The sequence below is a fragment of the Copidosoma floridanum genome, unplaced genomic scaffold (assembly GCF_036245765.1).
Source record: "Copidosoma floridanum isolate Cflo_tuat_1 unplaced genomic scaffold, Cflo_Japanese_pri ptg000035l, whole genome shotgun sequence".
Lineage (NCBI taxonomy): Eukaryota > Metazoa > Arthropoda > Insecta > Hymenoptera > Encyrtidae > Copidosoma > Copidosoma floridanum.
In genome coordinates, this window is record NW_028321912.1 from 4,746,525 (window position 1) to 4,804,582 (window position 58,058).

General features: G+C 32.1%; 2 protein-coding genes across 2 annotated transcripts; both read left to right on the forward strand.

Annotated features, from left to right (window-relative positions):
* Positions 1-11,801: 11,801 nt before the first annotated feature.
* On the forward strand, positions 11,802-13,792 carry Yod1 (Yod1 deubiquitinase). Its single transcript, XM_089597661.1, has 5 exons — positions 11,802-11,816; positions 12,087-12,225; positions 12,308-12,744; positions 12,864-13,180; positions 13,256-13,792. The coding sequence occupies exons 3-5, from the start codon at positions 12,339-12,341 to the stop codon at positions 13,472-13,474; spliced, it is 942 nt and encodes a 313-aa protein (XP_089453787.1). The 5' UTR covers positions 11,802-11,816; positions 12,087-12,225; positions 12,308-12,338; the 3' UTR covers positions 13,475-13,792.
* A 1,530-nt stretch (positions 13,793-15,322) lies between these two features.
* Positions 15,323-43,458, forward strand: lili (LMBR1-like protein lilipod). Its single transcript, XM_014359698.2, has 8 exons — positions 15,323-16,132; positions 35,866-36,130; positions 37,247-37,350; positions 37,445-37,571; positions 37,695-37,763; positions 38,582-38,711; positions 39,271-39,640; positions 40,754-43,458. Exons 1-8 carry the CDS (start codon positions 16,070-16,072, stop codon positions 41,216-41,218), a joined length of 1,593 nt encoding a protein of 530 aa, XP_014215184.2. The 5' UTR covers positions 15,323-16,069; the 3' UTR covers positions 41,219-43,458.
* Positions 43,459-58,058: the final 14,600 nt, after the last annotated feature.

Genomic DNA, 58,058 nt, shown 5'->3' on the forward strand with positions numbered 1-58,058 from the left:
AATATTGATGGAGAGATAATAGATAATTTAAGGTAATATTACGGAACGTAGATTTATTTATTAACTGTACGAACGTCAATTCATTAATTAAATTTGAAGGACAAGGTGAGCGCATGTATTTTAATTATTATATAATATAAAGATAAATAGCTATGCCTCAACATATAATTAAACTCATTTGCCTTTCTTTAATTCATGTCAAGCTTGGAAGTAAGAGAGAAAGAAAAGATAAACAGTTGGATAAACGTATGTACGTTTACTTTGGCCGTCACATACTTTGTTGATTTCTTCACCGTAATTAATTATAAAACTGTTTTTAATCGATTGGCTTAATTCTTCTTCAAAAATTTTTTTATTGAACCTTATTTTGACTAATCGTAAATTCATACGAAATTGTACTTATTATACGTTTTTTTTTGTGACAAAATTTTTATCCTAATAAATGTAAGTAAATAAAAATACATAAGAATATTAAAGATTATGTTATTTTTTGTATTTAATAACATATTTTGTAGTTCAGAGACGTTTTCAAATTTCTGCAATCATAAGTACCCGTCGAGCTTTAATTGAGCATTGATTTTTTACGATTTATAAAAAAAAATAAATTTTCTAAATGCATATTTTTTCAATCTTCATTCAACCTACTACTTTGTCTCAACGAACCAAACAACAAATAAAAGGCTTGAGTCATGTGGTATTCTATTTGTTTTAATTCTAAAAATTTAGCTTAAAAAATTTGAGGCTTATTTTTTTGTTTTTTCTTTTTTATTTCGATTTTAACAATTTTTTAATATTGATTCTTCTCCACTCTATAGTTGTTTTCAGATTTTTAGGTTCAAAAATTTGACAGATCACGAAATTCCCTGTAAAGAAATGTGTTTGAATAGAAATAAAAATGTTCTCGTATGGAAGCTTCATCTGATCCAATATGGCTTTTTTTCTTATCTTAACGTTAAACAAAAGAAATTGGGTCATGTTACGATTACTTCACACATTTTTACAAATAAAATTAAGTAATAGAGCGTAGACAAAAAATACTTATTACGTCAATATCAAATTGACTTATCATAAAAAAAAAAGATTTTCAGAAAACATTTACAAAAGATTCTTTACACCAATAAATTACAAGATTTTTTTACAACAAACCGTTTTTGGATGGAAAGAAAAAAAATTTTAAGTAAGCATGTGTGGATTTTTTTTAGATGTATTATAACAGCAATTTTAATCGTACGTACTTCCAATAATTTTTACTGTAATAGTTACTGAGTAAGAATTAGGTTGCCAAAATTAAAAAATTCTGAGACAGCGCATTACCATTCTAACGCAGTATTTTTTTTTCGAGAATTGATTCCCTTCTGGTGAGGGCAGCGTCTACCTTAATAGACTTAACCAAATTAAACCGAAACTAATCGCGAATAAATTTTTGTGTTAGTACATTTTACATTAAAAATACTTAATCCTTTGAACGAAACAAATAATAGTGTTTTTTTGCAGCACAAGTAGTTTACATTAATTTTAATATTATATACAACGTAAATTTAATTACTTTCAATGCATAAACTATTTTTTATTAAATATGTATATATAATATATAATATGATATAAATATAAAATATAATATATAATGTTAAGGTGTAGTAGGACTTGGACCCTCTGCGCACAATATGAATCGTATGATTTAATGTTTTGAATAATAATGCAAATAACTTTTTAATTATTCAGAAAACCATATACTTCATGAATCTATATTAAGAGATCAATTATTATTTAGTTTCTAACAATAAATATAATGCTTAGAAATCTTTAATCTATCCTATAAGTAACTACAGTTTTTTAATACGAAGCAATATTTATTGTTTATCACAACTTGATAAATTATATACAAAAACTTTTTAGCGGAGAAAAAATTAATCAAATAAAATTTTGATTTTTTTACCACATTCTTTATTCGAAAATAATTTTCTTACTCTCTAACCGAATAAAAACGTTGTTTGGATTCTTACATCTAAAGGAATCATAAAATTGTTAACTTAGAAATTAAGGTTTTCTTTATTGTATGAAATAGGAAAAAAATAAAGATGACCAAACTCATGTTAAGGGAGTTGTACGAGAAATGTGTACTTTATTCTAACTTTTCATGAGTTATTGTTTTTGCCTCATTAATATGATTCAATAGTTCTGTTGTTTTTAATTTTGTTACATTAAATAACCCATTTACTTTACATACTAACATCACTACTACTCTAATTCTTAAATGTTATTCTTGAGGTAGAAGACTCTTCAAACACTATTTAAGATTTGTAGTGGAAAATGAATGTAAACGTTAACATCAACATAATCAACGTTTTTCTTTGTTGCTTTATTTACACAATGATGAGTATTTCTAAGGCTTTATTTAGGACCATTAAAGCTTCATCTCAAATAGTTAAATCAACTTTTTACAATTTTTCTAAATTGTAATTTCAAGGATGAACTTTTAATATTGTCATATGTTAACTCTAATGGTAATTTAAATATTTGATGACTTGTTTCGATAAGGAGTTAGATTGAAGGATACCAGCTGATGCCATAGACAAACCTTTTTTTAAGTTGAAAGAAAATTATAATTGAAGTTTTATACGAACAAATCAATGAAATGGTACTAATATATACATACAAATTTAAATTATACTAAGTTATAGAATAATAGAAACCGTAGAAATATCGGCCTACAGAGATGGCTTATTTTAGTGTCATTCTGCAGAGTCTTACTAAATCTTAAAAAGACAAAAACTAGTATAATAAAAACTTAGACATATATGGGTGATTCTACTGTAACTTGCTTAGATCGTGTCCGGTACTCGTACTCACGTGCCGTAATGAAATCCAAAACTTTAAAAACGTCAAATTGTGTTAAATGTTGTCAACTTCACTTGACATATTGTCTAATACCGATATATTAATTTCTTGAATGAGATAATCGATCATTAAGAGTCGAATTTTCCATTCCGACCCATGTCCACAACTCAATTTCACTTATCAAAACCTTTACCGGTAAAAAAAAAGGCTTATCTACTACTTGGGCGTGTAAGCATTATATACTCTAGCTATTGGTGATTAGATTTGTACCTTAGTCACACCAAAAATCGACAAAGACGAGTGAGTTTTCAATGCATATATTTTGTCCGCATATTTGCACCATAATCGCGGTTTTAACAAAAATCAGTTTAAACTAGTAATTTTTTTGATTGGAAATGCTAACCAATGATCACTTTTCAAAGTATAGGTCTAAAATAAATAAATCCTTACGACAGTAGTACCTGAAGTTTTTACCTCCTGAATAGCCAAGCTCTTCTTTTTGCGTCTTCGCGCGTACAAACATTTCATTCCGTTCCGACCCCCCATGGAACAACCACTCGGTGTACGTGTGCAGGCACGCAAACTACAGTTTCTTATTGCATTTGAGGCTAGTAAATAAAGTCTGGGTGGACAAGTCATTATAATACGTCTATGAGTCGTACGAGCACTACAAACATTGAAAATTCCATTCGGAACTTTTCCATTCCGACCCTACGTCACCTCAAAGTGCCGTCATTGTTCCTTTTAGAGCAATCAATCTCAAACAAACTTTTTTTTCATCACTATTGGGCTAAAAGATGAGACATACGTCTCAGGGCTTCGTCTAATTGGCCTCTTTTTGCTACATAAATGCAAAAACGGTGGTGCTACTACCAACGTTGGTAGCCAAGTGGTGCACTCCATTAGGTGGCTTTATCTGGGCTTAAATGGAAGCAAAAACATATTCGTAATAATGAAAACACAAATCTTTGAATTTTATGCCCCGATTGAAAAGTTATAGTGATTTTATGAAAAATACTGAATTTTAGTCAAAATCACATTATTAGCGATATTTACGTTCTAATTGAAACAGCTGTAACTTTCGAATGGAGTCACAAAATCAAACAACATTTTTTTTTAATCAATGGGTATTGATCCCAGCTTTTATTTCAGCCCAGTAAGAACACTTGAACTGTTGAAGGAGCTTAGCCACACGTGCTAGAAAGTGATACAGTTTTTCGAAAATCGATGAAAGCTGACTTTTATAAAATTTCGTTTAACTTTTGACCAGCAAATTTTATAGTTGTGTCCCTTTAAATATTTATTACTGATATTGTGTACAGTAGAAATACCATGAAAAAAAATTTTTTTAACCAACTTCTTTTTAAAAAAATTTTCAAGTCGATCTGAGCAAGTTACGGCAAAATCACCCATATCCGATTTTTAAGGAGCTCGCCTATCTCTTATTTAACTCATCAACTTATACGTGTTTCTATATATTTTATAAGTAAAAATAATGTGATAATTATATTTAAAGATATTTTCACAACACGTGTTTTTAGCAATCATATAATAATTTAATTTTGTTAGATGAGCATTAAAATTATTAATGTTACGTAAACTTTAATATTTATGATAATTCAATGAAACAGTTTTTCTTATGATTATTCGTTTAACTTAATTTTCTAACAAAACTAATCAAATCATGTGATGGGCAGCAGGGGGCTTGACCCAATACTAATTGGATTTAATTAATGGATAAATAAGACGACTTTTTCCTTAATTTGTGAGGGATAGTGGGGGTATTTTGGGGGGTAGTAGGGGTTATGTATGATGCCTCTCAAATTTAAGGGAGTTCTATCGGTAAATGAATTAACAATGAGAATTTGATGAAAATTTGTTTAAAAATGAATAAAGTTACAAAAATGACACTGTCAAAGTTTGAAGGCACGAGGGTTCTTAGGAGCCGAGTAATTAATATTCATATTTAGCTAATTTTTACATGTAGGCTTATGGGCTGTCGTCTTTTTAAGTGCTTCTATCGCATTTACCTCGTTTATTAACAATGGACTTTAGGTGAAAATTTTATCAATGACAAAGAAGTATCTAATGATAGTATTTAATTTCATTGAACATATCGAGGTACTGGAGAGAGAAGAAATTAATTAATAACCGAGGTAAAAACTACAAAAGATTATGTTGTCATAGGAGAGCGAGAAAGACAGACGAAATACCAAACTATAGAGAACATCGCATGGACTGTAGCGAGGTATGAACCAGGAAGATAGATGGGTGATTCAACAGTAACTGACACAGATTGAATTTAAAATCATTAATTTTTTAAGTTTAATTTACAAACCTGTTCTTTATAATAATTGCTTGTTAGTACATCTACTTTAAGTATCTATAATAAATTTGTAACAAAATGTTTCGTTAAAAAGTTATGTCTCATGATTTTTAGGGGGGGGGGTCTGAATGGAACTAAAATAGAAAAAAGTACATGGGACAGATAATTTAAACAATATAATTATTAAAACAATGACTACAAGATTTTCTATGTTTAAATATTTATACATGTAAAACAACATCGGAAGCGAATTGTTTTCTTAAGAAAGAATTACTTTGAGAGGTGATGTTAATTATTAATGTTGCATTTACACTTTTTTGTTGTTACCATCACAATTAATTTTTTTTTTTTTTTTTTTTTTTTTTAATGAAGAAATCAAGTAATTCTTTTCAATTAACCTTAGTAAAAATCAACATTTGATAAAAAAATTTTGAACATTAATGTAACGTTTGAAAAATTTTCTATAAATTAAAATGTCATTAAATAAATAATTATTTACAATTACTTTCTATTTTTCTAAATCACAATACTGTAACAAAATAACTAACTTTTGTTTTGTTTCAAGTATCATACAATCAGAATTAGAAAAGAATAATTAAAATAATTTTTTTGATTACAAAAACTTTTTATTGATATTAAAGTGCGTTAAAGTGCCCAGTAATACTACTTCAGTTTATATTATTTACTAGTATAATGAACAACGAGTTGTGCTATTTTTTGATACATTATTATTAATAATGATCCTTTACACCACGTAGTTAACATTGTGTTAAATTTCTTGAGATGTCTAGAATTATATAGACTATTGACGGGAAATTAGTATCAATGTGTGTCTTTTATATATATATATATATTATTGTGATAAATAACATACGATCGGAATTACATGCATTGAAAAATACGCCGCGTCGTTATCATTAAAGAAAAAAAAAATATTTGTAATAAGTTTTTTTCTTTATCGGCATCAATAATATACTTATTTTCTAACTTCAGCGGGCATTGACCTATTACAATTTGTACAATAATTGATGGTTGGGTGGTAGCCAAATAATTTACAAGATAAACCCTCTAAATCAAATTCAACGAAAGAAGAGGCGTCTATAAAGTTACTAAAACATAAGTCATTGAGAAAAGTCGATATAATTGTAGCAAAATTGTATTTTCTTGACACCATACTGAAAATTACGTAAACAAAAAAAAAATGAAATAAAATATATTTAATCATGATTGTTAATACCATCACAGTTTTAAGAGTAGTGCTGTTGTATGAATATATATTTAACTTTAACTCCCTTTAGCTCCTACTTTGTACTATATTAGTATTTTTATATTATGGTAAAAATCGACTAGTATATGATAAGTAGAGAAGTTGGTGTATATATGTATTTATAGTGGTTAAACCGTTATGCTTTTTACGTAATCGTAGGAATCCCAAGTAGGAGGAAAAAAATCATGCACTTTTGTTTTTGCATAAGTAAAAGTAATTGAGTAAAAGAATAAAAGAAAATACAAATGGGGGGCGCACCTTGCATTGACATATTCGCGCTGCTCTCTTGCATTCGATCATTCCATGAAAAAGCATCCTCCTTTGTTTGTTCCACAATAAGTCAGCGAATCTGATTGGGATATACGGGATTACCGAAATATTACTTATTTATCGAGATCAGTCGGATCGGGGGAGTCAGAGGATAAGGGTGCGATTGTATGGAGGTGGATGGACGTCCCGCAAGTTCGGGAAAACGATGCGCGGTTATTTTGATTGAAAATACGAAAAGCCCGCCTTGCATGTTGGTATTATTATTTTTTTTTAATTATTTCTAATACCATAAAAAAAATATTGAAGTCTCGAAGGAAAAAATTAAAAAGGTTGTAAAGGAGCTGAAAAAAAATACGTTCAGCTGTTTAAAATAATTTAAAAAAAATATTAATACCAACATACAAGGCGGGCTTTTCGTATTTTAAATCAAAATAACTGCGCATCGTTTTCTCGAACTTGCGGGACATCCATCGGTCCATCCGCCACCATGAATCGCAGTAATCGCATCCTAAGGCTGCGTATACATGTAAGAATTGTTGTCAACTACTTGAGAGAGAAAAAAGGTGTTTCGTCCCGAGAGCACGCCAGGACTCATCAGTAAGGCTGATGACGTGCTCCCTGCCTTAGACACAGAAAAGGTGTGGGCTCAGATTAACTCGATCGCACTTATATAGTAATCGTGCGGGAATTTCGCCGCTTGACGGGAGTTGATTATTAGGGGCTTGGCCACCTGGCGAGTAGAGCCTGAAGCGCGAGAGATGTGAGACGCCACATACATGGAGTCTTAAACTTCCAGGACCAGCCCAGAAGCCCGTGTGAGTGCGAGAAAGAGAGTAATATGTTCTTGCTTCTCACTCGCACTCACACGGGCTTATGGGCTGGTCCCAAAGAGGTATAAGAATAGAGGGAGCTATCCCCATGTAACTCTGTAATGTGAGATGTTTCCACGTGCGAGAGAGAAAGCTGCAAGAACTAAGAAGGCCCATTATCCTTATCTAATTGGGGAGCGTGCGCAGTAAGGCTCCTCTCAGTCCTCTCGTCTCTACTCTCGACTCTCGACTCTCGAGCCTGGGCTTTTTCATGTAGGTGAACATGTGAGTTTGAACAAAATTAGATAAAAAAAGAAGTTAAAAAATCATAAACCTTTTTGTCAATTGGAACTCCTTTTATTCATGAAATTTTAAAATCCATGCTTATATAGCAGACATAGTGATTATTGTTCATAATGACATTATTAACATGTGATAGCTATTTTATTGGCCTTGGAATATTGTAATCTTATTATTTTTCATACGAATCCTTTTGATTTAATCATTTTCCATAGCAGCTTCATGTTTCAAACGTATATCTAAATATCTTGTGATAATTTGTACTAATAATTGATAACAGTGTTCAATCGAAACTTTTGGCCCACCGCCGTGGACACTATCGTAAAATATAGTTTTTGGCAATTTTCTAATGGTTTCGCTTATTAATATGTTACATATACCTTTTATAAATAAATTTTTGCATTCGCGTATCGATTTTTCTGTACATTTGCAAATGTAATTGACTTCGTCAGAAGCAAATTGTAGGCCTCCACGATTTTTTAATACTGTCAATTTAGATTTGTGCTCACTTGTGGTCCCATCTAACATATTACAATTTTCAAGTTTATTTGTTATGGTATGCTGTATTACACATACATATACTATTTATACTGAAAAAGTCTCATTAGTACTATAAAATTTTTGGAGACAATTTATTAAATTTACTTTTAATATTGTACAATTGAAATAAATCAGTTGAATATTTAATCTCAGTGGCACTCCTTCTTAATGCCGATTTGTAAAAATAAACTTTGTTTTTGTTCAAAATCTTGAACATCATAATTAAAGAAATTAGTAACCTATTGATACACCTAGTTATAAAAAAAAATCAAGTAACCTGCAAAAATTTCACTGTCGACAACTCTTCACTCTGTTTCAACTCCGATATAAGCATTTTCATACTGAGACATTTTTTTTGGGAACGTGTATTTGTAACGCGGTTCACTTTCAAACGTTTTCTGACATTTCGTACAAATGTGGAAACTGCCCTATAGGCATTATCAGATGTAAAATCTTTTCTTCTTAAAACTGTAACATTATGTCCATCCACTAATTTTATCATTTTCTTCAAATTTCCACCATCGAAGGATGCTTTCCTGAAATTATACAGAAGATATTTTATATTCTTATAACAAATTTTCTGTTTCATGAGTACCTTTTTTGACTTGTACGAGGAGCTACCAACTTTGAAGCTCCAGTTTCGCTGATACCACCATCACGTATATCTAATGTCTCTGCTTCATCGTTTTTATGTGAGTCAAAGAGTTGCAATTTTTGGTTCAGTCCATTGGCATCATATTGATTTACAGGGTCTGGATTCATAACACTATTCTCTTCATTTTTCTCTGAAATCATTTCATCCTGATATGCAGAAACATCACTGTCGACATTGCTTGTTTGCATATCTCCAGTCTTTTGGAATGAAACATTATTAGCAACAGTGGTTAAGTTAGCGTGGTCTTCATTGCAGTTTATTTGTACGTTGACACTCGTTGGAAGTACAGGAACAGCTTGGGGACATAATCTAGCTTTCTGACGTTGATCGTCAGAATAAAAATAGTCAGTGCTCTTAAGGGGGCTCCTTCGCGAAAGTCCCCAAACAGAGATATATTATTTCTTGTAAATAAAAGTCTACTGAATTTAATAGTGGTCTAAATTATATTTCGAATGGGTCAAAATTTTGAGAAATCCGAGCTCAAAGTTGTAACTACTAGCACGTGTTCCTATGGAGCAGCGTGAAAAACAATTTGTTTTCGTTTATAATAAACCTAAATTAAAAGTCCCAGCAGACTGAATATATACGTTTTGTAGATGAAGTCTTCCTCTGTAATATGTTGTATTAAAAATTGTGGATAAAGGACCATTTTAGCGAGATATTTGTGATGGAAATAAATAAATAGTGTCCGGGAGGTCAGTAGCAGACGTACTTGTTCACGACATACACATACCATATACCTATATATTACATCGCTATACTACACCAACACAGGTGTACCCTCGTATGCACTAGACTGGTCAAAACAATAATTAATTTTTCGTACAAAGTTAAACTACACACATAAATATCATTTTTCCCACTTAAATTAACTGAATTCTTAGTCTCAGTTTATTATTTGCATTGCATAAACTTGTTTTACTACTTACCCTTTTTCCTTTTTACAGTAGAATATCGGAAGAAAGTTTAAATGCAGCTCTTTATAAATAAACATAATGAACTCTCATGCGTGGTCTCCATTACATACTTACCGCGGAAGCGCGCAATAGACCTAACGATGAGGCATTGCTAGATAAAAATCCAATTCAAATCATACATTGCTCATTCCATATTATTGTAGTACTATATTATACGAAAGTTTTAAGCCGTGTTGGATTAAAAAATATGCATTAATGAATGTGCAACGTATGGTCGAATTTCGTGAAAAACCCTGTTTTTCGAAACTTCGTGAATTTTTTACTCGTAAACGATGGGTTTTACGAAAAAATGACAAGAATACTTTTTGTCTTAAAATTGGCCAAAGAATCTAAAAAAAATTTTTTTATGTCAAAAAAATGAAAATTTCTTATTTGTTTATAAAAAATGTTTATAACAATTAATCGGCCAACTTTACAGCCAAGCACCTTCGAAAATCGGATTCAGCGCATCAAAATACATAAAAAAAACTTTGGTGCAACCATAGACCTCCATCGGCTACGAAAAGTACCCTGGCTCCCGGACTAAACCGTTTAGTTAGAGAGAGATAGCAAGAGGGGGCCTTCTTGCACCTTTCTCTCTCGCTCCTTGTAACACTATTCGAATTGTTAAGTGACTAGTAGCGCCGCCCTGAGGGTTCGATTTGGAACTATATGTTTCCCCAAAGTATGCGTTCAAATCGTCGCGGTAGCAACGACGTAGAAAATGAGTTTTTTTTTATTTCCTTAACTGATTTAATGGATTATGTGGGTGAAGGTTCACGCAAATACGTGGAAGGTGAAAATGTGGCCAACGCCAACCACATTTTTTACTGTGCTATCGAGGCACAATCGTCCAAAGAAGTAAAATTAGTATGTTTGTGTTTGAAGTCCACTGACTTGTTTGGAAACTCATCAGGAGCCGCACCATATAACTTTTTTTAGCTTCACGGGCCTATGTTATAACATAGGCCGATGTACAGAAAAATAGTTATATGGTACGGCCCCTGTACTACCGCGACGATTTGAACGCATACTTTGGGGAAACATATAGTTCCAAATCGAACCCTCAGGGCGGCGCTACTAGTCGCTTAACACTTCGATATTCTATGCTGGAGAATGCCAGTCAAAGCTTCAGCGGGTGATTCAATTCAAATTGATAGAGATCAATATTTTTTTTTTTCTTGCATTCCATACAACAGTCACCTTGTTTTCAATGAAACTAGACTCTGAAGTCGTATTTTGATTTTAGAAACTGGTTTTGGTAAAAAATTTCCAGACTGCAGGTTTTCCATGTACAGGCACCCTAAGAATATAAGGTGTGGGCCACACCGTGTGGCGTTCCGTTTCGAGGTCTCATTTTCGTGCCGTTCTGCGCCTTCCATCACGACGCCATACTTGAGGGAGACGTGACTACTACAGCGCTGAAGAGCCTGTACAATGAAACAAAGTGGCCAAAGTTGAAACTAAAATCTATCCCCCGCATTAACCTCGAAGTGAGAAATATATATATATATAGACAAACGTATGAATATACATTGTACATCAATTGATGAATGATTACCAATTTAGTCAGTTTTTTTGTGTGAATGTTCACGACTTAAGTACGTTTGGTCACTGAAACAACTGGAATGAAAATATTGAAGTAAAAAATATATATTATTTCACGAGTTTCTTGATGTAAATATGCTTTATATTTTAAAAGCTTTTGAAATTCGCAGACAGACATGGCGGCGCGATGGAAGCGTTCCTGATTGGTCAATCAAAATGGATGCGCAACGCCACACCTTATTGACCTTATGACCTTATGTACTTACATCATGGGTCCATCCGTGTTCATTGTGTTCAAGCTGGTGAGGTTAAGTATACCAACAGCTTATGCAGAGAATATATAGAAATATCAGAGAATATAGAAGATATATATTCTATATTCTCTGGAAATATTATACATTCTTTGGCTATTTACTATTTACATCGTTGATCGCTCAGCTCAAAATTTTTTGTTATTTTTACCCCCATTAATTGCATCCTCCGGAGTCTGGGACTACATCAATAATTTTCCGTTTATTGTATTATTTTTCAAACAAATTTTTTATTCCTTTATCGTGAACTATACTTACGTATTTAGGTAATGAGCCCATAAGTGACACACAGTTTCACCACACAAAAGAAGAAAAGAACAAAAGCCTATCGTTTATTGAACTCTGTAATACTTTCTGTGCCAGTATCAGTGTGTTTTTTGATTAGTCTTTGTCTTTCAAAAAAAGGTAAACAACGTTTTGAGTTCTATTTTGAAAAGAAATCATTTTTTTATTACATTTGCAAGTATATTTTATTACCACTGTGTAGACTTTTGACTGTAAATTGTGCTCACTTGAAGATGGGTGGTTTTGTCTTGAGAGTGAAAACTAGGTCTGGACAGAAAATCGTCGAAAGCCTCACTCCGCAGGACACTCTGAGCAAGCTGAAGCACAAATTGTCAGAGCTCACCGGAGTGCAGAGTAATTTTATACATGTTCTGCGAGGTTACCCTCCCCAAGCTATTGATATGAGCAATAGCAGTGCAACGCTACAGGATAGCAACATCTTGTCCGGAGAGACTCTAATTGTTGAAGAGAAACAGGTTACAAATACCACAACTGAAGTCGAAGTTGAAGATAACACTGCCAGAGCTCATATTACTGATTCAGCTAACTTTGATGAAGACTGCCCTGGTATTCTCATGAAAATGGTCGTGCCATCTGATAATTCGTGTCTGTTCACGAGTATTGGATTTGTCTTTAGTGGTAATTGCTTGGTATTTCAAGTTCTTATTACTTAAACTAACAATACTATTATTTTCTTACTTATAAATACTGTTTATGTGAACTAATGGATGATCCAAGACACATTTATTAAAATTTAGGCAAGGTGGATCCATCCTGTGCACCAGATATGCGAGAAATCGTCGTCAACGAGTTGCAAAGCGATCCTGAGTTATACAACGAAAGCTTTTTAGGCAAGCCAAACAAAGAATATTGCGATTGGCTGAGACAGCCAAGTAGCTGGGGTGGAGCTATCGAGTTGTCCATACTGTCAAAACATTATGGATTAGAAATTGCAGTCTGCAACAGCACCTCGGGTAATATTCAACGTTATGGTGAGGATAAAAACTACGGCCAGCGAGTCTTTCTCATTTTTGATGGCATTCACTACGACCCTTTGTACCTTGAGCCCATTAATGTAAGTGCCCACCAAACTGTTTACTTTAATTCTAATTAAAATAGGATGATCTAAGTGTTCAAAAAATTTCTTTAGGGTGGTAAAATACAGTCAATTTTTCTCGCGGACAACGAGACAGTGTATGTCCAAGCCTTGAGTCTTGCCCAGGAGGCGAAATCTAGTCATCAATTTACGGACGTAAATAGGTTCACGCTCAAGTGTATTGATTGCGATGTCAAGCTCAGTGGCTCCGAAGCAGCTCAGAAGCACGCAAAGGAGACTGGACACCAGAAATTTGGTGAAGTGATTGGTTGAATTGATGTGCTTATAGGCTCGTCTCTGGACTTTCATGTTTTATTATGATTTGTGTTTAAATGCTTTAGCAGAAATGAGAGGTGAGCCTCAATAATTGCTTGAAAAGTAAACATTATGGCTTTTTCTAATTAGGTATTGTTTCTGGATGAAGTTGTGATAAAATCGAACAAAATTTATTAAATTATACAAATTGATATTACGATTTATGTTTGATACACATACCAATTTGTGTATTTTTTAACTTTATCTGTAGTAGTCAGGCTTTAAGTTACTGAATGCAGATAAATGGTGATTAGTCAAATAAAATTTCAAGTAAATATTTGTTGCAGTTTTTTTAAAAAGCATTTTTTAATGATTATATATATACGGACAAACATATGAAATTATGGTGTAGCAAAATAAAATGAGATTATATTATGAATTTACATGGTGTTATACTGATTCTTGTGTTTATGAAAGAATATTTAATATGCATTAACATATTGTTTAAGAGAGTTTAATTTTTTTTTCTTTTTTATTGGTGGGATGTTTTACTTACTAATTATGACACTTATTTGGCTGATCATTCATTTGAGTCAAGTTGGAAACAAGTTAAACCACGTCATCACGGAAAATTGAGTGATGATGGTGTTTAAGCTTTATAGTTTCTGAAGTAGATGCTAATAAAGGCAAGCCACAGTCAAATGCATGTCTCAAGCACGAATTCAATCGACTGCCATTATGCAAAAAAATGTGATTCTTTATCAATAACATAAAGCATTTTACTGTAAAATAAGATTCCAAACTAAACCTTCTTAGAATGTTATTTTTAAAATAAATGATAGGAGGTATACTTGAAGAGTTTTTAACAAGTAATTAATAAAAATATGATATGTAAAAAATCAATTAATCAAACACATTACGTGTGCCCCTATAAGCATGAATATGGTATTTATAGTGATATTTTAAATAATCTAATAAATTCACACTATTTTAAGAATTGAATTGCATTTTAATTTACTTTCATGAAAACTATACTTACAATATTGTAATTTCCTGTTTACCCATTAATCACATTCAATTAAATAACAATCAATTGTATCGTCTTAAACTATCTAATTTGCCGATAATACACAATAGTTGCAAGTTTGGAAACGTTGGCTTACATTTGAGAATTTTTTTGACTACGTTCAAAACATCTTTTAAATTACCATGTCAAGTCTAAATTTAAGATTTTTTTGTAATTAATTAGTTTTTTATTTTTATTTTAGTCAACATTTGAAAATAAAAATTATCCAGTCAACCAGAGTTCAACGTGAAAAAGTAGGAGTCAAAGCTGTGATTTTTTAATATAGAAAAATAATTGTCATTTTTACAACACTAATCAAAGATTGAAAAGATTTTGAAAAGTTAGTCAACAGTAGTAGTAATATCAACTAAAAATCTCAATTAAAAAAAAAAAAAAATCAGCGTTGTTTACAAACACCAAATACTTTTCGCATCTTGCATTATTAGTAAAGTTGTGTAATTTACTACAAATTCTGCTAGAAACAAATGAATTTTCTTGTGTAACACAATTTTTTATAAAAAAATAAAAAGCCGATCGCCAATAAATTAAATTCCTTCGTTATTAACAGATGCTCTAATGCTGCAACGAACAAAGAGGACAAAAAAGCATTGCAGTTTGTATATATATACCTATTGCACGTGTGGCATTTAAAAAGAGGATGGCACGACGAAGAGGAGAAGTAAGTAAAGGAAACAAAAAGAGATGGCGAGAAAACGAGAACGCGATTTCAGGTCGTCCATGCATTTACCCGTGAGAGCACCGAGCTCCGCAACTGTCCACAATTCCGCAGTCGTGTTCGGTGTGCGGTACGTATAGCACGTCCGTGAAGCTGGTGTGTTCCAAATGCAGAAAAGTTGCAAATAACAATGAATTAAACAAAAGTGCAAAGTGTGGTGGTGTTTACATTCCGGAAAAAGAAAAACAATTCCTTCAACCTGTGATCCCATCTCTCAATCATCAAAAAGAAAAAAAAAAAAAAAAAAAAAAAGATTGACAAAACAAATGACGAAAATCAGTCACCAATCAAGTACTTGAATAAATGAAGTGAATTCTGTATGATCGTACATACATAACATACTTACAGCAACGACGTAAAAGGCTGGTGAATCTCCACTTGCCTTGGTATTGGAAGACCAACAAGAATTAAATGTTCTCAAAACCCAAATTTAGTCCTCCTGATGCTGTTATTTCTGCATGCGAAACAAGTGTAAACTGTGCTGATATCATGTGGGTGCACTACCCGCATCGTGTCACACGAGCAAATAGATAAACTAACAAAAAGGAGCGTACGAGTAGTTAATTACTGTGGATGCAGTCTTTGTAAACGTCAGAATGATAACAATAGGAACATGAAGCGCGAGCCACAGCTTCCCAGGTGATACATAGCCATAAAAAGCAGGGGGTTCGTTTCCCCTTGCGAAATTTTAATTTGGTGTTTTGTACAAAAAGAAGCTTAGAATATCGAGACATCATTTTTGCATGTGTTTGCGAGAGATAGATAAGAGGAAAGGAAAAGGTCGAGCCCTTCGTGCAGTGCATTGAAAAATATGGAAGATGCAGAGACGGACATCAGGGAGCAAATGTTCCACAACACCGTACGCGAGTACATCGTAAGTGCTTTTGCTTTTATTTACATTTTCTTCTTTTTTACCACAAGTATTACTTTATAAGATATGTTGTGCTGTTTTTTTTAATAAAAAAGGCAAAGGATTTGTTGTCTCTTTTGTTTTTTTTAGGTTATGATATCTGGTTCATTATAATCGTGTGTTTACGTTTAAAGGATTTTTAAGGGGAGGAGGTTTGCACGAAGGACGTCAGTTTTCGTATCAATTAGAATAAATGGTTGACAGTGACAAGGAATAGTGCGTTTTCGCGTAAAATAAACATGTGTATCTTTTTTATCGAGCGTTGACGTGTCGCTTTTTCTGAATTCGCGTACAGAGAAATGAGCAACTTTGATTGAGTACTAAAAAGTTTGATCATATTTGCGAATTTTCATTGTAAAAGTATACTGCGTCGTGTATCTTGGAATGCGCGATGTAAATGTCAATTGACGCGCGTTGGTTAAAGCCGATCTCCGAAGACTGAAAATCTACAGAGAGTAGAAAAACATGTACCCTATATCATTTCGAAGTTGTTATCTTCCATCATTTTTAGAAAAATGTACTGAAATCTTTATTTGTACATGCAAGGTTGCGTCATTCGAAAAAAAATTTTTTTTTTCATAAACATACGAGTTAATACGTGTAGCTTTAATTATTTTTTCTATAACACAATTTCTTCTATTAACAATTGAATTTTACATGTGTTGAATATATTATAATATTCTTAATGTATTACTTGATACATTTCTTAAGCTATCGATGCATATCATATATATACAGTTGTGATCCATTAATTGTCAGCAAAACAGCGAACGGTTTTAAATATGCTATGTAGCGTATGGAAATTCGATGGATACGAGTAATTTCTCAGATAAAAAAATAATATACGATAGCAGAGCTCCGCAAGAGGAACACATTTGTCACGTTGGAACGTGATCTTTTTATTCGCGCGTTCAGCTGGAAAAATTTTCTTCGAACGCTGTACCGTATTTCTTTGACACTTTTTTCGTAATGAGTGTATATTTTATGTTTTCTGTAGGCGTAACCGTTGCGATTATCTCGAATCTCCGTGCGTTCTATATAAATCATTTATTTACGATTTGCTTTTATGTATCAGCAAAATGAAAAATTCATTCATTTCGACAGTATGATAAAACAATTGTTATCGAAAATTAATACCACATCCTTTAAAAAATTTTATTTACACGTTCAGTTTTCTGTGTTTTTTTTATTATTTTCATTTACTCGTAGGATCATAAATCAAAGACAAATACATGTCCTCAAAACAAAGTATCACAATAACTTATAGCATTAAAATGAAATAAAAATGTTAGCGTCACGTGATATAAGAGGCTCGCCTTACTTGCGCATTTGATATTCATTTACTTCCTGTAATTTTAAGTATTTTCTGGATACAGTAAGTATATTGACCGTTGGATGCACGCTCATCTGTATTAAAGTATCAAGTTGAGCGAGTTTACGTCATATGACCATACGTTGGTCCTGAGTTTAAGCAATAAGAAACTGATTCTTTGTTGCTTTTGATATTTTGATTATTTTCTTTTTTTATTAGTTCTGAAAATATTTTATTTTCATTGAAATATTTTTTGATTAACAGTAATACGATTAAAATCTAACTATCGATTTATAGGTTTAACTTCTAATTAGATTGCATTTGATTAAAATTAAATCAATTAGAGTAATTTAATTCAAACTCAAGTTTTTAATTTCAATTTGCTTCGATATAGTTAGGATTTCTCACCAAAAGCTCGAATATATCCATCACTATTGATGTAGCACAAGTATAGTAATCTGGAAAAATAGTGCTAAGGATTACAATTGCTCGTAATCTGCATTTTTATTTTCAAATAAGAGCCTAATTTGTCTACTAATTGACTTCGTTCATCTATATGTACTGAAAAAATATGACCGTGTTTCTTTTGGCCTAACAAAAATGAGAAATACAAATTTTTTCAACAAAAAAAAAATAGAAATACATCCTTGACATCGCATAAATTAAAAAAAATGTATCATATCCATCTTGGTATGATACAAACATTTTAACTCCACCACTCAATATTTATTTAGTTTGAACAAAATTATAATTTCTAAATACGTTGCGTATACCACTGTATACAATATATCGTCCGTAATTTTAGGACCAAGGCCATGGACAGAACGTTATCATCCAAGTGATATCAGTTATCTCGTTATCACCCTTGACTATCGCAATTGCAATAAGTATATTAAAAGTTCCCTATAGCCACGTCATGTAGGTAACTGTAAGCGTATTCATTATGCAATGTAGAAAATATACAGTGCACGATACATGTGCACCTTCCACATTCCTGTACATGTTAACTCGCATGTTACCATCACCATGCAGTATTTATATCAGAAGAAAATTGGTATATTGAGCATCTTACTTCACAATATCAAATAAAATTTTTTTTTTCGTTCACAGCAATGCGTCTAAAAATCAAAAACATTAGACGTATAATTGAGATTATTTATCAATCTGCGTTTTTTTTTTTTTTTTTCATTATTTAACATTACATTTATCTGATTTGTGTTAAAGACAGTATTGATAACAAAATTAGAGATTTTATTAATTATTATTAATTTAATCAACCCGTGGTACCGATTTTTTCAATTCAGCTGTTCGAATTTGTCGACCAAGGAGGGATACAATCGTCACGTTCTGAGCCCGGGCAATAGGTCAACTATACACAAAAGATAACGAATCGTCGGTACGAGATTTTTTTTCAATTTTAAAATAAAAATTTTTTCGACGTGTGTAACGATTTTGTACTTCGTATCGTTTGGAAGTAGTAAAAATTGATTCACAGTCTGGAAAAGCGCTCAATTTCACGAGTAAAAATGGGAGTGGTTGTTTATAGTTACCCTCATTAGCTTACAATGAGGAAATCTATAGAGTTAGCTTGCGTAATAATCAGTCAGAGTCTCTGCTTGTTTCTAATGGCTAAAGTGGATTCTCGTTAAAGTTTAATCAGATGATTATTGCTGTTAGCTATGATGGGATAATTAGTTGCACATTATCAAGTTGGCGTGGCATTGGTCATTGACTTGGCTATATTGATCTTAATGCTGCAGCTCACGGTGATGCGATTAAAAATACATTTAGCGCACCTCGCTTGGATCTTTTTTGTTTATCGTCTTCTCTGAAAATGGGATTGACAACGGTGTAGAAAATTATAATTACATTTTTGTTCGAATTCGCAAAGCACTATTCTGTATACATATAAAGAACCTATAGGTAAAATCAGGTCATCAAGTGACCGCCTTGATTATAATAAAATATATATAAAAAAAAAAAAAAAAAAAACTTAGGCGTACAGTGAATATGTAATGACAACAAATTTGATTACTTTTTTTTTTAAATGAAACTTGATTGCGCTAACAGCACATAAATTGTGTTACATTTTGGGAATTCATGACTTCGATGGCTTGTCATTACAGCCGGTATAGCTAGTAGACAAATTACAGCGGCAATACCGCCAAATGACGAATTCTACTTAAGAAAACTTAAAAAATAAGTCAGGTACTCCTTTATTTTATTGAATGTGGAAAGTACCTGGTCTAGTTTTAAGGGTATCCTCAATAGAATTTGTTATAAGATACGGCTGCTGGAATTTTTCTGCTAGTTTTAGCTTCATTTTTCTCCTCACACATCTCTTTATTCAAAACTGAAAACATGTGCCATTAAGAGGGGAAATTAGTTTATCAGTATTCAATGTTCAATTTTTAATTCTATTGGGGGGTTGTGAAGGTGGTGGGAAGTCTGGACAAAAACTAAGCTAAGCTAACATAAGGGAGAAAATGACGAAATTTTACTTTGCTTTGTAGGGAGGGGGGGGGGTGCCAACGTGTGTCTGTTGGGTGTTAGTGTGGATGCTTCATTTAAACAGCTATATTATATAAGTATCAGGTATTAGTATAAGTTAAATAATCACTTATTAATTTTACACAAAATTACAAATGCATAGGTAGTTGCATGAAAATATCGGAAAACTTGGGTAAAAGAGAATACTTTACCACTGAAATTCAAAAACACTAACAGTGAAAATGTAATGAATCCTAATTTAAAACTTCAATGTGCCAAATGTAAATCTTAATTTTTATTGTATGATCTCGTGATTCGTTGTATATGGTTAAAGCAAAATTTCAAAAATATTGATACTCTAAGGAAAAATAAAAAAAATGATAGTGGATATATATATATATATATATATATGCTAGAATGCGTGTATGGGTGTGTGTGTGTGTGTGTGTGTGTGTGTGTTTATGTGTAAGCGCGTGCTCTCATGCGACGATTCAGTCGAGTTTGAAATTATTTTTATGCGAATAAATTTTTATTTACATTTAAATTATGCGGGCCCCCAGTGCATATTTCACCTCAGACGACTCGGTCATCCATCCTACTGGGTACAAATACAGGGTATACAGCAGCAATCGCCTCAAGCACATCCCGGTAGTTATCAGATTTAATGGAAGGATTTCTTTTATTGATGATTTTACTCGCTGTACCTTTTAAAAACCGATAAAATGTCGGTGTAGAGCTTGCCAGGTGTTGCAATTTCTCAGAGAAAAAGCCCTTGGAGGTCCAGACATCATCCGAAAAAATTTGAATGTTTACTTTTCAGGCTGCTGGCACGAAAATACATATGTTACAGAGAGAAGCAAGAGGCGATGACCCCTCTCCCTCTTTCGCAAAGAGATGAAAACATCCAAAGAGAAGACTAGAATATGCACATTGAGAAATCTGCACTAACAGCTCTCTAGTGTATAATCGCGTGTGTACGTGTATACGCGCACACGTGCACAGTAATCTCTTCTATACTTTTATTGTTTTCGTTGGGTTGTTGCTACTTCGTTTTTTCAGTTCTATCTTTAGAGATACACACCAGAGTCCTGCTCTTACGGGCAATCTCTTATCTCTCCTCTCCTCCTCGATGTTCTTTATGTGAAATAAATTTGCACTACGATTGCATTCGGATTATTTATCTTAAGGAGGTTTGGAAGAAAAGTTCAAAATGTAGAATCGTGCCAAAAAATGTATGCTATATTTGAGCATATCAGGACTGCACATGAATTTTTTCAGATTCTTCACCAGGAGAAATTTTCGAGAAAATAGTTATAAAATATTGATATTTTAACACGGTCTTTTTATGTGAGAGAACAAGGTTGGGTTGTCTTTTAATTAAAAATTAGGGCACATTATAAATGTGTTGGATTAAAAAAAAACGTTTTTATAGATACTTAAGTACAAAAAGAAGATGCTCAACAACAAAAAAACAACACGACTCACCAGGTATTTTTTAAAAATATAATCAATTACAGTCGTACTGTTTGAAGTTTGTAGAGTGAAAGAGGAGATGCGCGGCGGTGAAGGGGGCACATCTGCGCGGGCAAGGGGGACTCCCCGTTCCTCATCACTTCTCTGAATGATACTCTCAAACCTCCTTACAAAGAGGAGTTAAGCTGGACTCCTCAAGTTTATAAGTACACTTAATAGTTGACTATTTAAAAAAAATACTTGATCAAAATCCTTTATAAAAAAATCCATTGATTTAAGTGAAGCCTTCTTTTTCAAGTATTTGATTGGCTATAACACTGCGCCATATGGTATTAATTATTTGGAAACATTGAAATATTTCATTCCAAGTTAATATAAGGCTATAAATTAAAATGTAATAGAATTATTATTGCAGGTTCTTGTATAGTGAATGATAAGTATTATTACATTATAAAATCAATAATGTTAATGCATTTGAGTCTACAAAAAACGTATAAAAACAAATGTAGAAGATTACACAACTGATAAAGAGAAATTAATAAAATACGTGACATTTTTTGCTACAAGCTTAGCTAGATTTATCAAAAAAATACAAACTGATTGAGAAAAACTTGTAAAATGCGTATTACTATAATATGTAGTACGATTGAAAATATCCTCAAGTTTTTTTACCCTTTTTCTCTCATACTTTTAAGGTTATGAATTTCCATGAAGGTTTGCTTACATGGTGCAAAAACTGAAATATAACAGATAACCCTCTTTAATGTAACATACTGTTTTTTTATACTTTTTTTACGTTAGCTTGTTAATACCTTTTTCCTTACAAATATTTTTATTACTACTATTGTGATGGATATCAACATGATATTGTTTACTCTCATCTGTAGTTTATATATTTTAATTATTACTGTATGTAACAAAAAAAGTACGCCTCTTCATACCGTCACTACAGCTGTGTTTATGCAGTTGCTTACTCGGTTGCTTAGGTGAGATCAGTATACATATAGTAGCAGATAACACAAGTCTGCGTACAACGTTACGCACCGAATAAACTATGATTAAATACCTATATATTTATACAAATGTTTTTTCCATTATTTAAAGCATTTTAAAAATCAATATTTTATTTCTGTGCGTGTATTATTGTTTTCTAAACTTTTTATCATGAGCCTTGTTGGCCTTGAAGTCAAGCATGAACATCCTTAAAAGACATAACAAGTCTGTACGAATATTTTTAAAATGAAAGACTCTTATTAGATGAACGACAAGATTTTGTGTAAAAGTGGAAACGAGTACGTGTTTTGAGGCAAAACTATCTCCTAAGGTTTGATTAGGAACTATTGTGTTCAATTATATAAAAATAGATATAGACTTTTACACATTGGATTTGTGACAGTGTCACACGATGTCTTGAAATTTTTCTCAAATATTCGTAGACGTCTGTAAAAAACAAAAAATATTTTAAAAACTGCTTTTTAATCTGTCCGTTAAAAATTTTATGATTTGAGATCATACAATATTAAAAAAAAAAAAATTTCAGAGTAAGTAGACGCATTGAAAATGCAGTTTTCGTGGGTATCGATCAAACTCCGAACGACATATTTAAAGGATAATTCTCTACATCATTATGTGCAAACATCAAATCTCGCCATGTTTTAATCAAAATATGTTCGTTTCGACTTTGAAAAGAATCCCCTTGATTATTATACAACATTACGTATTAGAATTAACATGTTTTGAAGAACAAAAAGTATACCAGTTTAAAAAAAGTTGAAAAATGGGAAATGTCAAAGACCCTTTTTTTTTTATCAGCATAACTTTCACGTACTTAGTGTCATTTACCATCGCATTAATAACGACCGACCAACGCCTAAGCGCCACTGTGGCGGCTGCTGCGCCAGCCACGCCTTCGAATTTGAATATTTGTACCTTGGCCATTTTCTGTAATTTCCATAGGATACTTTTTTTTATGTTTCATTCAAGTGTTCTGTTGCTCGCGCGTCACTCACTTTGTTACAAATGTCTTCGACATCGATGATAGATCGAAACGAGATATATCTTTAAAAAAAAAAAAGGAGAACAATAATTTATGCCACGAGAGATAATCATGTTTGTTCTATTGTGAGGTATATAGTGTATTGAGTCCACAAAGAGAAAGATACAAATTTTTTTTTCTTTCTTACAAACAGCGCGAAATACATTTACTTCGCCTTCACACAAGTAATATTTATTCAACGCAAAATCTCCTTCGAGAAAATGTAATCAGAGGCCATATAATGATGCGCTCCGTCAGTTTTCACTTCTGCGAGTAAGGAGCACACGCATATGAACACGGCAAGACAGTCAATTAGAGGATGACGCACCTTCGTGCCGCTTCCGTTGTATAATGCTGCTGCAGAATGTAGGTACATGAGCGTATCGATGAGTGTCTCTTTGCATATGTACATCATACATATGGCATACTTATGCAGCAGATATAAAGTGCCTCGATAAAGACTTAGATTATTAAAGCTACTTCGAGCTTTCAAACAAAATAAGCAGCTATCATACAACACGATTTAAAAAAAAAATTTTTACTATGAATGTTGTTGTTTTATTGAAGGTGGATAAATAAATCCGCAGGCCTCAAGAATCATTAAAATGTTATCTTGCTCTCGGTATGAAAAATATTTCACAAAGTTTTCAATTTCGTTAGGTAACACGACTATTTTTAAGCTGAGGAAGCTATTATTAAATAAGCTGCTTTTTGTTTGCCTGGTCTTTTGTCGTTGTCTGAAACTCTGAACTATTTATTTTCTCTTGGACTTTAAACCAGCTTTTTCTTGACCCCATCGACCAATCATTTCCAATCATTTCTTGAAGGGCTGTTGCGTCACGCAATGAAGCTTCCTGCAAACATCATTATGAAAAGATTCATCCGCTGATTCTTTATTGGAAAGTTCACTGGCCAGTAAATTAAAGTTGTTCCACCGTCGTATGTGTGGGAATAAAGGGCGAAGGGGGTTCCTGTGTTGCATAGTGTAGGAAACGTTATTTGCTGCCAACTGCTATAAATTGAATGTTTGATAAATAAAATTTTTTATTTTTCATCAAGTTACATCAAAATTCTTAAAATAATAGATTGTATCAATAAATATACGAAAAATGAAGATTAACTATTATTTTTTAAATAAAATTAAATAATGGAACTGTATATAGATTCTGCAACGTTGTTGTGAAATTTTTTCAAACCACCACAATCGGCAGTTATGAAATCAAATTTCGGTTCGTTCTTAACTGTTGAGCGCTAAAAACTGAAAATTATAATACTAAAAAATTCAGATAGTCATCAAAATTCATATTTGCACATAGTATATTAAAAAAATTAAAATTAGAACTGAGATGTGTACGAGTGCCAGATGTTATGAGAATTTGTAATGTCTAATAGTGAGTGCAATGACAACTTTGATGAAATGATCATTGTGAGCATAAATTTCGATCTTTCGTCACAAATTTTTTTCCTAAACTTTGTAATCCAAATTATGTAGAAACGTAACCCACTAGTCCACTTAAGGTATTCATTTGACAACAACCCAACACGAAAATGGCAATCTTTTAGTATAACAGATCGTCCTCTATAAAAACAAGTCTGTAAAGTCGTTGCAATGGCAGCAAAAAAAAAAAAACCCAGATAAAACGTTTAATTGCGCCAGTCTAATCACGGAAACAAGGCCGTGGCGCTTCGCTGAAGCGCGTTCGCGTGCGATTTTGCAACTGAACCTCAGCATCTTTATCTCTTCGTTCTTGTCGTTCGAATGCAAGAAAGAAAAACTCTATACTCTCTCGCTTTCAAGTAGAGTGGAAAGAACATCTCTTAACTTTGTACAGAAACAATTTGTGTGGTACTGGAATTTTTCGTGCATTCCACACTGAGAGAAAAAAATAATAAAAATTATTGAGAAATTCTAGCAAAAATTACCATTCTGCAGAGTAAATCGGATGCAAGTTGGCAAAAAAAGGAAAAAAAGATTATTATTTTTAATAATAAAAATTATTGTTTTTACAGTGACAGTTATGGTTTAAAAAATAAGAATTGTGGTTAGTACATTAAAAATTAAATATTTCTATGTGGGAAAGCAAAATTTACTAACCGATTTTTTCAAGGTTTACTGTTCCATCATAGTAATTTTTACTCTTCCAACCATAATTTTTACCATTTAAGCTACAATTTTTATTGTTAAAACAATAATCTTAACTGTTGAAAATAATAATTTTTTCCTTTTTTGCCAGCTTGCATTCGATTTACTGAGCGAAATGATAATTTTTGCTAGAATTTCTCTATAATTTTTATTTTTTTCTTTCAGTGCACGAATAGAAACGAACAATTTTTTGCATTTTGAATCAACAGAAGACAAGGATTATTTTTATCTAGTATTTTAAAAAATGCCATCAAGGGTAGTTAACCGACTTTGTATTTTAAATAGTTTTACACGAGCTCCAACGGTATCACAGTGATCCGATAAATAAGTAAAAGTTCAGTTAAACGTTACATTAAAATCGTATAGTATAGCAAAATGTATTCGAAAATAAAAAATTAAAATTAAGTTCATCACATTGGCAAGGAAAAATATTCATCAGTAGATAACATGGACGGTAAATATTAATGGTTGATACATAAAATAGTTTGATTGGTAAAAAAATATTGGATTTTAATTTTGGTAATTTTTTTAGAGATGATTTTTACAAAGTCTCTCTTTGCGTGCTGCTGCACTGAAGCGTAAGAGGACATTGTTTTTTCATCTCTTGGTTTGTGATTTTAATTTTTTCGACTATACGCGTTCTTTTACCTTCGCTTTTTTAAAAGCAACAGAAACTCAAAGAATCCACAATACGCAATACATATACTCAGATACTATTGTTGATACAAAACTGCACTTCCAATAGTTACGTAAATTCGCGTATTGTCCATGCATAAAGAACTGCGTTCTTTGTTTCAACGCGTGAATAGATCAGATGATTGCTGAGGCAGAGTTAAGAATACAACCTACGCAGGAGCATAAATAAGGCCCATTCCTCTTGGTATTTAATTTGCCAACGACCTATCCTTGTGATCAAATACAATTTGGTAAGAAATTTTTCTTTTTACAGACCTTTAACACTTTTTAATTTTTTGCAAATAAGAGTAAAAGTTATGACGATTTGAAAAGAAAAATATATGCATTGTTTCCATAGACTAAGAGTTTTTTTGGGAAAGTGTACTTACAATAATACTACTCGAATACTACCTCATTAGTAAAGACAATAATTTGGTCTTGGTGGAGCACAAGTTCTCAAGACTTTCTTAGTCACAAAATTACGATTAGAAACAAGGTTGGAGAAACAGTACATTAATCCTTATTTTTTACTGATCTAAATAACAATAGCAATAATAAAGATAAAATATATTAAACTACAACAATAGCAATAATAAAGATAAAATATATTAAATAATTAGAGTTCGAAAAAAATTAATAATGGTACTTAATGTTTTCTTACTTATAAGATAACGTGTGTCCACGCACAGCCAGCTATAAATAGACCACTTAATCGAAGCACAAGCCATCAAAGCGTGACTTCTGTGTTCCGAACAATTAGCAACGTAACGTACTGCGTGCATGAAAAGCTTTTCAACATAGCCAACATTAAAATTTTACTACACGGGCTCTTATTATGCCGTTGAAGTGTTCGATGACAGCTGTATTTAAATACTTATTAACCGGTCAAAGAAAATTCAATACATATTTATTTTATGCTAGAGTTGCCGCATTAATTACGGCGCCTCACCCATTGATACTTATTCTAGTCTATTTATCACTAAATTTGAAACTGTTTAAAAATGCAGCATGTAACAAATGAATGAAATTAATTAAAAGTCCTGAAAATAATAAATATTTTTTATTGTTAGTTATTATTCTCTTAACAATGTGGCCATTACGAGTTTTTATCGATTTAAAACTAAAAGAGTACAAAATGAGAATTTTTTTTCAATTTATTTATATTTTTCATTACAGTTCAAACATGTTTAGGGGATCGGACTAAAAAAAGTGAAGATTAAAAATGTAATAATTGTACTACATTGTTAATGAGATTGTTAACTCAAATTATCTAAAAAAAAAAAAAAAAAAAATTTTACCCTCCCACATTGTTTTAACGATGTATTTCACTATAAATGTACTTTTTATATACAGCAATTTGCTGCCATTATGTAAATTGTGCTGCTGGTGTATTATTTCTTTAATTAGTTGTCGTGACGCGGATTCGAAGTGTATAATACTGATTTTACTCCTTTTGAGACTAGATAAATATCGAGGGTTTGATATAAATGACATCAGATTACAAGACAATTTTTTAATCATTTCAGACAGAAAATCATAAAAATTATTCGTGACAGGCCCAAAGAAACGAAAGAAAAATACAAAATTCATGAAATGATTGACCGTAAACAAATGAGTAAACAATACATATGTTTACTATTATACTTTTAAAATATTATAAGTAAAAATATGGTTTCTTGTTTTCCCTCTCTTTTTAAAGTAAGCTGTATCAAATCATTAATGTTTGCTTAATTATTATTACAATTATCATCCAAATGTTTACTGTGGTTCATACATTGTAAATTTTTAAACTGTTTTTATTAAGTTAGTGATGACAAAAAACAATTTTTGCTCACTCGCTTACTTTATATTCGATATGATATTACAATGCTAAACACTTTCACTCACGAATTCTAAAGCTGTTTGTCTTTATTCATCTTTGCACATAGTTTATTGGTCAAGAACTTATCCACACTTAGTTGGGCTGAATAGGCTATACATCATGGAAACGTAAAAATTGCGTTACTTGTTAAATTGTTAAATTTACGTCTGGAGAAAATAAAGTGATTGTACTTGATCAGCGCTTAACTATTCATCTCTTCATAAGTAATCAAAGTACTATTAAAAAAATTCCAAGTATTTTTTTGGTAACAAAAAGAGTAAAATATATTTGAGTGGTCAGTATACACGTTGTAGATTTAATTGATCAATTTTTTTATTCATCTACTGAAAACTTTGTTTATTAAAAAAATTTTAACTTGAGTGATGCTAAAAATAATACAACAAAATTAAGACTTAATGTGTGTTTTATCATTACATATTATATCATTAGTGGAAATTTAATGTTATTTTATTTAATTTAAAAAAAAAACTAGAAAGATCAAGTGCGCTTTTTTCACTCATTGAAAATATTTTTTTATGGTGAATATTTTGATAACTAGTTCTTTAATTTACAAATAGTATTCACTGCTTGATCAAAAAATTTTTTCCACTTCGTAGTATGTTTATTTTTTCATCTTGCTTAAAAAATACGGTATACCATTTTTAACCTGCGGTACCGTCTTTTATATTTTTTTTTTTTTTTAAAGAATAGGATTGGCTTGCCGAAAAATTTTTAAAAGTATAATAAATCATTATGTATATTTTAACCAGTTGCATTACACTGTACTATGTTCTATGTCTGATTATTCGTGATTTCCATCGTTATTAATACTTGTCAAAAAACTAAAACAGTCTTACTAATAATTTTCCAATATTTATGGATTCTACATTTCAATTCTTGTAGATTTTTAATTAAAAAACTTTGTAAATTCGAGTTAAATAAAAGAAAATTTATGAATCATAAGAAAAAAAAATTTATTCAAATGTCTATATCATTTGCTAAAAAAAATTTTGCACAAAAATTTGAAACTTCTTAGGCAAATAGATTTAAATTAAAAAATACTGAACGTTTTTCCTAGTATTTAAAAATTTTTGTTTGATGGGTGTTTTTATTGTTTTTTATAATGTTACACTAACAGAAAAAGGACGCAACAAAGATCATGAAACTTCGTACCGGTATAAAAAGTATAACTAACTTAATCTCGAACTTAACAGCGTTGCTCGGCTCATAAAATGTTACACATTTTATTTATAAATTCTATCTACGGCTTGATCCGCGGTATACAGAGTATTAAACAAAATTAGGACAAATTTTATGCTACACAAATCAATCGATATGTCTTTACACTTCATGAAGGTTCTTTCCTGTATCTATATTATTTAATGAACTGTACGTCGATGCAGTATTTTTTATATAATTACGTCTTTGATCACTAGTAACTAACGAGGTAACCAACATTATTCATAAAATCAATAAGTTTGTACATTTACATATTTTTCAAAACTGATTTAAATACTATTTTTATCATTTCATCAATATGGGTAAATATCATGACTAATATAATATTAGAATTTCATGAAAAGTCTACCAAGTTCTTATTCCTTTTGAAAAAATTATTTTTCGAAGTTAAAAACACTCGGAAATTAACACTATAATCCTCTGGTCACTTTGTGCTAATAAGATCGGGAAAAACACACGTAGCTTCGTGTATAAAAAATTTCAACTTGCAACGACACGTGCACTCCGAGTTGGAAAAAAAACGAACATCCGAAGTGACGAAACCGCAGACGTCAACAACATCAAAGTTACGTAACAAAATTATTTAAACCTAATACTTATACATAGAACAAAAAAACAACTATATGTTCACGTGCGAGAACATTCATTATATTTATACTCATCAAACGAAATGATCCGTCTGTCCGATTGACGCAACAGTACCACGTAGTTACACTGCTCTACACTTTTTTAGTTGTCATTGCTTGTATGTTCACACATACCTTCACTTACGGATTAAAAAACTGCAATATCCGCGACGAGTAATAGGATCAAGCGGTACAGAAGCCGTTCCGGTTGTGAATATACTTTTTTTCTGTTGATTGTTATTCAGGACGTTGCGATGGTTGAAAACTTTGTTACTCGTAAAAAAATAAAAGAGTTTAGATTTTAATCAGATTCTAAGTTAGAAATTTTGCAACGATTGTCATTCTGTGCCAAGCAATCGCGAGACGAAATATAGGTCGATGACCCGGTTTCGTATGCATGTGAGAGGACTTTTATTCTGTGCACTGTCTAAATATAAAACAATGTATGTTTAACATTTACAATAAATATTTTTCAATTGATAGAAGCAAAAAGTTAGGCCTCATTTTCTGAATATAATTATTTCCTCCTCATTAAAAATTTTCCTTAAGCATTGAGTATTGATTAATATTAAATTTTATTTGTTATACAGAAATCTTAGTTTCAGTAAAAAAAAACAACATTTTTTGTAAAAGATCTTCTTTTATCTCCTATTTTTTGAGTGAGTAATACTCTTACTCTGCAGTTCCATGTTATTTTATTTACATTTGAATGCGAAACAAGCGCCAAATAATTTGTTTTGTAAACAAACTTTTATAAAGACATGAGTATTCAACATTGTACAACTTCACTTCTGATTAAAATTTTTTTTTTTTTTTTAAAAGATCTATCGTTATTTAACAGAGTTGCGAGTACTTGACACCTTCACTGAAATTATTAGTTTTTCCTTTGGCACATGCAAAAATATGTAAAATTGTAAGTATTTATTCAATTAAACAGTTATAAATTGACCAAAATATATGGCTCAGAGTATTAAATCACAAGTTGCCACCTCATGCAAGGTTCTCTGCTAATTATACACTTAAGTCGAATTGAGAAAAAAGGTCCCATAAATTGTCCCTGCTCTTAAATTTATGGCACCAAGTAGATTGTAGCTATGAGCTGTATGCTTGTCTCGCACCCTCTCTGTCGCTTCGCTTCTATTTTATCTCTTCCACGTATATTTTGTCAACGATAAGGAAAAAAAACCACAACTTTACGCATCTATTATCGACTGATGGTTAGTATACATACAACTATTAACGTGCACGAAAAACCGCGAAAAACAAGTCGTTGTCTTCTCAGAGTTTTTCCTTGGAGTTCTAAACGAGGAACCAATTAGTTGGAAGATTGACACTTCAACGTACTGCACAATAAGTAAATAAGATTCTTTTTTTTTCTTCTGTGCTTTGTGTTTCGATGGTCGAGAGACCTAAGTATGTTCCGACATATGAACAAAGGAAGGCGAGCAAGATGTATAATATCTTGGCACAAAGTCAACAACTGCGCAAACATAGTATAGTGGCGCTCTCGTTTGTTAAGTTTTAATGGACGCTGTCGGACGACTATACAGTTGCGTAAAACCGAAAAGCTCTTCCCCCGGTACTTTTTGTGTACCTGAATCACCTGAGATGTACACCGCTCGAACCACGTGAAATGCAAAGTATTTGTAAACGATTCGCTAAGAGGTTCGTTGACCCACTGAAAAACCAAGCCGAGGAAACACAAAATAGGTACATTGAGAGAAAAAAAGTAATAAAAATTTCTGTCCTAGAACGGTAATATGGTAGTATTCGGTCGTCTACAGACTTTTTACTACTTGAACAATAATTTGTAATGCATGTTTAGAACAGTAATTTTTGTTGTAAGTACAGTGATTTTTCACTGTTTGTACGATAGAAATTACTGTCCAGAATGGAAAAAATTAAGGTGTCAAAAATATAAAAAGTTACTAGATGGTGAAATAACAGTTTGATTACCATTCTAGCACAGTAATTTTTTTTTTTTTTCTCTCAGTGTACTCACACTTATTGTATTATCATTCACGTTCAAGTTGCTACTGTATCTTCATGGTATATATAGACAGGCTCGAGGGATTGCTTTTCCTCAGTTGCCTGGAAAAAAAGAAGGAACATAATCATCAAACTGGATTCTATGGCCAAAGGGAGGGGAGAGAAAAAAAAGGTGCGTTTTCGCTTTTATCCTCTTTTTTTCTCGCAACGGCGACGATCCGGTCTATGGCAGCTTATTCAACCATCACACTTGTGTCTCGCACACGCGCGTACACCTGTATACGTAAAATATCACGAATTCCTCTGCGGTCACAGAGAATCTCTCTTCGCATCAGAGCTTCTATATTATTATTATTTTTTCTGAGACAGAAACTTGAATTATTTCAGGCAAAAAGTGGTTTTTTAACTGAGTGTTTAATTTGTTAATACTGACGTGACATGCCTTGAATTTGAATTATCGTACTCTCAAGTGGTGCCTTGTCTCATGGATGAAAAATTCGAATACATACACAGTTTGAAGTTGAATATGATTATTCTTGAAATGCAAACAATACATTGATAGTATGGTGGTACTGAATGATGCAAAAAATTTTTGAGAATTTTTCTATCGAGCATTAGTTTATAGTATATTACACGCCTATGAAGGTAAAGTAAAGTATGTTCTAGATTGCAAATGTATTGACCATTGAGGGGAAGCCGGGGATCGCAAACTTTCAATCTGAGTATTATTTACACTACTTTCCGTGGTGTGTATGCAATTTTACTTAGCGCTACAGGGGAAAGGTGGTAACTTCACCCAAGATCGACTTCACCTCGTAAGCATTTAAAAATTCTTATTACTACTAAGGTCTTGAGCAAAGTTTGCTGTAAAAAAAACTGCAGTGTTGTTCATGCACCACTGTTTAAGGAGGTTCAATACATTGTGAAGCTCTAATTTTTTTTCATCCATTCTATGTGGTATAATAAACAAACTTTTATTGGGCAATCTCAGCCATAAAGTTATTGAGATATCTTAAAATGACAAATGAGTAGTTAAATATGGACTGTTCTACCTTAGTAATCCTATCTCAAAAAGTTGATTGTCACATGGCTGAAGCCTTTTTATTTGTTGTGTTGTTGGTCGGGGTAGAATCACATGGTTTGTTTGGCGGTATTTCAATAAAGTCAGTCGCATTTAACTATGGTGAAATGGAGACCGTCTCACTACAGTTGCACAAATTGAAGTTTCATATTTCAAATTTTTTAAATATTTTTAGATGAACAAAAGGAGAAAAAATACAGGATATTTATCAAATAAATATTGTTGCCCAAAAACTGTTACTTTTAACTGACAATAAGTGTTTATTTTATCTGCATTTTATTTGTATAAAATTTTTTATTGCTTACACCCGATATTTTCCCTCCAATCAATAAAAATATTTTTGATTTAACTAACTATTTCCGTACATAAATCCTATCTTAAAAAAGAGAATTTTGAATAAAGTGGGAAAAAATTTAATGATCAGTCCATACTATTTGTTAGTTGAAAAACTACTTATGTGTATCATTAGAAAATGTTATTAACGAGAGCGCACCTGATCCTAAGATAGATACTTGTCACAACTCGACCTACTCATTGATAAAAGAAAGGCTTTTATTATGCAACTTAACTTTTTGCAGTATAAGAACTATACATAAAAATCACAAGTTGCAAATTGAAAAAAAAATTTTTTAAATACACTGAGAAAAGTGGTGTTAAAAACTGTAATAAAAATTACTATATTCTATAGGAAAGCTGAGACATACTCGCCATATTATAAAAATTGCTATGCTACATAGTAAAACTAGATCATATTAGAATTGGCTATTCAACATAGTCATTTTTGCTTTGTTCGAAAATAAGATATATATATATTTATTATATGTATACACAGGGACTGTACATGTAACTATCAAAAAATTGAAATATATAAATATCTATAAGTTATATGTACATGGATATTTTTTCACAGAGTTCAAATTGATATTGATGTTATATACAATTTTATTATTTTAAAAAAGATCTGCAGCGACTGGAATTTGAGCCTTCATCCTTCGGCTTCCGAATCAAGCTCCGCAACCACTAAACCACGGGACATTATGTCCACGCTCGTATGGATAAAGTACATGTGGGAACGTGTACTGTTTATCATACACACAATAAAGTTAAAAATCAAAGGGTTTCCTGTGGACCACAGCGTTGACAACGGATAATTAGTCGATTCAATATTGATTGTCTGCACGTATCAATTTTTTAACCTTATAAATAAAAAAAATTTGATTTTCTTAATATTTACATTCGTATAACCTCAAATTTGAACCACTCAATCGGTGTGTGCATACCTATAGACATCATACAACATTACTTTCAAACATAGTAGTTTTTACTATACTGAATAGCAATTCAGTGAAATGAGAAATTTTACTATGTCACATAACAAATTCTACTTCTGAATGTGGGACATTTTAAAACGATTAAAATAAAATTTACTATGTTTTATAGCAAAAATTATACTATCACAATTTTTACTATGTTAGACATAGTAATTTTTATTATACTGTGGAATAATTTTTGTAGAGCTACTACATAATAAAAATTGTTTAAAACATAATAAAAATTATATTAAACGTAATAATTTGCGTCATCAGGTGAGTATATCGAAGCTTTCCTGAAAAATATAGTAATTTTTAGTATACTTATAATACTTTTTTTAACACCACTTTTCTCAGTGTAGTAAAAAATGTAAAGGTCATAAGCAAAGACGTACATTCGTACTGGTTACTTTTTTGATAGAAATTCGTACATACGGACAGTAAATATATAGCTATATCTGTATATTATAATATATTTATCTGTATTGTTGCCATCATTGGCACCGTGTCTGAGACAAGCTGTGATAGTGTTTTGGACACCCGTATGTTCATACTTGAGGAGAAAGCGTGTATTCATGACTCGATGGGAACTCTGGGGCATCAATGCGCTTATTTTTAAGTAAAACTAAATGTGAAGTTTGAACACGTTTTCCTACAATGGCCAAACATTAGAGTGTCGCTTTTTCCTCCATTAGGCCATGTATCGGTTGTCGAATGTACTTGAATTCCCATGACAAAAATAAAAACTCGTCTCTTTACATAAAAGTCATGAAAATGATTCACGTGTACAGGCGATAACTAGTCTTGGAAATGTATATTGTAGGCAAAGGAGAGAGTAGCAAAAATCAAAGAAACAAAAGAAAACTTAACTTTCTAAACTGGAGTCTTCTAAACCTTCGAAATCACAGTTTGCTTAATGAGCTAAACTGCTGAGGTTCTATGTCTTGAAAACCTTTTACATTCAGAAATCTAAAGTTGATTTTCACACCCTCATGAATAGAGAATAATAAGAGTGATTAGAAAGTTCACATGAGTGAAATTGAGTAGATACCCTCGCTTAAGAAACTTTAAAACCATTTCTTTAAGAAATCTGGTCTTTAAAAACGCTATATCTGGATACTTTGTCGTATTGATTACACTGAGCAACCCAATTCTTTGAATCAAAGAAAATTTTGTTACCCTCATCCCGTTAAATATTTTCTTTTAATTAAAAAAAATTTAGTCGATCCAAAAAAAAAAAAAAAACATTTCATGCAATTAAATAAGAAAACCATGATTTAAAAAATATTAGTTTTAATAAACTTATATTTTTCTAATTAAAAGAAAATATCAAACGCAATAAGGGTAAAAAAATTTTCTTTGATTCAAAGAATTGTGCATTGTAATAAAATATCTTAAAAAGTAGCTCATTGAATTTGAAGAAAAAAAAACTTAACAAAACACCATTGTTTATCGATTTCCAGATTTTTCTGCTGCTGTTCATCGTGCTGTACATATCGAGCTACGCGCTGATATCGCGCTACCGTTGGAGGGCGGGGGAGGACTATCTGACGACGGATGAGGATGAAGCCACGGTTTACCGAGTTAGCATGTGCCTGTGCGCGGTCGCGCTCGCCGTCTCGATCGGCGCGACCCTGTTGCTGCCGATTTCGATCGCCGGCAACGAGATTCTCATTCTCTACCCCAACAGCTACTACGTCAAGTGGCTCAACAGCTCTCTCGTTCAAGGTACGTCAATTTTACTCATATATCTTGGGAATTTGTTTTTTTTAATGATACCAACTCAAGAGGTTTTTTTACCTATCGCTTGTGCAAAAAATAATTTTGAGTGTTGTATTTTTTTGTGGTTCGCCCTTTTAATGGTTTTCAGTGCAATGAAACTCTATCACATTCACGATATTTGAATCTGACGTCTTATTTTTTCAATGTCTAACGTGGTAGTTGAATCCAAAAATACCATGTTTCAAAATTTTATTAAAATTTAATATCCGTGAGCCAAAGACAACAAGAACACCTGCTCTCAGTCAATATAATACATTTGTAACTTGAGGATATCTATTTTCAAGCTCATATTGGGTTATCTTTGACATTGAGAGGAATCGTATTCAAAAATATTTTTTTTAACTATAAACTAAAATTCTATTTGAATAAAAATAAAAATTCATTTAACTAGAGAAAAACAGTTAAATTAGTCACCAGGACCGTGGCTTTGAATTTTTTTCCTCTATGCTGACATAATACAAAAGAATACTAAGGACACTATAGTTAAACTTAGATGTAATTACTGTAAAAAAAAAAAAAAAAAAAAAAATAACATCACTGTTGACATCTTTTATTTCCAAATCTTTTTATTTTTACACGCTCCTTTTTCGAAATAACCAGTAAAATGACTCATGCTTGAAAAATAAATAATTAATAATTAATCTTTTTGAATTAAGAATGTACTTGAAACTTTTTCCGCTAATTTTATTGAAACTGTCAGAAAAAAAACTTGGTTTTTGGTGCATGCACAGATAAGCGTCAGTTCCGTTTTGTTTTTTCGTTTTTTGTGTTAAAATTTTTGATAACTCTCACAATTAAAGATACATTTATACATTAATGAATTTGATCAAAACAAGTGGCAAATTATTGTATTCCTCACAAGCCCCTCGAGTGCCACTCTTCGAATATACGTACTATTTCAGCACTAGTCACTTTCGATGTCAAGCTCTCTCAATATTTGTTTTTTGCAAAGTGGATTTACTTCACCTACTTGTCTCTTTTTCCACCCCAAGCTCTTTCTCCTTTAATTTAAAAAGTGTACCATCAACGCCATAACTTAACGCAAGTTTAAAATGTTCACAGGACTGTGGGAACTCGTATTTCTCTTCTCAAACGTGTCGCTCTTCGCATTATTGCCGTTTGCATATCTTTTTACCGAGTCTGAGGGCTTCGTCGGCTACAGAAAAGTAAACACGATTTTCATTATCACTTAACTTTCACAATACTATATATTATTGGTAACAAAAGCATTGATCAGTCACTGTAATTTTATTCAACAAGGGTATCATGGCGAGAGTGTACGAAACCGTGATAGTATTGTGCCTCTTGGGAGCGATGGTATTAGGCATGACTTATATATTATCAGCCATTCTGGATCGCCAAAAATCGAGCCTCCACACTCTGCTCAGTAAGTTTTGTTTTCGTACTTATTTATGATCCGATAAATAATATTAAATACAATACTTAACAGTAGTGCAAACTAAAGTTATGCAATCGTATGCAATATTAAAAATAAATTTTTTTTTTCTAGGTCTGTGGAGTTACTATTTGCCGTTTTTATACTCCTGCGTTTCATTCGTAGGCGTTGTCATGCTATTACGTAAGTATTATATACAGAATTAAAATAATATCAGAAATTGTTTACATGTAGAAATAAAATAAATATTACAGATTGTATGCGATCTATTTTTAATTTAAATCGTTACCGAATAAATTAACAAATTATCACCTTATCGAGATAATATCACTTTCCAATTCACCTACAGTCAATTTAATAAAACTCGAAGGTGTTAAAAAATCCATCAATTATAGTGTAATCTACCAAATAGCACAGGCTCTAGGTCACGCTTTAATTCTTATGATTTGGAAAATTTTTCAACAGTATATTTAAATGACAACTTGAAAAGTTATTGTCTGCGAATTGTATTGTGGTTTAATTTTCGAACCAGCAACTTTTTAGTTTATCCTCAAAACATTTTCTTATAAACTTCACCACATCGTAACACGGTTAACCGTGTCTTTATTTTGTACTTCTGTATTCCCCGATTGATCCTGCCTGTACAGTCATATGCTTGTCTCAAAGATAAAGCCATATACGCATTGGATAATTGTGGTAATTCTAGAACTCATACAGAATCTCGATTAGAGATGGAAGGGACACTTTTATTAGATCAAAACTAATCGGAAGCGGAGATGTATTCTCTCGTCCATCGTAAACGATTGTGGTGACTCTGAATAACTTTTAGCTAATCGTACTGTCCTTGTACCGGCCGCACATTTTTTAAGTGTCTTAATTTTGTTTGACCCGAAGAAAAGACCTTGTCGATAAGATAGATTTGTATTTTACAAACTAACAGTTAGCCTACGATCCCCCTGAATAACAAATTTATTATGACGAATGCACGTAAATGCTTGCAGTATGCACGCCGATAGGGTTCGTCAGGCTGTTCGGCGTCGTTGGCTCGTTCCTCGTCAAGCCGCAGTTCTTGAAGAATCTGGACGACGAGTTTTTCGCCTACAAACTCGAGGAGGATTGCATCAAACGAAGGTATGTCATTTCATATACACTCATACCCTCACAGCTGATAAAATGTCGCTTGCGAGGCGGAATCTTAGATCGATCGTCTTCGTCGTGAACTTTCACCTTACTCGTATTTCATTCGTAGAATCAGAATTTCGAAACTCGAAGCTCTTTATCTCAGTATCATCCTTTAACCAACTTGGCGAATGAGCGTCATTTATACAACAACCGTCTTTAGTTAGCATTCAGTTATTTTAAAGCGATTTTTATCCATTCAAATGATATGTTATCCTCCATCGATGCGAGTTTATAAATTATTACTGTTTCGTTAATGTGTCCTCTTAATTCCATTAATAACAGCTTCCTCTTTTTAAAATTTGTTAAAACTCATGATAATTACAGGCTACGTATTACCTCAGTTTTTTTTAAATTACCTCTTCATTGAATTAATTTGTTGTTAAATATCTCGTTTTTTTTATCGAGTGAATGATGCATACTTTTATCTATATGTGTTCAAATCCACAAACTTGATCTCGTGATGCATTTACATCACGATGTCACAAAAAAAAAAAATTGAAATTTTTAGATTGGATCACGCCAAAGCGACGGGCAAATCGTACGTATCACCGGTGCCCATGTCGCAACCCGGGACGGACAATCTGGCGCCCGACGCCGACGACGATGACTGCGATGAGGTATCATTGCGGCCGAACCCAGGTCTCATGTGTCTGCGCAACGGTGCCCTTCAGCGTGGCTTGGCCCAGCGTTTGGAGGAGATAAAAACCCGCAGGCAACAACTCGACGAGCAGAGGCGTACCCGGTGGGTACGGAGAACTCTGCTCTACCCTACGGCCATGCTCGCGCTGCTTGTCTTCTCCACAGCAACGGCACTGCTCGCGCTTCAGAATACCTTGCAGCTGCTCGTTGGTATCAAGGCTCTGCCTCTTAGTACCAGTGTAAGTTGAGGAATGTTTTTTGTTATAATAATGATAACGCAAAGGGGGTACCTATTTTATCGGTCGGTAATTTTACCGGCTTTTAAGGATGTAGTCTTATCATCAAACAGTTATTTTTGAATTGGATGCCATGTTGGTCTAAGGCTGAAACGACGGTGCATCGACAAATCTAACTTTAAGGGTTTTCACGCACTAGAATCGTAATGTACGATTTTCAACTCATCGAGATCTCGCGCGCTTGCAGCTGCATAGATGAGAGAAACCATAACCTATGAATATGCTTTTCTATTTTGAATGTCGTTCGAAATCTATCGCTATGTTACATATTTTTTATTGCTTATTACAAAGAGTGTAATTTCGACTATTAACCGATAGTTTTTCATAACTGAAAGTTATTTTTTCGCCAAGAAAACGTACTAGGGGTAAACATACCCATTACCGTACAATTGTGCACCGACTGTTTTTTGTATATTTTACTACATCATTGTTTACTGTCAAATATTAATTCAAAACGTTTTAAATCGTTGTTTTGGGTACCTTGTACGTAAGAAAATTTTTTTTTTACCAAACTACCTTTTTGAATTTTATCAGAATTTTGGAATTTTAAAATATTTCTCGAGATCTATGTGATTTATAAGTTTTTTACGCTGTTTCGAAGAGAAATTATGTAAATTATCAATAGTTTATGTAGAAAATTACTTAATCAACGTTAATTTGAACAGGTATATATATATATAAATTTGCACTAAATACTCTAAGTACTATTTTTCTCGTCAATCTATGTTCAAATTAAAGATACAGGACTTTTTTTTACGAAATCTACAAATGCTAATTTTTGCAATAGGTGATGACTGGCTGAGACTGATCAAGTGCGGGTAGATTTGGAAATGAGATTTTGAAAAATCAGTGAAAATTTATTCAAATTTGTATGTAGAAAATAAATGTGTGATTAAATTTTGGGGTTTGGCACGCAGAGAGCTCAGGGGGCACAGCCCCCTAGTAGCGTAAAATTTTAAAATAAGGAAAATCATGTTGTTCAAGACTCGTTAGCATTCATAGACTAGACATAAGTTATAAAGATTATATTTTATTATAAATTTTCGGTTCTTCCAGAAATTTACGCTGGGTATAAGCTCGCTGTCGAAACTGGGACCAATCGGTGCAACGCTCGAGGTCGCGATGATCCTTTACCTGGCGGTGACGAGTGCAGTCGGTTTGTACACCCTACCTGGAGTCAGACTAGTCCGACCGCGGTTACACTCGACTCCTCTGACTCACGTGATTGCCAACTGTGCCCTCTTGCTAGTCCTGAGCTCGGCTCTGCCTCTACTCGCGCGCATTATCGGAGTGACGAACTTCGACTTGCTCGGCGACTTCGGGCGAATCGAGTGGCTCGGCAACTTCAAGCTCGTGCTCCTCTACAACGTCATTTTCGCCAGTGTGGCTATTGCCTGTCTCACGACCAAATTCACCGCTACGGTGCGCAAGGAGATCTACGCCAGGCTGCGCAGTAGTGTGCTCGGTATCTTCAAGCGGGACTGTAAACGCGCTCCTACCTTGGCAGCCAAGGACGAATAGACTGAATTTTGTAACGTTGGTGATTTTTTTTTTTTTCAATAAGAGAGGAGCTTAAATCGGTAGATTTTTTGATCGCCCTTCCGACCGGAAGTTAAAAAATTTACTGTCGAGAAATGTTTTCCAGGTAATTAATTAACAATGGATCGACATTCGCAAGTTAGTTCACGCAGTTTTGATATTTCGATGTTGTGTTATTATTTAATATTTTAACGACACAGTGATATCCATGTGCTAGACTAATAGAAAATAATAGAAACACTCAAGTCGATTTTAAACGGATAAATATTTAAAAAATTACAGTGACTTCTTAAAAAAATATTTGTTTTTTTTTCTAATTCTGGGGGTTGAATTTTTTACTGATAATCCATATCCTAATTTTTCACAAATTGTAACACGAATTGTGCCACTGTTGAAATGTTAAGGATAAATTTCTTAAATTGAACTTGATTGAAGATCCTGGAAAAATTTTAATCGTCACTCTTGAGCACAGATTAAAATAAACCTTGTACGATTACTTGTAAATAAGTTATCGATTTTTTAACTTTTAGGTGCAAACGATTAACTGTAAACAGTTACTACAAATTGTAAGTAGTTATTTTTAAATTTTAAAGTAACATGATTTCTATTATCGGTGATGATTGGCACCCATGACATGTTGAAACAAAAAATTCATATCGAGTTTTAGATCAAGTTATGTTTAAAATAAATTATAATGTATTATATTAGAACGAATACGAAAAAAATTTCGAGACGGGAAATAAAACGTGACTATGATAAATTATCAAGCACTGAAAAGTTACGTTTGTTTTAATGTATTGTCGTAATTTTTATTTTAACGTTTTGCTATATTTTAAGGTATTTTAATTATGCCGTAATTTTTTAATGGTAAATTTATTACATTTAACTTTACCAATAATATAAAAATTTATCGTTCAGAAAGTCGACTTTTAATTGAAAGTTTCATAAAACTTTAGAAGGTAACTGAAAGCTTTGGACTTTTTTTTCATCAAACAAGTAGTGGAATGCCACTGGTAATCAAACGATCTTCATCTGAATAACCCCTCTATTTAATTTTCATAAAAATCAAGATGTCCAAAGCTTACAATAAAAATTTAAGTTATTATGTAGGTAAATAATATCAGACAAAATTTTTGTACTTTTTTATCTCAACATTTTTAGTCTTCTAAACGTGTGCAGAGGACTGAATATGGTCGAGAGATGCGAAATGATGGAAGTAGATTTTCATAATATTATAACGACGCGAAAAAAATTTGAACAAACAATGGATTTTTCAATCCTTGAATTATCATAAACTTGTTTAACTGAATTCGATGCAGGTCGTCTCTCTAAGTTCGCTAATAAAGGATATTGAACTATGATGTATATGATAAATAGTTGAATGATAATATATATGATTAATAGTTGCCGCTAATAATGTATGATACGAAAGTGACAGTTTTTTATCCATACAATCGTTATTTTTAATAGATATTTGTGTAATGTATAGTGATCGCGCGAAGATTGAGGAAAAAGTTCAGTATTTACGACGAAAAAATTAAAGAGCAATAGCGCCATTGTCTATTTTTGATGAAGCTGCATCGTGTAAAATATAACACAGCTAAGGTTACTGAACGTATATTTTTTTCGTTTTGTGCTGGGGGAATGACCTAAAAATTTCATGGTTTGCTTCTCAGTAGAAAAGGACTGAAACGTGGTTGTATGAAAAAAAAATCCTAGACGATACAATAAGTTCTTCAACTACGTTTTATTTGACTTTTGAAAGCAGTTTAACGATAATAAATAAGTTCCCCGTGATCGCTTGCTTGATGCAAGAAAAAGTGCATTTTCAATGCATCTAAGCATGGACTGTATCGTTATTGTGTACGTATACTTTTAAGCTGATCGAAAATCATACAGTTTTCAATCAATGAGCATTATAAAAAAAAAACTTTATCAGATGACTTTGAGCTCTGAACCTAATTCACCATGTTAAATGTTTAAGTCCATTAGTTTAAAAAAATTGAAATATTTTTTTTTTTTTTAGAGATAAGCGTTTTATGTTTAATTATAAGTCTGTTTGAAAATATTTTGCAACAAGCTTATGTGATATGTTATCTCGTCAAGAAGACAATACCTTAGGAGCGAGTGCACTCGGCACTTTACAGATTATTCACCGTTACATTAAGTATGCTGTCATCCACCCCAAAGTACTGAAATTAAATTTTATTGTAAAATATCAATTTATCTACTTTTGTGTACACTTATTTTTTATTTCTTTGTACCTCACATTTTGTCATTACAACGGAAAAATGCAGAAAATCAAAATTGATAAATCAAAATTACATCGAGACAATTAACTTCTACATCATTACTATTGCTATTAGAAGATATTCTTTTACGAGAAAGTACATTACACTTCAAAGATTCCGATTTATTATAAAGTTCGTATTTTATTAAATCAAAATAGTAATTCAATTAAAAAATGGTGAAACTTTATTTTCAACGTTATAGATTTTATTTACTGCTACCGTAAGTATGCTACCAATTCACTCTAAAATACTAAAACAAAATTTAGTTGTGAAATAATAAAATTCACCTTCGCATTTCTCTCTTTTTTTTATTTTTATTTATTATTCTGCATTCTGACTTAATATCTTTAAAAAAAACAGGAAATATACATCCATCAATTCAAACTATACTTTAACATTTAGTCTAAAACTATAATCGGTAACGAAGGGATACAAATAAAAATTTAATAAGATCAACTATCAAACAGAAGCTTGAAGAACTAATGAAGCCAACATTTATGAATTTTACTAAATTTTTCTCTTAATACACATATTTATAAGAGTAAACTTGTTATAAAATAATTGATTTTATTTTGAAGTCTCCCGGCAGCAAACACTTTTTTTAACAAAAATGTTATCAGACTGCTTTAAAATTTATTATTGGATTTTATAAACTAGTGTCAATTACATAAACTATTTATTTTATTTGCAAAAAAGAATTTTGGTTTCAGGTAAAGAAAATAATTACTTACACTCCCATGGAATTTACCTAGTAATTGAGTGAAATAATTTTGACACGAAAAAACTTGTTTTCAAAAATATACTTAGAAAATTCAAAGTGATCAGTGATCCGTTGGGGGCGAGATGTGAGAAATAAATAAACACAACTAGAGAGTATTACAATTTTTTCTCTTACTTTGTTTTATTAATGCGCAACGTTTCACTGACATATGTGTCAGCCTCATCAGGCTACAAAATAAAAAATAAAAAATTATATAATAAGTGATTTGGTAGACCCACACACAAAAACACAATAAATTCACAATACAAATTATTACCGCAGGCACGCGAGAATTCGTAAGTGTATTGACTTATTCATCACCTGTCGAACTATTGACTGACAATAAATTGTACAACACGCCAGCGCTTATATAGGCGACGGTAAAGAACGATGAACTCGATCGGGACATTTGAACTTTCTTAGTAAAGGAAGGTACGCTCGATTAAAGAAAAGCACGTCTTCCTTTCTATTGATGTTATGTTTGTCCAGTTTAATATAAAGCATTTCAGAAATAGTTCTTTTTTTGTAATTGGCTTCTTTGTCAAGGATTTTGAAGTTATCTCAATCGAATTCATGGTCAAAATTGATTTGGTGTGCACAAACAACGGAATCAGAATTTTTATTTTTAATGTGTTCACTAATGCGGACTTCAGCAGCTCGCTTTGTCTCACCCACATATGACGCAGGACAATTTTTACAATAAAATTTATACACTACATTTGTCTGTTTATGTTTTTCCGTTTTATCTTTTCCTAAACAGACTACGTGGTTGAGTTTTTTGTTGATAAGAGGGTAGGTGTGAATATTGTAGGGTTTTAACATGGTTGAGATTTTTTCAAAATTATTGTCTATATATGGTATACCAATTTTGCACAAAGGGTGAGTGTTTATGGTGCTTTTGTTGTGATTCATATATTTGTGTCTTTTTAATCTAACCTTTATATTTTTGTTAATAAAGTTCGAAAGATAATTATTTCTTGTCAAAAGATTTTTTACTCTGGCAATATTGACACCATAAAAACATGTACTGGAAAGTAAGATCGCTCTATCAACTAAATTGAACACAATATTTCTTTTGTAGCTAACTGGATGACGAGAAAAATCATTTAAGATGTAGATTGTATGAAGAAGTAGATTTTTCAAACCAGTCAAATTTAAAATGATTCAAATTTCTGATTATGGTCAAGTCTAAAAAGTTAAGTTTGTTGTCAATCTCCATTTCATATGTAAACTGTAGTTTAGGATGAAACGAATTAAAGACATTTACTATTTAGTCAATGTGGTGAACTTTAATAAAAAGTAATACATCATCTACGTAACGAAAATAAAAGGATAGAGTAATGTTGTAATTATTTTTTAAAATGGAGAGACAGTCATTTTCCAGGTCATCCATTACAAAAAGGTGAAATGGGCGAACCCATTAGCGTGCCGAAAATTTGTTGGTAGAAATTGTTGTCAAAAGTAAAAAAAGTGTTATTAAATAAAAATTCTGTACATTGTCGAATATCTTCAACAGGGATTCGAAATTTATTCATTATAGTCAATGTACGTCGATCGATGTTCCTCAGTACTAACTCTAAAAGAATATTAGTGAATAGGGAACTGACATCTAAAGACATTAATTTGTAGTTAGCAGTTGGTTGTGTATTTTTTAATTCGAAGATGTTACTGATGTATGATTTTGGAACATAAACTGAGTTCTTGAGTTCATTGTAAATTAATTTTGCCAGAAAATATGTCGGGCTATTGACTAGAGAGACGATAGGACGTAAGGGGGCATCGACCTTGTGTATTTTCAGCAAGCCATAACATTTAGCTAACGTTGTGTCTGTAAGTGACGTGAGGATGGTACGTGCTAGAAAGGAAGCCATTAGAGTTTAGATTCTTTAAAATGTTAGAGGCTCGCTTTTGTAGAGAATTTAGTGGGTTTTTAGAAATAATTTTATATGTCGATGTGTCTGACAGCAATTGATGTATTTTTTCGGCATAAACACTTTTTTTGAGACAAACCGTAACGTTGCCTTAGCACAGCAGAAGTGGAAAAAATATTAGGATTTTTATTTAGAAAATTTTTTGTTGATTTTAAATTCTTTGCATACTAACGGTCTTTTATATAAATAGCTGGTTTCGATAAATTTCGATCTTCACTCGATCATTCGTATCGAGGTGTGAAAAACCAACTTCAAGGTTTTTAATGGCACATAAGTGATCGCGTTCATGGAAAGTTGATGGGAGGTTAAAATTTGGTCCAAGTGATACAATTTTAGTGACATCTTTTGGAATGGTTGTGTTCGTTAAGTTGTGTATTAAATTGTTGTTAGTGGTTGTGGTGTTTAATAAAGGTAAGATTTTTTTGAATTTTTTGTGCAAAGTTGCTTTGGATCTGTTGTATATGGTATTCTGTTTGATATTGACAAATTTATAATGCCTTTCACGAATGTTATGATCCAATTTTAAAGAAGCCATGTGAGATTTCAAACGGGATATTGAGTTTTGCAAAAATCTAATGTGTGTGTTAATGTCGCTGCTTTCGAAATTTAGAAGTTTATGACAGAAGTACAAGGCACGTTTGCTGAAATCAACATGTATCGATTCGCAACGAAAATTGACGCCTGAGCACTTATCATAGAGGTGTTTTATGTGTTTAGGAAACACCCTCGCGAACCTGCATTTAAGTAGAAATCTACGTTGTGCCATACTGATAAGGCTGACACATATGTCAGCGAAACGTTGCGCATTAATAAAACAAAGTAAGAGAAAAAATTTAAATACACTCTAGTTGCGTTTATTTATTTCTCACATCTCGCCCCCAACGGATCACTGATCACCTTGAATTTCCAATTTCTTTGGAGGGTACTGATAAAATTTAAATAAACCAATATACTTGGAATTTATAAAAATAAACTATAAGTATTTATTTGTTTTTTTGTCTACAAGTATCACCGCCTCTACAACACACTAAGGGAATTGTAAAAGAATTTCAGTAAAGTTCTTTGTTATCCAATTCTCTATAATAGTAGCTATTGAAAAAATCAGATATTTACTGTTTATATCTGCATATCTATACTGCAGAAGAAAGTGGTGGATCGAAAAACTTTAGATTGATGTAAAACAAAAAGTACTTCAATTTTGATGTTACTCGTCGTGATAAACTTTGTGTTATTAATATTAAAGTGTGACTCCAACGGCAATTTGTGTTATTAAATGTTGAAATTTTTTTATAATCAAAAAGAGTCAAAATTACTTTGAAAAGATAATACTCTGTTCAGAACTAAGTAAATTTCATATATATAACTCGTTAAAAATAAGATTTATGAAAGTCATATATAACTATTTCTATTATGCATTGCTCGAAGCTGGACCTGAGAGCTCGACATAAGAGACTGGGTATCAGCTGGGGTAAACTATTGATTTGATCTATTTTTGAAGAAAATTTCAACTTAACAAACAAGTTTATGAATTACTATTTTTTCAGCAAATGTCAGTAACAAAATAAAGTACTACAAAGTGATTTTTCGGCCATTAATAAAAATTGTTAATAAGTAATATATCAAACAGTTTGTCCACGAATGACATGTAGAAAAAGTTGTGTACCATAAAACGATTTTTTGCCATTTTATATCGATTTCTTTGAGTAATGTGTTAGTTCGATAAGATGGACAAAAATACCCCATACTGAAGTTGCAATTTACGCCCATAAATATATAGTACCAAAATTTGATGCCTCAAAGTGAAATTATTTTGAGAATATAATTTAAATTCTTCCATTTAAATATTTGGAATTTTTTTTTTAGATTGATTTAGAAGGCGTAAATTGCAGCAAGCCCTTCGAGCAAGAAAAATGTTGTTCGCAACTCGGGTAAAAACGTATACCAACCGTGCTTTTCGAATGCGTTAGTTGAGCTCTATGCGTTAGTGGGGCTCCCGAAATTGATGGCGATTGACAAAACACAATTAGGCTAATAAATTGCGCTTCTTTTACGCATTAAGAATCTACTCGTTTTTTTATTTTTTTTTTAATAATAACAAAAAACGTTTGGGGTGCTGATCAGAATTCAATCTTGATTTAAAGGAAAAATATCACCATCCTTGGTCAATTTTTTTTTAGTATGCTTCCCTTCGCTTAAAATATGTTTAAATATAACTATGGGGAAGGATAATAAATCTAAACTTTTTTATTCGAATAAACATTAAAAGTATTCTCAACTAATTTTTTTGTGCTCCTAGTTCTTGAATATTTTTTTAATCTTCTTTTTGTCACTTCTATGTTTTTCAATGATAAAAGTTTTCGAACAACTTCTACGAAATTTATTAATTGACTGACACATTTTTTTTTTACTTAAAATATACATAGTACGTTAATTGTATCGAAAAAACAGTGATAAAAGAATTTCTTTGTCAGTTTCAGTACGATATCAACGACAACAAATTTCAGTTTGGACGCATTAGATAAATAGTTTCAAGAAAATTAAATATCAAGGTTTTTCGTACTATAGTACATTCTTATGGTTTGACGGATTAAGAGACTCAATTTAAAACCAAGTGTCCAAAAGATAATTGTAATAAATTTTGAAAAGTATTGGTATATTTAAGTACAATGTACAAATGCTCATACTTTTCTTCAAGTTTATTTTTGCAATGCTTTTTTTAATCCTCAAAGTGTTTACAAACAATAAATGTTTCACATATTTTTATTTTTTTTTATTTTCAATTCTTATGTTTCAGATGATAGAGATGACTATAACGACTTCCATATGATTAAATAACATAGCTGCTCGTATCTGTGCATAGAAAAAACTAATACCTTACAACGCAATCTTCAGTGGTGAATTTGCAATAGAATTCTGGGGGTTTTCTCGTATTTTCATGAATAATCTAATTTCAAATACGATGTAGCAGAGCTTTAAAAAATAACATCTAAGCAGGGAAATGACTTCGAGACCATTGATTCTAACCTATGGAGATTGTAAAAGAATAATCCTTTTGGCGGTAAGCATAAGTATTCAACACTGAACATATATAAATCCCTTCGTTTTGTACACACTTTACACACTTGCATGTTAAAGTTCACAATGCAGAGAGATTCTGACTTACATGACTGCAAAATGAAAGTGAAATTGCAAAGAGGTTTGTCATAAAAAAATTTTCAAAATAATTATCAGACAAAATAATACGTTGTTCGTAAATAAAAAATCAAGACAACAAACTTTGTTGTAATAAAATTGTTCTGCTCAGTAGAGCAGTGCTTGGACAGAGTAATGTACGAATACGTAAAACCTCCTTCGTAGGACGAGAAAAATTAAATCCAAAGTAGTATTACATGAACTTAGCAAAAATTTAATTAGTTAAAATATTTTATTTATTTAACTATATAAAAATATTAACATTGGACATAATATAATCAATTCTTTATTTTGAAAAATGTTAGTATGTAGCTTAGCCTCTGTTATCTTGAGTGATAATACACTTTGACGAATTGTTAAAAACACAGCACATGGTTAATTCAACGATATAAATTTAAAGAATGTCGTGTTTTGCCTCATGATGTGAACAATTTTTGTTGCAATAAGACCTTTTGATTACAGTAATGTACCGCACAGATAGTTTTTCGTTTCAGTCGAATAAATCATAAGAAATTCCATGGGTTACTGATTACGTTGTGATGCCTTTGTGTAGAAAATTCTTCTGTTTAACCACCACTGTTCGACACACCTACACAAAATGTTATCTGCTTGCATGTTATAATCTATAGTCTTTTCTACGCTTTTCCTGGTGAACTATATGTAAAATTTCACGTAAATCATCAATCCCTTGCAGGTTTCACTATTGCTTAGGCCAACAAAATTCTGAGCAGCATTGAAAAACAAAAGGCTTATTTGCTTACAGGGTAACTGGCGAAACAGCCCCCGCGTTTGTGCTTTCCGAAGTAGTATATGTCGAGAAATGTTTGTTGGCACCCGTTGCAGCGCAGATGGATGTTGAGCCGGTGGGTTTCAAATTCCTTGGACGTTTCGCAGGTTATCGCGCAAACGATGCAAGCGTATGGGCTGAGCGGGCTTTGATTGACGATTGGTAGGTACCCGTTGCACTGCTCGGTTTTACAAGATCCCATGGGCTCGTACTGACTCCCTAGAAGTTTTTCACCTTCGGCCATTTTCATACAGACAATATGCTGTTTTTTTTAATGAATTCCTCGTCGTTGTCGTTGGTTTTTTTTGGGTATGCTCGTACTTCGATGACGTGATAATGATGACTCGATCGAAAAGTTATTTTTCCACTGAAAAAAGCATAAGCTATTAGTTATTTTATTTAGAACTTTTGTGCACGCACACTAAAGTTCCTCTTATAACTCTACAAACTCATGCCATTTTTTCTATTCGCTACACAATTCATCTCTTGTGGACAGAAATCTTTTCCCTGTTTTTATTTTTTATATTTGTAGAACGATGCCAATAAGACTAGAAATATGATAGTCGTACATTTACAAATTTTTGAAAAATAAGAGCAGAATCTGAAAGCTTACTAACTTTAGAGAAACATAATCTATAGTCAGATACTATTTTTGATTAATTTTGTTTAATAAATCATTAGCTTAATTTTTATTTTATCGATATTTAGTTCTACTTGTCTGGACAACATTTTTCTTGCACGCAAGGAATTTTTTTTATAATAAATAAAAACTGACCTTTTCATCCAATCGTTACATCAAATGTACATCGTCGTATCCAAAAGTGACTGATAAAAATACTTTCAACTGAATAATTTATGCTTGGATTTGTTGAACAGGTATCATCACACTGTGTTACATTTTAACATTATTTCTTACTCACTGTTCGAGTTAAATAAGTAAAATCAGCATTAGTATAGGAATGCGGTGTCTACGCAGTTCAGCGTTTGAAGAGCAAATGTGTTTATAATAGATTCAGCTTACATACAAATGGTCTTTGTTACAAAAGGTATTTTAGTGATGAAAGCTAATATTAGTCCAGTTTAATTAAATCAAGTAACTTGAAAAATATATATTTTCACGTCACGTCTACTTTTAATTTTTTTTAGGTCCACCATGACATTCTTATTACATCAATTGGTTTGAAAAAGTCCTATGTGCGATATGTGAGTAGTAATGTGATTATTAAATATTTTAAAGCATGAATATGAAAAACAACGGTGGATTGGGAATGGGTGGGCGATCTATGAAGATTAGGAATCTCTTAGGTAATGCGGGGTTTCAAGTGTGGGGGACTGCAGGGGATCTATTATTATAAATATATGTACAGGGTTCTAAGAGTCAGTAAGGTGTGAGAAAAAAGCTGAGAGCTCGTTAAAAAATTGTTAAGTGGGATCTGACAAAAAAAGTTGGGTGGAGGTAGCGAGGTATCGGTGTGAAAGTGCTGTACAGGTTAGGTTCACGCTATGGAAAAGACGAAAAAATAAACGTATTCGTACGTGATTTTTGTCGTTAACATATTTATTAATTCAAAGCTATTGCATTACCATCCTGCTCACCATTTTCTGTTATCTACTACACCTGGGGCTCTATCACGACTTTTAATATCTCGCAAAAGTAGTATTTTTTTCGATAATTCTTATACTACGCATGCGCACAACCATAATTTTATGTAAATTATCGATAAAAATACTGACTTTTGCGAGATATCGAAGGTCGTGATAGAGCCCCTGTCCATCCGTAGAATATCCCATCCACCTGTCAAAGTATCTCGCTTTTCCTTATCGTCTTCGGGTTATAAGCATCTATCAATTTTAAAAGTATGAAACGTGAATTAAACACTAGATACGTGTTTTGGTTAAGGTGGCTCCAGCCGCTTTACTGTTAACACATTCTAGAGCCTTTAACTTAGTTACCCCATAAATTCTGAAGCCTTTAATCTTAGATCCTGGTAACCACGGATCTTTCATCATGTACATATAGGGAAAATGCATGTATCACTACTCATGGCGTTTAAAACTTCGCGGATACCTGGTTATGGGGTTAAAAGCTTCAGGATTTATGGGGTAATCGTGTAATGGAGTTAAAGGCTCTGGGATTACAGGGTTATGGGGTTAAAAGGCTTGGATCAAAGTACATTTTTGAATTTTTCGGGTGTCTGGAGCTACTTTTGAAGTGCCCACCACTTGACTCACCCCAGATCAAGGCATACCCCCTCAGATCTCCTTTGTTCAAGGTTCTCATACTTGACTCATCTTGATTTAGTCCTAACTTTCTGTTCATCTGACCACTGCACCTTAAAATTCTGAGCGATAAGCGATAGCTTTATCATTCGTCTTAACATCAGATAACACATATGTTTATTCATACGATTTTACAATAATATTCGTTTAAAAAATACATCAACCTTTAAATTTGTTTTTGAGGTTTGCTGACTACGTTAATCATGCATAAATAATGTAATGTGATTATATAATTCAGATAATTTTTTGTAATATTCTTATTGTACGAACGTGACTTAAACATAAGTGCTCGCAGTCTACTCAAAAAACTATATACAAAACCAGCATTTCTTTCTTTTTTTACCAAGGAAAAAAATTGAATAAATAACAATATTACATACAATTATGATGTGATCATTACCTGAACATGAGTGCTTTATACTATCAACTTATTCTATTTCATAGGATTTATAGCGTTAGTATTATGTAAAGTTATTACTGTAGTAATTCAAAGTACATTGCAATGGTTTGAAAAATTAAAAAACCGTCAATCTGTATTTTTTTTTCATACTTACTTTTGTTAAACGATCAACTATTCTATCTTACATCGGGCAAAAATAATTTGTATAAAAGAACAGTCATGAAAATAACAACAGTCGATAAAAAAAAGTATTTTACAATATTCATTATAATTTGTCCTTGTTGTGCAATTCGAAAGCACTCCATAAAAAGTTTTATTTAAAAATCTATATCATTTTATTCTCTGGTTATTACGTAACCGTATATTTATAGAACTAAAGGGATTGCTTAAACAGATGCTTAAAAGTGTCAATCCTTTTTTCGAACAATATAGGAAAATTTTCATTAATTCCTAGAATATGTTACATTTTTACCTCTTTATCTAGTAGAAAAAATTTGTGTCGTATAAATTTTTTAGGAGTATACAGCGAGAAAATAACCGTCTGTTCAATTGGTTACAATATTTGATCATTTTCAATACAAATCATTCTTATTGTATGCAGATAGTTCTTAAAAATTTTATCACTAAACTAGTTTTGAATAGTGTATAATATGCATTAAGATAAACATAAATAAAAATGCAGAGTCTGACCTCAAAGCATGTTATCATCCATCACGTGAAAAAAAAGCACAAGCCAAGTCCTTCTAGTAGCAGAGCAGCGATTTTTTACTTTCAACAAACAATTTTCAATTGCAAATTCGATAGATAAAATTATACCGTGGCAATGTAATTGCTCCGTATTATCTTTTGTGACATATTTTTTTGTGTTAATATATAAGAACCCGAGGAAATATTTTCGACTACTTCAATACTAAACTTGCGAGTGACTTTTCTGTTAAAAAAAACAAACAAACAAAATTATATTTTGAAAGGAAGTCATGAAGTCCAACGCAGTACTCTTATTTTACATTTTTGTACTATTTTCCGTACATGTGTTAATGAGCTGCGGCCAAAGAACTGAAGAGGAAGCAGCTCCTTTGTCTAATGATGTTTCGTCCTCTTCGTCATCCTCCTCATCGTCATCGATCTCGGTAAAGTAAACACAATATGCATGTAAAAATGTTTCATATTTGCAAATTGCTTCGAGAATAAAGTTACAAAGGATAAGTGATTCTACCTCAGCGCCCATCGTGGAGGAAAAAGGCGATCTGAAGGTAGCTACTTAACCCAAGTGACCGAGGAAAAAATTGTGTCCTTAAAGGAGTATCCTCCTTATGTATAATAACGTCAAAATTTTTATGATATTTGAAATGTAGGTAAATAATGGCAAGACAAAGCTCCAGTTAAAATTTCAAGACTGTTCACAGCTTTGGAAGTGAGTTATTAATGAAAATGTACCTTTCAATTGGACGGAATCTAATGGGTGTACGCACTTTTTGTCTCTTTATTTGTTAATATCTCAATAAATAACGTCAAGATTAACGTCAATTTGTTTTATAAGAAGAAGAATATACGGATCACATTAGTGCTCTTTTAATAACCATTCAGTGAATGTAAAATTACTAATAAATACAAAAACAAGCAAAAACTAGGTTAAAACTCATATATACACACATGCATTGAAATTTATGCCGGTACTATAATTTTCTACAGCGAATTCAGTCAATAGCTCCCTTAATAAAATAATGTTTGGGTAAAAAGTTACCTGTATCCCTGTATGTTATACAATTTGGGCCCAATGATAAAATTTTGTCACGCATCATTATTTTTTATAACAGAAATACTAAAACAGTTACCTTGTCTGTTTTATGCGTATATCATACCTGATCATACGAACGTGCATGGTAATCAGTCAGTCGGAGTTCTATAATTTTTCTGTTCTGAATTATGACTCGGAAACTATGATATCAAGATTTTATATTCTATTTGACGCATACTCATTGTTCGGCATAGTTCTATAATGTTGACAATACCTAAACTTAATTACCCATACTTCTAATGAGAAAGATTTTTCTATCGGCAAAGGTGTTACTTTTATCATCTTGATGTACTTATCAAACTAGTTATGAAAATGCAATGTAGTATTGATTGTTTGGATGAAAGAACCCCAAAAAATTTTGGCACTTAAACAGTATTAATATGATTGAAAATATTAATTGTACATAACATTTTTTGAAAAAATACAAACCTTTTCATAAAAATTTTAAATAGTAAAAGTAATTAAAACACATATCGTTGTACAAAATGTGAATACAAACAAATATTTATATTTTTTTTTTTTTATATTATAGGGCTCTACGTCCGGCTCCTTTAATAAGGGCACTACTATGGGCACTTAGCACTTGGGAAAGGGACAAGAAAAGGGATGGGAGGCCTCCCATTACTGGCAGGGGGTAGGGGGAAGTTAGGCAATATTTGCTGCGAGAAGGTCGCCTAAACCCTCCTCGAGGAGCATTGCGTGGTGAAAAAGCACATGTGAAAAATCACAGAGGTACTTGCCCGAAAAAGTCGCACTGGCCGGGAATCGAACCACGGTCTCTCGCGTGCCAATCCACGACCTAGTCGACCGAGCCACCGCGCGCTCATCATACAAATATATCATAAGCTAGATACAACAAGATAATTAAGCTAAATTATCAATTAAAACATAAGGTGTATAATATTTATTTTTATTTTATTTTATAATTTCAACACATTTTTTTTTTCTTTTAAATCAGCAATGTACATACTTACTTGCCATACTGTGAACTTTATATTAGAATATTTTTTTCCATCTAACAAAGTGTGCTTTTCTTTTTTGAAATTCTTGAACATGTAAGATTTCCTCATCAGGAATTAAATAATTATCATACGAAAAAATAATTTCACTTTTATTGTTTCAGGAGGACGGTTTAAAAGAGATTCGCCCTCGATGTTTATTTTTCCCCTGCAGTCAGCAGCCAAGCAACACCAACATTAATAATAACAACAACAAAAATATTTTTACAACCCCCATGGGATAGTTGTGTTTTCATTTCTATGTTACAAGATTATTTTTCGTATTACAAAATGTGGACTCAAGGTATATATTACGTGATTGTTCTTTTTTTTGACAAACGCGCATTTGGGTGTATGGTTAAAATGTTAATAAAAATTTTGAAAATACAATAAGAATAACATTTTTTTATATTCTTGGAAATCACACATACTATCATCGCGTTGTCAGCTTAAAATACTGCTTTTTTAGGAAACAGAATAGTACATCTAAATCAACTAAATTGATAACCTCAATGTGCATGGGAGTTTTAAGTCAATTTACTAACTTTGGAGGGGGTGCGAGAGAAATGTCCGACTTTGTACCTCTTTTAGGTTCGGTTAGAAATGTGCGTGCATGTTAATTAACATTGAGTTATTCTTACACTACAGATTGTTCATTAATCACTATTTTTACAAGCACCTAATCGACGTGATTGTTTTACATAATCATTAGGCAGATATTACTGTTGATTATTAGCTCCATGCATAAACAGCAAAAATTGGAACTTCGATACCAAAATTTCATTTAAAATACATGTATTCACCGACACTACCACCAAAGTGTAGTTAATTGTATTACAATTTTTGATTATCACACTGAGAGACCCAGTTGTTCATTGTTAACATATATCTTAACTGTTAACATAGACACGTTTAATTTTAAGCAACTATACATATCTTTGAAGCTAACATATTTAGTTTTGATCAACTCTTTCTATGTTGATCTGGAAGTTTGATATGTTAATAGTTAATAAATCAAGTTCATTAATACAATGCATCAGTTATCTGAAAACATACAGGTTATCTATGCAGCAAACATATTAATATGTTGACTATAAATAATTGGGTCTCTCAGTGCAGAGTCGCTTTTGACAATCTTCCATAAGAATGCATGTAAAATTTATCAAACTTGTTCCATTAATTTTTCAGTTTATAAGCATCCAGAGATGTTGAAACTTTTCATGAATATTTTTATACGTTTTTAAAACTGAGCTCAAATTTTTGTTTAAAACCGACTGTCAATTGCTTAAGGTAGTCAACCTCCTCAAAATTATGAAAAATTGTATCAAACTATAAAGCTGATATATGGTGAATTGGGTATTTACTGTGTGCACAATGTGGTAGAAATCGGAACTTCGATGAATTTTAGCGCTGATGTCGCTAGCACATGTATTTCCAGTGGGTTTGGGTATCAAAGTTCCGATTTTAGCGACATTGTGCTCACAGTGAATATAGCGCCAGCATATCTCATCTATTGGTTGCTAGCTTAAGCATAGAGCGATTTTATGAAATAATTATTTTTCAAATCATGTAAATAATTTTTTGCAGCAACTCTTCAAGAACAAAGCATAGCATTTTTGCAAGCGTTTTTGGTTTAAGTTTGCTGACATTTTCTTCATAGATCTTGTCAGTCTTTTTGCGCATTTCCTTGCCGTTTGAAAAATATTTACAGCCGATCTTGCTGAAATTTTGTGGACTTATTGTGTACAGTTAGTGATACCTTGATCCATCTATCTGGTTTGTCAACACATGATTAATAACAGTCATAACCTATCCGGGATCCGGGATGGCGACCAATCTCAGATGGCGCAACTGTTACTCAGATTCTAACCAATAAAATGTGAAAACGGTTTGTGCTTAAAAGTATACATATGTTTATAAACACTACATATATGTGTATAATTTCGTGCATAAACCGTTCTCACATCTCATTGGCTAGAATATAAGTACCGGTTGCGCCATCTGAGATAAGTTTGCTAGGTCGCAAGGCCGCCATCCCCATAACCTACGAGCGATGTAACGTCCATACCATGTATTGACAAAACGGATAAACATACCAGAGTTCTACTGCAACTACATTAAATATTTTTTAAAAAGTTTTCAATAACATAAATTTAATGTATAGCATATTTAAAATTCAAGAAAAGTTTGATTTGTTAGTGGCGATGTATTTCTTACCTTACATATTGAACCATAATAAATAAATGACCATATGACTCAAAATCTAAAAATTTATGTACACAAAGTGTGTGATTTATTATACAATTAATAACCATTACGTTAGTAAAAAATTGATGAACGAGTAAAAAAATTTTCGTTTTAATTTCCATCAATAAAGCTTTCTTA

Excerpts from the sequence above, each read along its gene's own strand:
- Yod1 (XM_089597661.1), top strand. The coding sequence starts at position 12,339 with ATGGGTGGTTTTGTCTTGAGAGTGAAAACTAGGTCTGGACAGAAAATC. Across the intron at positions 12,745-12,863 it reads TATTGGATTTGTCTTTAGTG|GCAAGGTGGATCCATCCTGT; the intron begins GTAATTGCTTGG and ends ATTAAAATTTAG. Across the intron at positions 13,181-13,255 it reads TGTACCTTGAGCCCATTAAT|GGTGGTAAAATACAGTCAAT; the intron begins GTAAGTGCCCAC and ends AAATTTCTTTAG.
- lili (XM_014359698.2), top strand. The coding sequence starts at position 16,070 with ATGGAAGATGCAGAGACGGACATCAGGGAGCAAATGTTCCACAACACC. Across the intron at positions 16,133-35,865 it reads ACACCGTACGCGAGTACATC|ATTTTTCTGCTGCTGTTCAT; the intron begins GTAAGTGCTTTT and ends ATCGATTTCCAG. Across the intron at positions 37,351-37,444 it reads GCTTCGTCGGCTACAGAAAA|GGTATCATGGCGAGAGTGTA; the intron begins GTAAACACGATT and ends TTATTCAACAAG.